Below are 72,089 nucleotides of genomic sequence, written 5' to 3'. Positions count from 1 at the left end.
CATGTTGCTGGTAACGGTCCCACAGTCTGGAGATGGTGCTTGGGGACACATGGAATGCCCTGGCAACGGCCGTTCTGGATTCGCCTGCGTCTAGTCGGCCGATGGCATTGTTTCTCTGCGGTTCACTGAGACGTGGCATGTCCTGGATTGTCAACTGTCGGCCAGATACAGAGGCCAGGCAAGCGAACACCCTGCACTTTTATACTGTCGGTGTTCATGTTGCACGTGCAGACAACGCATGTGCAGTGGTGACATGGTTTGCACGTGGCTGCGTTTTTGCGAATATTCACATTTTGGAACTTTATTGTACAGTAGCTGCGTTTTATCGAATGTAACCGTGGGAATGTGTTTGGGACATGCAATGACCTTATATTCACAAAGCATGAACCGGTAGGAAACATAAAATCGGAGTTATAACCCATTTGTACCCTTTTGCGTTTCTTTTTTTGAAGAGTATAGTATTACGTCGATTATTCCTATAACAGCATTCATTTAAACCGTGTATTTATGATATGTGTATTTTTATGTATTTACCTACGGAAGAGCATTAGGAACAAGCGGAATGGGTTTTTTTCGAGTTGTCGACTACACATTTCGAGATATTAACTTAAAATTTCAAGTTACTACCTTGAAATTTCGAATTATTAACTGGGGTGTCGTTAAACATTCTTTCATTGATACCTTTATAGTACGTCTAAAGGATATGAAATGAAATATGGCATGACTTGTTACATTTAAAAAAAACCCAAATAACTATTAAGTAGAAGAATACAAAAATGGAGGAATAAGAAGTAGAAAAAAACATGTGACAATTTCATTTTACCGGCATTCGTATCTATTTTTTCTGGGATCGACCAAAAAGGAAACATATCTAATTAACGTCCATATTGTGATGTTCAAATCTCACAAGAATATCTACAACTAATGACGTACTATGTGAAATACTCGATGCAGATGTAAAGAATTATATGTATTTTCGTGTGTCTCTATTTAAGGAAAGAATATTTTAATTCTATGATGGAATCAATACCTGTAATTTAATTCCAAGCTTCCAGGCGTCACGCCAAAATACATTTGGCTCACGCATTTTAAAGATCACGTCATATTAAAAAAGTAAAACATTGAAGATCGTGTTATAATTAGACATGGAAAGTTTCGCTAGACAGCTAAGTAAATTGTTTAATAAAACAGCTAGTGTGCGTGTGTGTTCGTGTGTGTGTGCGTGTGTATACATGTGTTCACTTGGTAATTGCTATATTGTGAACAAGTGAATTCGCTGCGCCACATATATTATTTGAGCAGCAAATGGTATTTTATAGACACTTTCCCACAGACAGAAATACACATACCATTGTGTCTATTGGGTAATAGGTTCGCATCTTGGTATCAGCAACCACTCAGAGTGAGTTTTAACGGCTTATCGTCAATTATGGCAATTAACCACGGCAATCGGCAATGTCATGGAGATTGCAGGAGTTTTTGAATTTTCAACGGCAATGATTTTACCGTGGAAACTTCACTTTTTATGATACTGACAAATTAAACTCCTCTCTTTCCCATTTACCGCAGAACCGACGTGGAGACTATTTCTTTCCTGCTGTTGCCGTGCCCATTCTCTTTATTGCCAGGGTTGCATTTTGGAAAGTGTTACACTTCTCTCTCTCTCTCTCTCTCTCTCTCTCTCTCTCTCTCTCTCTCTCTCTCTCTCTCTCTCTCTCTCTCTCTCTCTCTCTCTCTCTCTCTCTCTCTCTAACATCTAACCATCTGGACAGACACCCAGATAACTAGGTGTGCGTGCCCAGAGTAGTCTGATTGGACGTTAGTTGGATATACGCTCGAGAATTAAGTTTAAATAAAGGGCGAAGTTCTGACCATCGAGCTCCACCTCGGCGGATCAGTAAAAAATTCGCCAAATTTCCTTCATTCAAATTACGCACTTTTTATCCTTTGGCATTAATCCTATGGGACATTCCAAATTCCGTAGCACCCAAACCAACCCCCGACCTTTTACCGACCCCGGTCGGGCTGTTGGTGCTCTCTTGCACCTGCCAGTGCAGGCGGTCCCTTTTCCCACCCACCCCAACCGTTTCCTGTCCTGGACAGGCGTGCGCTACAACAGCTTTCTCTGAATGTGCACGTAAAGCCCTCTGACCTTACCTGACCTCACCTGACCATCGTGGTATCAATACCAGTTATGCAGCTTATTATTGAGGACACTGGCCCAGCACTCACTGTACACATGTCGTCGTGTCTGTGGGAAGATCCTGTAACACACAGTTGGCACTAACGGAACAGAGTAGTGGCAGGCTCTTACTCCATTGTTTTTCTCATGCCTCCGTTTGCGAGATACACTTATTCTACATGGTTAACCTTTAGGTGGCGCTAAACCAAGTAACATCCGGCTAGGTCAAACTTCGAGTTGCATCCAACTTTTAATACAGCAGTTAAAGTCACCAATCCTGCCATTGTTAATAAATGTGACAGAGTGTGTTGCAAAACTAAACAATAAATGTATGCAATTTTATTTCATCTAGTACCGCTGTGTTGGGTAGCCGTGCGCTGGAAACATTTAAAACAAAGTACTATAATCTTGTGTAAAACTAGGGGTTTTGTTAAACACCCGGGTATATCGAAAATGAGCCATGACAGTTTCCATTTTATTCACTGACTGGGGAGGGTTGGAGTATATATGTATATATATGGGTCATAGTATGTTCGTTATATTGAAAATAGTATTTTAACCACATATTTTAACATTGTCACCTATGAGATTTTATTTGGTATAGTATAACCTTTACAACAAAGATCTAACATCAGTTCTTCAGACTGATGACCTCACGTCAACGCTTTACAATGTCAGATATATATTTTGTCATTGGAGTATGTTACATATAATTTATCTGTTTAATGTGTGACATAATAAAACAAATAACATTGAAGTGATGATGAACTTTATTTATTATAACACTGTGAAGTACAACAATCACTCTTTCAACTATTCTTATATTTTCGTAAACATTTTCAATCCATTACTTAAGGAACTGAAGAACAGTAAACAATCAAATTCTAGCAAGTATGATTTAAAAGATACGCCCTCGGTTGTTGACGATTTCAACCTGGGACGCTGCAAATTTCGTCCCCGGGCCAAATCTTGCACCACTTTAATATGTGTACTTTTTTTTTTTTCCGCATGGGTGCATTTGATTAATTGTTATTTTCCCAACCATGTATCGCTGTTACATGCTCTAATTATTTGCTTGATACTTACTGAGAATTTGCTCGACTGTGATTGATATAACACAAGGTTTGCTAGTTTCTGCTCTGAACGAAATGAGAATAAACGAATAATAGCCAAAGTCGTCATTTATAAACGCTCATGAAAATGGTGGGTGGTTTTGTTCTCCTATGACCTTGGTAATGAAAATATATCAGGTTTTTATCTGTTACTTCTGTCATGAAACTATGTTACATTTCCCCCGTATTACGTCGATTATGCTTTTGTCACTTCCATGGAATGAATGAATGAATGTTTAACAACACTTCATCACGAAAAAGACATCGGTTATTGAGAGTTAAACAATGGTAAAGGTGTCACTTCCATAGATTCGTTCTAATTAGTACTTCACGAATAATGTATCAAAGAATATTGAGTTTGCTGTGGGAATGTATATATAATAGGTCGCTTTCTGCTACTGAATAAAAAAACCGAGCAGCCTATGTAGCAGCATCTGGATTCTTGTCAAAGATACTAAACCTAATAACGCAATATAACTCCAAATAACCACGGATTGAGACAATATGCATTAAAGGTCAAATCTCGCGACCAGTTGGCGTGCTAATGGCCCAAACACGTAATACGTATAAATAAGACTTTTAATTTGTTCCAAACAGTACTTTAATGAACCAGCTAATTAGTTGTCATATCCCACTTGCTAGCAATATTATTTTGGCATTGTATTGTTACTTACTCACAAACCAGAAAAAGAAAACTTAAATCATTTCATTTATAGTTATTTTCGTACTTATATCCAACTAAGGTTCAAGCACGTTGTCCTCGGCAGATATGGGCTGTCTGTCCAGGCCAGAGGGTTAGTTGTTAGTGGTTAGTTACAGAGAAGTCAGTGTAGTGGCCTTGCACCTAACCAGTAAGTCGTCAAACTCGCTCTGGGTAGGAGCTGGTACAGGATGTAAACCTAGTATCTACCAGCCTCCTTAAGGCTGATGGCTTAACTACTATACCACCGACTGCAGTAAAAAGAACCCCACAACTTGCTTCACCTTTAACTATGTGTAATGTTTAGACTGTGGTTCATGTGCTAGAGTAGAGGGAACGTGGTGGGCGCGTGGACAGTGGGTGTTAGTTGCCGGTCAGGGCTGGCGAACGACTGCTACACAATGTTAATATCTTGGTGAGGCGATCTGCGCGTTACGTGACGTGATCAGGCTAATCGCTCGCGCGTTACACGTTAGTCTCTATAGTAATTAATCGTCAGAGGATCGTCAACGCTTTCTGGCAACACCCCAGAGAACAAAACCTAAATATGTTAGTCTCACATATAATAACTGTTGTAGTGACACTGAATTGTTCCCTCGAAAAGTTTGCAAAAATAGTGATATGTGGGTTTTTTTTTCTTTTGAAACGTCCATGTAAAAGATTTTCTACTATTAATCAAGGCTCTTTCTTTTGGCAGCATATATTTCTTTAACACGCACGCATGCACACCCAGTTACAGACATATACATGTATACATATTATACATGTAACAGATTTTCTACTGCTAATCAAGCATATTTATGTTGGCGACAGCAGGGTTTGCCTTTAACACGCACGCATGCGCACCGAGTTACAGATATGTACATGCATGCAGTTGAAAAATAACATCGCTCAAATTAAAAGGAACAATACGGTAAAAGATCGCCATTGTTAAAGAAAGAAAAAAACATGAATTTTGTCTTGTGCAGAGATAAGATATTAGCTGTGTTCAAACTAACACACGGTAAACTGGTTTAACTATAGTGGTTCAGCTAAAACACGTTTGGTTGGAAATGACGAGCGTTCACACGTCAAATAGCTCTACCGCTGTTAGGTGGAGGTGTAGTTATTCTCACTTGCGCAAGATATCAAAACATCAATGTTAGGCCGTTGCTAACGCACTTACTGCGTATTCTGACTGTGACGTCACTGTCACTTCCGTCTTATACTGGTTTAACTAAAACAATTTGCGTTCACACTTATATGTAAACTGTTTTAGTTATTTTAGCCCTTCCTGTTTACTATATACCGGTATAGTGAAAATTATAAACTGGTTAAGTTATAAGTTATATATATATATATATATATATATATATATATATATATATATATATATATATATATATATATATATATATATATATATATATATATATATATATATATATATATATATATATATATATATTATATATATATATATATATATATATACATTTACATATACATATACATATACATATACATATACATATATATATAATGTGTGTGTGTACCCCAGTTTAGTTAAGCTAGTTAAGTGAAAGTATGAACGCAGCTATGTATTATGTTGATGGTGTCTCGGATTTATAAGCGGTGTACAAGTGTGTACGTTAAAGGCATATTGTCACAGACCACTGACCTATTTAATGGTCTAACAAAGTATTACCTGAACAAAAATAATTTGATTTGTCCCTAAATGTACTTTATTTAACAATATTCATAACCACCATACTCCATTTATTAATAATATTTTGTAAAAATAATTGAATTATGGCAATGGTCCATAATTCAAAAACTAAAATTGCCGAGAGGGTTGACATGGATTTCACTTCATCATGGTTCAGTTACGGTGATGCAATGGCTAGATTTGGTTTCCAACAATTAATGTAATTTTTATTTATTATCCAGTTTTAGAGGGGTCCTTAAATCTGTGACAGTATGTCTTTAATTCCGTGCGTGAAAATCGCTGGCATTAGCTACTATATACTATGTAATCAGCTTTGTATGTGATGTATAAATATATATATTATGTTCTATTGATCACTGATTTATTATTATAAACATCTTGACGTCTAGATCAAGACTCTATCGAAGTATGTACGTATGTATCATGTCTGTATCGAATCTGTGTCTTTAACATAATTTATCTATCGATCCACAAACACCATAACAAATAATTAGTAAAACACAGCTGTTGCTTATATTTAGTTTCCAGCACCACTCTACGAAATAACCATTCCTGAAACAAATTTGGCTTGGCGCCACCATCAGCGAGTGATGTTGGTTGATATAAGTTGTTAATTGTACGAATGTGTCTGCCAAAGGTAGTCCATGCCAGTGATTTATTTTCCTAGACAAAAACTAAAGGTTATTTCCGGAAGTTGCAAGCTTTACAAATGTTTATTTGTTACCCGACTTGCCAATGACGCTAACCGATGCTAGCGAGTTAGAAACAGTCTTTGGTACAGCATTTATATCTTACCTGTAATAAGGTAACCCGCCAGTTTAATTTCTTACCTAACAATCACTGGCCTTTAGATGACCATCAGCAAATTGCAGAAGATTTTAAAAGTGAGAAATGAATGTTTTCAACAAAAAAAAACCCACCTAAAAACAACAAACCACAACGCTGTTGCTATTTTGTTGTTGAATATAAGCTAATGAAAGAAAGAAAGAAAGAAAGAAAGAACGAGCGAATATAATAAAGAAAACTACAAGCACAGAAAACATTAAATAAAAGAAAAAATATAACATATTTTTCATCTAGTTGAAGTTAATGTTCTGATTCACCGGTAATGTCTTTGTGCTGAAGTTTGACTATTTATTCAACGTTTTAGTTTGAGCGTTTTATAATTTGGCTGTATTTAGGTAACCTTTTTAGTTTAGCAGTTTTGCTCTCCTTATACATTGTAGCTACTTAATTTTGGCAGTTTGGCTATGTCTATTAAAAAAATTGTTATATATATTTAACTTCTTAACTTTAAAACAAGGACTATTTTTTAGCAACATCTTTGCACATTTTAAACTAGGTCTAGACAATCTATAATAAAAAGCACAAGGCCGGTTTAACCGTTTCCGATTGTCCTGATCGCTACGCCTCTTTTCGTCTGCACTGCCGGCAGCCTTCTTTGCCGCACTTTGCAAGGATCTTTTGCTTTATGCGCTCAGGTACAGTCGACTACCGTACACACATCGTGCTAAATAATGCGCTGAAAGATGAATTCCATAAATACTTCCTCAATAGATACCCCGATCTTTGTCACTTAACATAGAAGTGGTTATATACACGGTGGCCGTATAAATAACTATCTACGCGACGGTCGGTTGTTTGGGTTTTTTGTAGGTTTTTTTGTTGTTTGTGGGGGGATGGGGGAGGTGGGTTGGGGGAGTCCAGTGTAAGGCCACAAATAAATATACAAATAATTAAATAAATAAATAAATAACCCGACGTGCAAACCGAGTGCGTTCGATCCTTATACATATCGCACCTTAGGCAAGTGCTTTAGAATTGGACTACTTCTCATAACTCGCAACATTGCATTTTAGTTACACACAAGTCATGCCACTCTGCAACCAGATATACACGCAGCTCGTTTTGCCACATCGGTCTGTCCACACTAGCATGACAGCACGTACCACTGATCGTAATATTCAAACTGTGTGTATGTGTAGCTTTAACACTGGCTGTGTTATTTTACCTGGCGCACAATGACGAGGTGATAACCCAGCAGATATCGTGTGTATGAAATGGGTTTGTACCTATCAAATCGCCTCAGTCATTGTTAATGTCCCAGGTAAAACCTCTCAAATAAAACGGGCGCGCATAGATTTCATAGGTGTCGCCACGCTTCGTTGATTATCTGAGCATTCGGCAACAATATCTTTGAGAGTTTGTATTTTTGACTTGACTTCTTGACCCGCAATCCGCCATTGCCACGTAACGCATTCAGACAGGCTTCGGTAAAAATGACGTATCTCTACAGCTGATCTCCAAAATTATATGTATGGAATAGATTGAATCAATTATGCCAGACGAGCCAGAATAGAAACGTTGTTTTTGATAAACATCACGCCAACAGATACGTTACCAAATACGACGTGTGGAAGCGCTATATGTCAGTCCTCTGGATCAGACGTGAACGGACGTCCAACTGCAGTTTGGGTTCTCCCTTAACGTAAAATCGATTGTCTTTACCGATAATGTTAAGATAGTTTGTAATAAAATTGATACAAGCAGTGTATTAATGCATCCAAGCAGTACCAGTGCGGACTCGTAGGAACCATATCTGGTAGGGGCATCTTTTATAGAAGGGACATGATCTGTTGGTGGGGGAGGGGGCGCACAAGCCATAGTTTTATCTTTATTTATGTAGATTATATATATATATATATATATATATATATATATATATATATATATATATATATATATATATATATATATATATATATAAAACCGTACATTTTCGTCCTGCGGGCTTGCAGTGGTGCCTAACATTTAATCTACTTGCGAAAAAAGTGGCATCACATGACATTTAATAGGGTCAATTGATGTTTTAATTAGTAACCTTCAATTCTAAAAAAAAATAATTGCAGGTGCATGTTTTTGTTATTGTACCCTATACTGGTATCAACAATCTGTGTATACTGCATGACGATTACACAACAAATAAATGTATATTAGCACCAACCAGGTGCCCAGGTGCCCCATTCATTAAACTATCGCAATTTTACGATCTCGCAGAACAATGCAAAAAGATATACAAAATCCAATCCCACAGACGACACTAGTAACATATATGACTAAAACTCTTACATGCAGCGTATCAATCGATATATAAACCACGGATATAAATACACCACGGATATAAATACTACCATCTTAAAGTGAATCAGAAAGAATTGGGGGTCAAACTGCTCTTTTCAGAGATAACGGGTAGCGTCTATGACTATCCTATTTTTACAGGTACCCCATACATGTTTCAAGCACATGGTTACTTGACACAATGGTACTAGATGAAATAAAATTGCATACATTATTATTTTTTTGCCCAGATAAAACTAATATATTTTTTTTTTTTACAACAAATACGCTTACATGTATCACCAATGACAGGACTTGTGGTATTAAGTTCTATCAAAAGATGGGTGCACCTCGAACTTTGACCCAGTTGAACGTTATTCGGTTTAGTACAACCTTAAGAAAACTGTGTGCATAAGCTATAGGCTCCTGGATGTTGTTATAGCATTTTAAAACTTTTACACTCAAGTACCGGGTCGTGCAAAGGTAACTGAAGTCAGTATCCTGGAAATGTTAACTATATGCCAAAAAATCGTCTTTCAGCAAGACTTGGAATGCTTGGTGTACAGAATCAGAGAAGAGGGCCATTAATTGCCTTCACATAGACTACCCTTTCCAGTCAGTTGCATCGACTCATTATTATGCATATCAAGGACAGGGGGCGGGATTTAACTCAATCGGTTCAGCGCTCGCCTGAGGCGCTTGCGTCGCAGGATCAAAACACCTTGGTGGATCCATTCAACTAAACTGGTGCTTTTCTCGTTTCAAACAGTGCATCACAACTGGTCAAAGGCCATGGCATGTGTTTTCCTGTCTGTGGGAAAATGCATATAAAAGATCCCATGCTGCTAATGGAAACATGTAGCCGGTTTCCTCTGATGACTACGAGTCATAATGACCAACTGTTTAACATCCAATAGCCGATGATTAATTTATCAATGTGCTCTAGTGGTACCCCCATTGATATGCCAGTCGTAGCGGCTGATCACTGACAGGAGGATGAAATAACACGATATTCTAACGGATCCACAGAGGGGGGTCCATGATATAAGAAGGAAAGAAATCCACATATATGTAACGAAAAATGAAAAGAACCATCCCTGTATTTTTATATCACTGGCAATCAGCTTTTGTTATCACACTTTGCATGTACCATGAGTGAATACTCAGGGCTGCATAAGGCTGTGGGCAAATGAGCCGCATATTACAGTTGTTTATTATTAATACTTTCACAAGAAGAATACAGAAATTGCAATGGGGATTTTTCTTTTGTCATGTTTTGCAGGGCAAGCCATAGCTCGAGTAACCTGTAGCCCTCCCCTTGTTGATATGTTGAAGGGGAGGGCTAGAGAGGACCGTGTTTTTGTCGACGACCAAATGGTAGCCAGCTATTGTGTCTAAAATACACGTTTTCCTAAATCCTCTACTATATATCAATAAGGGGAGGGCTAGACATGCCTCGAGCTAGACAAACCAATACTAAAGCATAATATAGCAATAATGCTCGAGGCTGTTTCAAACTCATACATGGCACTGCAGTGCAACATGTATGCAACTGGTTGAACGGACTAAATCCGATTAACTGCCAAACGGTTTGGTCTTGTCACGTACACCTGTGTGTAATTGATTACCACGAGTTGAGGTTATAGTTTTTAAATGCGTCACATGGAATCTGCACTGAATAATATTCACGTTCACTACACATACCTAGAGGCTCGCATTCATTCGTTAGGCCCAGATGATTGTGCAGTAATCTATGCAGGGGGGGGGGGGGAGGTCTAGGCCGTGGTGAGCGAAGTCTTTAGGGGGTCGAATCATACTTCTCCGAAAAATGTATTGAAAAAAAGGAGAAATTATGTTTTAAGAGAGGGGTTACGACCCTCAAAAATCCTTCTCCTGCACAAGCTCCTGGGGCCACATACAAAATTCTTGATGAGTATCCCCGCAAGACAATCCGAAAAGACCCCGCCAAGGTCGTTTTTCCAATATATTTGAAATTGTGACCCACAGTTGACTAAAGCAGTGAGTCACAATTGTTAAAGTTGAAGGGACTGTCCTGAGTTTACAGCTCTTGTAAGATGTTTCTGACAGTCTTTATATTAAGGCGACTATAATTGCATATTAAATACATGTTCTTGTTTAGAATACCAGTGCCTGTGCATCCAGTGTGTTTACGGTAATGTTTTAGCAAATCAATAGGAAAATCAAGTTTAACTCTATTTTAACTGTTAAGATGGGTCATAACTTGCTTTTAAAACCACGAGTGGTGCGTCTCACACCATATCAACGCTGACAATATAACAGATTCAAACGTTCATGGACCGCCAATCAGACCAACAGTTTGTTAGTTACCTAATGCTGCTAACACTACTGTGTCACTGGGTGGATTAGATAACAGCCACTGACGATACTCTGAAGGGGAAGGATAATCGACAGCTAGTTGTTGGGAATGCAGCACGGTGCCGCCAAGTCTTAGTTTTACCATGAAAGGACATAATTGACTCCGCTGTTATCAGATTGAATACGCAATCAACGCGAAGCATTATGTTAGAATGACATACAAAGCTAGGAGCAGATCTAAAACGTCACAGGAGGTGGAGTTTAGGTGGTGTAGTGGTTGTAACATCGGACTTAAAGAGTGGTAGGTATTGGGTTCACACCCCGATACCGGTTCCCAATGGGTACGTGTAAGACCGCTACATCGACTTCTCTAAGTACTTATAACTAACCACTAACCCTCTGTCCTGGACAGGGGGCCCAAATAGTTATGGTATGTGTCCAGGATAGCGTGCTTGAACCTTAATTGGTTATAAACACGAACATATGCTAAACATTAAAATTAAATGGGTCAGGTTCGAATTTAGGATATTACCAACGGAGATAAGGGATAGGTGCACTAGAGTATATATATTTGGGGGATAGTGTTTGAAATAGTTCCTTCTTAATCATTAGTATAATATTGAATTAATTATATACTTTTTTAAGGATATGGCAAACGTTAATGTTTTGTGGTTAGTGAAATAGGTATGTATAGTGAGTTTAACCCCAACCTCCATCTCTCCCTGCGCTTCACTAAGCCGCGCACTCGTTGATTTTAAGTTGGGAGCTGGTACAATGCGAATGCAACCCTTACTAGCTATGTGTTGAAATCAACACCAAGGCCAGAGCAGATTGTAGTTTTTGTGTGTGTGACCTCACATATATCTGAGGTGAGTGCTCTAGATAGGGTACAGTAGTGTCTAGGGTGACATTCACATCCCTCAGAACAAAAACCCGTCAGCACCAACAAAAGGCTCCGGTCGCTAATATTAGCCCTGCCGTCTATATTTAGTTCCTGCACTCGGCGAGGTGGATGCTTCAAGTAAATGATCTCCAGCCGGGCTTGCAGTTAGCATCAGTAAGCATCTAGAACATGTCACACACACAGACACACACGCGGGACCTTTCTAGTATTTGACTTTGGAGAGCTTAACTGGATTTGCGATTCGTCGTAGAATAGGATCGACATCCAAATGTTCATCATTGTTGCCGCGGATGTCTTCCGTTCTGACCAGAGTTCCACGACTGACATGTCAAAGGTTTTGTGGTCAGGTATGTACCCAGCTAATAATAAGTAGGGGTAGACTGTGAAAAATAAAAGAAAAATAAGGACAGTTGTAAAATATCTTCTTTGTACAAAAGAGCATTTTTTAAACTAGGTCTCGTCTGGTCTAAGGGTATAACGTGCACATTCAGAGCAAGCTGTTGTATCGCAGGCTTCACATGGGCACATGTGTCGACTTACGCGGGATCCTTCGTCCAGAACAGCGTTATTTTTCCCGCGGGTCTTCCCGATTGATTTCCCGGTTAAATACCTTCGCGGTGACGTGGTGGTGATGTTGTAGCCTATCTGTAAAGAACGTGTGTACACTAACCCGTGTCTTGAACAGACGACTCACAATTGTGTAGATGTTGCCTCTTCACGGCGGCATGTTTGAAACATACGATAGTAGCTGCTGAGGAAACCGGAAGTTTACTCTACGGTGTCATGTTCAGCAGGGAGAGCTATCGCGGTTGCACGATAGACTGGTTTCCCCGCCTAATCTGAGATGAATGTAATATGATATAAATGTTGGTATCTGTCAAATTGTTTGCGAGCGCTCGGCGTCTTGAACACACCACTGTAGCCCAGTGGCATTTGGCGCTCGCTTGATGCGCGGTCGGTCCTCGACGGTGGTCTCATTGGGCTATTTCTCGTTCCAGCCTGTGCACCACGACTGGTATATCAAAGGCCGTTGTATGTGTTATCCTGTCTGTGACATGGTGCATATAAAGTATCCCTTGCTACTAATGAAAAAAAAATATTGCGGGTTTCCTCTCTAAGACCATATATCAAAATTACCAAATGTCTGACATCCAATAGCAGAAAGAACGAAAGAAATGTTTTATTTAACGACGCACTCACCAACATCCAATAGCCGTTAATTAATAAATCAATGTGCTCTAGTGGTGTCGTTAAACAAAACAAACCCATGAACGCACCACTCGTCTGATGATTGAAACCGCACATAAAATTAGAAGGGGACTGACCAACAGATGTGCACTTGACATAGTATTTGTGAATACATTATTGGCAATCTCTGTACAAATCGTGCAAGTTTGCATTTACAAAACAGTGGACTCGGTAAACGTTAAAGGCATATTGTCACAGACCACTGACCTAGTAAATAGCCTAACGAAGTGTTACCTAAAAATATATAAATTTGATTTGTCCCTAAATGTACTTTATTCAACCATCTACGTAGCCACCATACTCCACGTATTAATGATATTTCGTAAAAAGAATTGAATTATGGCAATGGTCTATAATTCAAAAACTAATATTGTCAACAGGGTTGACATGGATTTCACTCCATCGTGGTTCAGTTATGGTGATGCGATAGCTAGATTTGGTTTCCAGTTATAAATGTAATTTTCATTTATTATCCATTTTTAGAGAAATAAGGTTTTTAAATCTGTGATAGTATGCCTTTAATGAGGTTTTTTTTAAAGATTGTTTCATCTGTGTATGATATGTTTAATATGTAAGAGGGGGCAAATTAAAAAGAGTAACGGAGAAAGGTGGTAACCACCGGTTTCTTCTACGACTTCTATATTCCATGCACTGCTACTCAGACATTTTGATGGGGATCTCTAAAGCAAATATAATCTCTTTTCCTTGTGGGCGATTCAAAATGCCCGTCAACTGAGGTTTTATTCAGTAATCGTGTGTGTGGAATTCTTGCAGGATTAGTCAATTCTGAGAATCCTGCTCGTAAGGCGTAGCGGAATATTTTCTTTCCTTCTATTCCGAACTAGATGACATGACATTTCTGTTGAGAAAACACAATCTTGACAGTTGCAGATGATCTTCACAACAGCTGTGGAATTCGCTCAAAATGATATATAATATTCGTCACTGTTGTGAGGGTGTATATGGTATCACTGGTTTTCAAACATCTCCGGGAACCTTACTGGAATATGACGTGCATGTCTTGGAACTTATATGTCATTGCATTTTGTACAAATGTGGCTTTATTTATTAATCTCTTCGATTCTGTTTTGTTCTGGAATATGTTTGTGCATGTGACCATGTCTATGAACAAATATCATGTCATTATTGAAAAATATATTGGATTGTTCTGTACAATATGGATTTGTCTATACATTTCTTGGATTCTGTTTTGTACTGATATAATGACGCTATTGAAACAGGACTGTTTTATACAAATATATCGTTATTAGGTCGTTATATGTAAATTGCATGCCAATTACAAGCTATGCAGTGAGTTCAAATTTTACCGACTGAAAAGGTGTATTATTAAATCTGATTTTTAACGCAGTAGCGGTGGTCATGATGATGTCAGTAACTCTGTTTGTAATGTAAGAGGATCGCTTGTTTACCTCCTTCCTCATCGCCACAAGGTCGTTTCATATTCCTACGTTATGCCAGCCACGTTCTTAACCTAGTTTTCTGGAAAGGTGTATATAAAATACCCCTTTGCAAGGTAATCGGTAACTACAGTAGGCTTTGTGTCGGATTCCTCTTCTTTCTAACTCAGTCATATTTCACCCTGAATTAACAAGCAATGCAGAGGGGTTTTTTTTCGAAACACAAGGAAGTTAATTATATACATGTCTATATTGAAATAGTAATGTCATCAAAGGAGTATCACCGGGATATTACAACAAATGGTTCTGGAACATAACAGTTACATGGATAATTGTCTTAGATCTAGATCGGCTCATATTGACAATGCTATTTATTCTCTACAGAGGGTTCAATTCGATTGTGTACTCCGGGTAGGTAATGTCATGTCATCATCAACATTGTCAACGGCAGCAAAAAAACGTCCGCGGGATGTAAGGAAAAAAAAGGTTCTGGAATATGATAACAGTAAATTATAACAGTTACGTGAACAATTGTTTTACAATTAGATCCGCTGAAGTTGACAATGCTATTTATTTCCTACAGAGTGCTCTGTTCGATTGTGTACTTCGGGTAGGTAACATAATAGAACCCACGATAGGGTCTCACACCAGTTTTAATTACGAGGATTACAGAGCTTAGCCTAGTTGTGGTAATCGGACGCCTGGTGGATAATGTTCTCTGGGTACACCCTGTTTGTTGCTTCCTGTTAACAGGATGTTCTTACACCGACCAAACCGGGAGGTAAATATTTAGCGTGATATTGTGAATTATTTTCAATAAGACTTAAATTTATAGAAATTCCGCTTTACACAACATAATCGTAATTTTCTATGCCTGTACATGTCACACTGAACTGTTATTTTAAACAACATTTATGCATGATTAGTATTTTATTAGAATTTAGATTCACTGTATATCAGTGCGCACATGTTGTGTATACTCTTATACAATATGTGGGTTGTTATTATAAGACAGGGAAAAAACTCTTAAAAGGACATTCCTGAGTTTGCTGCAATTTTTAAGATGTTATCAACGAACAGAGACTTTTTAACGATTGTAATTACATATCAAATATATTTTTCTGCGTAAAATATTAGCGGCTGTATATTAAACGTGTTTCTAATCATTCTAATATTTGTACTACGTTAAATTTCATTTTATTTCCTAACCAATGTTTTTTCGTACGTACGAAATTATTTGAGGACAAAATCCAGTTTGGACTTCTTGCAAATATTAAGACGACCAGAAACACATTGAATATACAGACACTGATATTCTAAACAAGAAAATATATTTAATATGTAAGTTTAATCGTAGAAATATTTTATTAGTCGGAAACATCTTACAATGCAGCAAACTCAGGAATGTCCCTTTAAAGTTAGTCTCGGCGGTGTAGTGGTTAAGCCACCGTACTTAACCTGAACGACAAAACCGTAATACATTATCAGGGCCGTATCTCTGCACAGTGCAGAGTTCAATGGGTATTTGTAACTGGTCGGTACTAGGTTTGCATCCTGAGCGAGTTACCGACCCAGTGGCCACTGCACCTACTTCTCTCTCACCAACCCAGATAGCTGATGCGTTTTCCCAGGGCAGCGTGCTTGAATCTTAATTGGATCGAAGCACAAAAATAAGTATAAATGAAACTTCAAACTAAAGCTCTGTGTTTACTGCTGTAAAAGTTTATTTTGTTTAACGACACCACCAGAGCACATTGATTTATTAATCACTTAGTAATCTGATATATAGTCTTGGAGAGGAAACCCGTTAATTTTTTTCTATTAGTAGCAAGGGATCTTTTATGTGCACCATCCTACAGACAGGCTAGCACATACCACGGCCTTTGATATACAAGTCGTGGTGTTACTGCTGTAATATGTTTCTGAGTAATAAAGCCCTTTTAATGACTACAGTAACATATTCAACGAATGTTCTTGGTTAGAATACAATATTTATAAAATTACTCATTGTTTGATACCCAATAGCCGATGATAAATACATCAATGTGCTCTAGTGGTGTCGTCAAACAAAACAAACTCTACAAAAACACCCACGTACTCTGATGTTCTAAACATGAAAATATAGTAAAAGTGTTCTATTAGATGGAAACGTCATAACAATAGCAGTTACCTCTTGGTAGTCAGTTCAGTAAACAAAAACAAACAAAAAAACAACAACCAAAAACCCCATTGATTTTGTAAATAATTTGCCGAAATTAACGCAAATGAATTCCAGAATATTATGTAAATTTGGAAGTGGTAATGCCAAAAGTTGAAGTCCTTCCCGATCTAGAATATGCTACTTATGTAATATTTATATTGGTGCCGTGCTTTATTGAAATGGAGAATGTCAGACTAAGATGGGGCAGTGTGTGGGGGTGGGGGTGGGGGTGGGGCTGACATACATGCATATATTGATTTTCAAAATTGCATTTTGGTCCTGTTGTTAATTATAAATATCTTTCTATGAAACATTTGTTTTTAAAAAGAAATAGTTTTCCTGCTCTGTCACTTATAGAATAAAATACGGATTATTGTTGGCTTGCATGAAAACAAAACGTTCTTGTAGACTTGTAGAGTTCTCTTCCAGAATATAACTTATTTATAGATGAAACAATTTACCAAAAATATAATAATTAAAAATAAATAAATAAATATCGAGTTATCTCCCTTGAGTTATAATAAAAGTTATAAAAGCAATTATGCTAAACAATTTATTATACAACTGAACAACAGAATAATAACCACCAACAGTTATATATTTAAAATTGCATTACACATCGGTGGTGCACTGGTTAAGCCATCGGACATAAGACTGGCAGGTACTAGGTTCGCAGCCCGGTACTGGCTCCCACCAATATGGAGTGTAACTACTCAATGGGTAGGTGTAAGGCCACTACACCGACCTCTCTCTCACTAATCCGTTGTCCTAGACAGACAGTCCAGATAGCTGAGATGTGTGTGCGAAGGACAGCGTACGTGAACCTAATTGAATATAAGCACGCACATAACTGTAAATGAAATGAGATAATGCATAAAGCATTTTTTTGTAAAGTCGATGAAGAAACCAAAGAACCTTTGTTTGTAAAATGTCGAAAAGGAAAACTGATATGGAATGATTCGAAACATGGACTTTTAACACTGCAGGATCCATGGTATGTTTTAAAAATAAACAAATGATAATGTTTGGGATGCAGATAAAACGAATGATATTAAACAATTGAATAATTTGGGGTTTTTTTTATCACAAAACGTTACATTTATAACATTCATTTATGTAAAAAACATACCATTATTTACCCAGCTTTTTGCCCAGGTGAAAGAATATTATATTACTGAACAAACTCGTTTCAAAATACACTTGCAAGGGAACGAACATGTGAAGAAATATCTCATAACAGTTTATATATTATGCAGAATTGTATATTGATTGTACTGTCGCAAATTAACCCAAAACGGACGTTTGCGACTGTCAAACCAGCATTAACGGTCGCAAATAGTCACATAAAATATAGTTATCTCCATTCTAATTCAAGAAATATATTTTTTAAAATTATTCTTGTGAATAATAATTTTTGGGAAAGAACGCAGCAGTAACAAATATTTGGTCACTACTTTCATGTTCCAAGTCATCCGCCTTTTAAAGACGTATAGTGCAAGTAAATTAAAATATACGTGTTCACGTGTACTATTGCTCCTAATTTCTTGTTTTTATTTTGTTTCTGTCAGCATCATACATTTGAGTTTAAACAAAATCTTATAGACAGCACTTAAGTCATAAAATCTAAAAGTAACACGCATTTTGCTTCTGGGAGGTTTCAAAGGTACTCTTTTAAAAGTAAATATGTCCATCTAAAACACGAGAATTAGTCTATGGATATGTAAATAGGCTCTTGAGGAATTCTCCAAATTTCCGGCATTTTAGGCAGGGTTACATTCAGCCAGCCGTTTGTCGCTAACGCTTAGTAAACTGGTTTTTACGCTACACATTAATCTAAATTACCATTTCGGGAACCATTCAAAATAGTTTGCAAACGTTTAGTGAGAAACGGTTGGCTGAACGTAGAGTTGGTTTTTGTTTCATAGATGGATTTCGTGCATATGCAGAATGCATTAGAATGTTGATTTTTAAACTGTATATTGTGTTTTAAAATGTGTCATATAATGATACATTAATAATAACATAAATGTTCTTTAATTCGCGTTAAAACTGCCATCTCGCTATCTCACCTTATATAAACATCTATAGTCCTTCCCACGGGGAATTCCGTTTTTCATACTTTGAAATTTACTATAAGCTATTTATTTCTGTTTTCTAAATTGCACACAAAAATAGGAAAAACAATTTCCAAAACACTTTTACTTTTCTTCTTAAGTCAAACCAACCAGAAATTATTTATAAAGTAAAACATTTTTGTAGGAGGATGGGACGGACTATAGAGTTCTAATAGAGTTGTTTGTCAACAAGCCAATAGTTTATGTGTTGTTTGTGCTGGGGTGATGTTAATCATTGTTTCATTCATTCATTCATTCCACAGGCATGCGGACTCCCAATTTTGTAAGCGGGGGTGGGGGAGGCGGTAGGCAGGCTGATTTTTGCCCGAATTAAACAAAACTGCTAACTATAACTAATATTGTGGGTAGATTGATGGAAAAGCAGGCTTTCTACTACAGCACTGTGAGGGGGATAGTTGCCCCCTCCCCACCCCCTGCACCCTATCTCTTACGCTTATGATTCATCAATCCATCTATCCATTCATTTAATCATTCATTTCTTCAAGATCCCGTTGTTTGACACCCAATAGCCAATCTGTATATTTGTGCTGTTGTATGTATTTTAAGCATTCATTCAGTTCAATTCAATTCAATTCATTCATTAAACTATAAAGAAGTCTGTTGCCATCTTAATAGCGGGTTGTTCCACTAAACAGCGGAGAAGGCGTCCAACATGTTGATCGTTATCGGCGAACTAATACATTATAGTGACCTACATCTAATTAGTCACTGCATCCAATGAAAATCGAAGAATTACGTATTATAACAAGAAAAGTAATATAGTTTGTTTGTTTAACGACACCACTAGAGCACATCGATTTATTAATCATCGGCTATTGGATGTCAAACATATGATAATTTTGACACAGTCATAGAGAGGAAACCCGCTACATTTTTCCATTGGTAGCAAGGGATCTTTTATATGCACCATCCCACAGACAGGAGCACATACCACGGCCTTTGATATACCAGTCGTGGTGCACTGCTTGAATGAGGAATAGTCCAATGGGCCCATCGACGATGATCGATCCTAGACCGACCGCACATCAGGCGTGTGCTTTACCACTGGGTTACATCCTGCCCCAGAAACGTAATATAGATGATCAATTGTAAATGTTTGAACATTTCATATGAAACAAATACCCGAAATTACAGCTTGTGGGGTGCGTCAGACATGGTAAAGTGTTGGAACTGGCTTTTGTTTATTTTATTTCTTACATGGGTGAAAAAAAGGGGCGCGAGTTAATCTCTCCTTCCCCTCCGGATCCACACCTGATGTTGTGCACAAATAGCAATTTTGGTTATTTGTTACTGTAGAAAAGAAGAAGAAGAAGAAGAAAGAGCAACCCATCAACGCAACCGTTCAGTAGACCACCTGTCTGTATATTTCATGCTATAATGTCTTGTGCCTTGACGTTCCTGAAATAAAATGCGGAATGTTACATGTTTATATTTATTACTGAGGGTGCCTTTGAGGAACTGCATTGGGTCGTAAGTACAACCGGGATACTAATTATGTAGAAGCGTATTGCACATGCGCATGACCTTCTCTTTCACTATTAATATGTATCCTGTTAATAAAGTTACTGTGTCGTTAAACGCTCATTTTCGTTTGATACTACGGCATGTTCAGCAGGGCAAACGAACGCGGTCGCTCGCAAGACTGGTTTTTTGCGTCTTACGTTACATGTATGTGATGTGATAGAAGACGATGGTACCAGTCAACTAGTTTACAAGTACTCCTGGATACACCACTTACATTAAACGATGGTGGGCTCTGTCAATATAATATTATAGTATTTGCCAAACCCTCAATATTTGGCTAAACCTTGCACTGCGGTACCCACAATTGTTCTTTGTGGTTTTACTTTTAGCATCTTTGGAAGGTGCTGATGGAGGATCAGAGAGGTGCAAACTTGGTACCCTTGAACATTTTGAAATATTCAAGATGACTGCCAAAAACACATAACTGACAATATCTGGGATATTTTATCACCTATGACAAAACAGTTGATGTCTATTATGGTGTTTTAGGGTCAAGGAATTCATTTTGAACTTGCCGAAACTAATTAAAGCACCACACCATTCATTTACATCCAAGATGGCCGCACCCATATCAGCCAGAACAAGGAAATTGCAATATAGACATTCCTAGTGCTCTACGACTGGTATATCAAAGACTGCTGTCTTGTTTGTTGATAGTTTATAATAATATATCTTTGCCCATCTGTCGTGAGTGCACTGCCCGACAAACAGCTGCGCCGTGAACATGAACACGGAAGTACATTATTGTGAAATGAATTAACTTTAATGAATGTTGTTATTATGTTCATTCATAAATCTACACAATACACACTATTAATAGCTGATGCTGATATAACCAAGTGTGAATCAAACACACTGTCATGTGCCTATAGCTAAGTGCATGGAAGTAGTCCAAAACCGGAAATTAGCGTGAGTGTGTGAGTGCGTGAGTGTATGTGTGTGTGTGGGGGGGGGGGGGGGGTGGGGGTGTGTGTGTGTGTGTGTGTGTTTGTGTGTGTGAGTGAGTGAGTGAGTGAGTGAGTGAGAGAGAGGGGCGGGGCGACGGTGTGGAGAGGAGAAAGAGATATAGCTTATCACATACTTTGGCTTGGAGAGAGAGAAGGTGAGCTTGTCACATATTTTGGTTTAGAGAGTGAAAGAGAAAATGAGTGTGTGTGTGTGTGTGTGTGTGTGTGTGTGAGAGAGAGAGAGAGAGAGAGAGAGAGAGAGAGAGAGAAGACGTTGTCGCATACATCACTGGCTTTGAGAGAGTAAGAGTGAGAGAGACAGACAGAGAGAGAGGAAAAAAGAGACAGATAGACAGAGAAAGAGAAAGATGGATGAATCTGACACTATGAAATGCACGCAGCACCTACCAACCTTAACCCCGGTGGCCTGCCGGTGTTAAAGGGAGTTTCTCCTCGATTTATCTGACACTTGTACGTGCGTTATTTACTCAACGCGCTGGTGTGAACTATGTAATAAGCAAATAGCCTGAACACAGCCACATCTTGTTAAATTTCTTATCGTGTTTTTCTTTCTTCTAATTTTCTTTAAAAATTGCTTTGGAATTACATAGGTCGAGATAACATAAATGCAATTATTATTATATGCATGGATAGTAATGTCCCAGTTAGGTGGAGTTACAGATGCATGGATATATGGACGAATTGTTTTTTTTTTTAAATTAAAGAATAGTATAAAAGTGAACACAAGCATGTACTATTCATTGAACCATCTGTTATACTTTTCTAAGGTTCGCAGAACAAGAGTAACTCTACCCAACCCCTAAAAAAAAGCCCTGTAAGTACCGCCATTACAATCATGATTCATGATAGCTACGCACCGTTAATATCAAAAGCTATGCATGCAGCAAGAACTATTTCTATACATTGATATATCTTTTAACACATATAATCGTAGCTTAGCTATTCTGTTACACGCCATGTTGAGCTGGAAGAAACCATAATGTGTGAGTGTGAGTGAGTGTGTATGTGTGTGAATTCACCGTTATGCGCTCCGCTTTGTCCCGGGAATATCTATATGTTCAATACTGTAACTCACCTACTTTCACTACGTATGCATGATGGCACATGAATAGCCAAGATTAAGCCGCTTAATTGTCGGGGTGCAACACTAGACCGGTGGTGTAACAGCTACAAGGGAGTGTGGGTCCAGAACGGTGCTTTACGTTGAATCACATGGAATACCGTGAAGTTCCGGACAAATCGTGGGGCCACCTGATCTCATAGTCGTTGTTCCACGAGGCATTTTAAATTTTTAAGGTCTTCTTGTGATTTCTAAAGAAAAAATGTCGCATCAGAGCGGTTCTTTGCGGCGAATGACATCAAACTCTGTGCATCTTGGGACATAATCACGTGGTTTGCTCATCTTGAGTTCGTGGTTCCAGAAGGCATGGTCAACGTTTTTTCTTGGTTTTCTTGTCTTGGTGTCGTGAAAAAATTTTCTGCACTGTTTAGGGTTCAGGTATAATACAAATGGTAGTGATATAATACAGGACTGTACACACTACTAGCAGGGGAGTCATCTCTTACATTTTATGCGTGAGTATTTATTTGTTTTGCAGGTAATTAACCCTAGTACTAACATTTAAAGGTAAATGACAGTGACATGGAACACCTTGGGAAAGTTTAGCTCTAATTGTGACTTAGGTTCATTGATCAAAGGTTTGACAGCCAATTCTTGTTTAATAACTGGGCAGTGGTGTTTTAATTTGTATGCTTTAATAAATAATCCATGGAGTGAATATAGTGAATGGGAATGAAGATGGTGATCCTGGATTTGTCCTGAGGTGATGATTCAATCTCATGTTGATGTGCTCGTGGCGTGACCGATCGCGCTCTCAAGTGTCCCACAATTTCAGTTTAATGAATGTGTATAATCACTTTATTTATTTATTAGATACGGATACAATATCCTGGCGCGTGTGCAGGCATTTTAGCAGAGGGGAGATATAGACTGTGGTGAGCGAAGTTTATAGGGTGGTCCAATCATGTCCATCCGAAAACCTATATTGAAAAACAATTTGTTGAGCAGGGGTTCCGACCCCGACTCCAACCCCCTTCCCCCGCACTAGCTCCTGATATCGGCTAGGCGTGTCTCAGGAATATTGTCCTATATATAATGAATGTTTCATGGTTGAGTAGTACTAATGTGCTCCTTTTTAATTTAAAAGATACACCGACTCACTTGAAAAATCTTTCATCCGTCCACATATGTGTTAGTATGGCACATTTTATTTGTAAAGAGATGTATGCACTATTATGTTCCTGGAATAGGTTTAACTCATTATCTCGGGGGGAGGGGGGGGGTCGTTTGGGGGAGGGGGCGTTGGTGACATCCTAATGTTAGTAAACAAGGATACTCATACCCTTTCTTATCTTGTAGACTCGCAATTGTAATATTGTACTATAACAACTGAAAACCTTTAGCTGTTAGCTTCATTTGTTTGAAGAAAAGACACAAAACGGTTTGTATGATCATCAACTATTAGGTTTCAGGAACACTAAGTAATTGTAATACACGTGTTATATGTTTTATATGATTTCTTTTAATGCAATGGTAAGAACTCTTACTTGGCATGGCACGACTCAGCGGTATACGAACGTACACCTGTATACTGTATTAATAGTTTACATAAATCACAATGTGGTACAAGCTTTATGTGTTAGCGGTAAATACTAATACAAATATATGTACTCTGATAGCTATAACATATTTGCATGTAATTATGTGCCCATTAATAGGTATGCAAATATAAATTAGTTAAAGCCCTGGGATATTATAACATTGACAATGAGAGAGTAATGTAGGTTATTTTACATCAAATAACCTCCCATTGCCGATACTGTTAACATTTGCGAATAAAACAGATTTAAAAAGTATATTAACGTCAAGTAATACAAATATAAAAATGTGTGACATCTTATAATCTACCAAAGTTGTGCTTTTGTTAGCAACTTTTATTTTTTTTGAAAATCATAATTGCATTTTTATATTGGTTTTATCAATGTGTACATTGCATAATAACTGTACACTAATAAAAATATAATATTAAGTTATTGGGAATATATAATCACAATATTATTTGCAAATAAACACTGTCACGTATTAAACTAATCAGAACGGCTGTTGATTTTAAAAATTGGACGGATCACCTTCTACTTCACCTTCAACTAATACACTCAAGTACAGGATGACTTTTATATCCAGGAATTTGGTATTAAAAATTCAGTTAAGACCTTTGTATTGCACATATTGTACTGAATGACTAAGTGCTTGCAATTGACACCTAATTTAAGGTGTTTTACTCAGTTATTTATAGGTGTTTGACATCTAATGTCAGATGTTTTACTCAGTTACTAATAGGTGCTTGACATCTAATGTCAGATGTTTTACTCAGTTACTTATAGGTGCTTGACATCTAATGTCAGATGTTTTACTCAGTTACTTATAGGTGTTTGACATCTAATGTCAGACGTTTTACTCAGTTACTAATAGGTGCTTGACACTTAATATAAGGGGGCGGGACGTAGCCCAGTGGTAAAGTGCTCGCTCGATGCGTGGTCGGTCTGGGATCGGTGGGCCCATTGGGCTATTTCTCGTTCCAGCCAGTGCACCACGATTGACATATCAAAGCCCGTGGTATGTACTACTCTGTCTGTGGGATGGTGCTTATAAAAGATCCCTTGCTGCTAATCGAAAAAGAGTAGCCCATGAAGTGGCGACAGCGGGTTTCCTCTCTCCATATCTATGTGGTCTTTCACCATATGTCTGACGTCATATAGCGGTAAATAAAACGTGTTGAGTGCGTCGTTAAATAAAAAAATTCCTTCCTTTCTAATAGAAGATGTTTTACTCAGTTACTAATAGGTGCTTGACACCTAATAGAAGATGTTTGAGTAAATTACTAATAGGTGCTTGACAACTAATAGCAATTTGTTTTTACGTAATTATTAATAGGTGTTGGACTCCTAATAACAGATGTTTTATTAAAGTTCAATTTATACAATTTGTTTAACTAAATGTGAAGTTCGTTACCATATTAATAGTGTTTGGGATTTTCTTCTCTTTTTTTTCTCTTTTTTTTTTTTGGGGGGGGGGGTGTGTGTAGGGGGTCTCTATTACTAAATTATGTTTTTCATTCTCTTATAATATAACTATATATATTTTAATGCATTTCAAAATCTCACCTTTATTTCTGTTTCTTAGCAATCTTATGAAACGTGTCTGGGGTGTCTGGATCGAACACCCTCGGGGGGGGGGGGGGCACTGACCCAATGTGCTTTTCCTATCCTAACTAATACCCAGTGGCTGCTATATTAAAGGCCGTGATCTGTTGAGTCCTTTATACTTGACAATACATGCAGAAGACACCTTGCTACTGACGAGGAAAACTTCAGCATGTTTCCCCTGAAAACCATGTGTCTGACTTATCAATATAGGTTTGATATCCAACAGCCGGTGATGAACTAATCGATTGTCGTTAAACAAAGCAAACGTGAGTGTTATAAAGCTGTTATTGAACCTGCTATAGAGGACACTTTGTGTAGCAACCACCCCTGTATTAGGTCATTTCTGTCATGTCCTTCTAATACAATACTTTTATCTCCTTAATAAGGCCACCTGACACATTCGTTATTTGGGGCGGGATGTAGCCCAGTGGTAATGCGCTTACGTGATGCGCCATCGGTCTAGGATCGATCCCCATCGGTGGGCCCATTGGGTTATTTCTCGTTCCAGCCAGTGCACCACGGCTGGTAAATTAAAGGCCGCGGTATGTGCTATCCTGTTTGTGAGATGATGCATAAAAAAGATCCCTTGCTACTAATAGAAAAATGTAGCGGGTTTCCTCTCTAAGACTACATGTTACAGTTACCAAATATTTGGCATCTAATAGCCGATGATAAAAAAAGTTCTCTAGTGATGTCCTTAAACAAAAACAAACTTTTTAACATTCGTTATTTCGTTTACCGCGGCCTTTATAGACAGTTTGGTCTGTTTGAGAAGTGTGTTGCTATTAATAACGAGTAATATGGTAGACGTCCAGTGTGCATGCCGTATGATAGAGTTATATTGTGTTAAATTGACTATAGCTACCTTTGTTCGATTACCCTTCACGTGACCCCGTACCCGAGCCAACGACACCGCACCGACAACACTATACATGTCATATGCGCCATCACGCATACATTGGGAATTTTAAAAAAAAAAGACAGAAGGAAAAAAAGCCCTGTTGTGTATACCATGACACAGTTAAATATATCAGCTTGTGTGAATCGATAAAGTTGCATATTGCCACCATCACTTTGCAGTAAAATAAAATGTTTGTTTAACGAAACGCCAGCACGCAGTTTAATAGACCGGCCTCGGTGGTGTCGTGGTTAAGTCATCGGACATACAGCTGGTTAGGTACTAGGTTCGGAGACCGGTACAGGCTCCCACCAAGAGCGAGTTTTACCGACTACGTGGGTAGGTGTAAAACCACTACACCTACTTCTTCTCTCTCATTGACCACTAACTAATCTTAACTGGATATAAGCACAAACATAAGTTAAAATGAATGAAGTTTAACAGGCGGCTGTTGGGGGGGGGGGGGGGGGGGGGGTGGGGGGGGGGGGGGGGGGGGGTTTGCACTGATAAAATCATAAAGACTGAACTTAAGACTAATATTACAGTGATATTACTAAGTTCATGGCAGTATTAAACTGCATGCAGAGGTCCCCAGACATTATTAAAGTCTGGAGTTACGATTTATAAACACAGATTCTGTTTTATTAAATGAGACAAGAAACCCGTTGCCAATATGTGACTACTCGTACTGATTAGAAGCAATATTGATTTTTTAAATTTATTTACTCGCCCAGTGTCAGGATAGCACATACCACGACTTTTGACTTAACGGACCGCTAATGACTGTACGTACGAATCTGCCTGTGAATCAGCGATTATATCCTATATATGACAAATAAAATGTGTGGAAGATGAAAGTCATGTTATATAAATATACTATTTTATTTTTAACCATTATTTTCCATGTCAAGTCTTTAAAAAATAATAATATCTTGTGAGAATTTTTAATACATATATTTTATGTTGTACACTTGTTTTCGTTTTTAATTTATATTAAACTGTCCTTCATATGATAATCTTAGTTTTAATTTTGTTTTATATACTAGAATAAATATTTTTGTTTTAATTTAATTTTTATCAGTTTTATGTTATTGCCTGGATTATAGAAATGTTGTAGTTTTATGTCGAAGTATAACCTGTTTTAACAGACAAAACTGTTTTCATATTTTAAAATGTCGAAGGGGCTTTTATCTTTTTTATACATAATTATACATTTGTATTTTCTTTTTCTTTTCTCGTAATCATACTTTTATGTTAGCTTATTTTATACGTTTATATGAAGTATATAACGCCATTATAAAATAAAACTTAGATTGTCATCCACGCCCAAGAATAGAGGCCAGTCCCGTTTTTTTGTTTCACTGGCCCTCCCCCCCCCCCCCGCAAAAAAATAATAATAATAAAATAATAATAAATAAATAAATAATATATATAATAATAATAATAATAATAATAATAATAATAATATAATAAATAATAAAATAATGTTTAATATTTTTTGTTCTCGATGTGCGATATTTTCAATGTCTTGAAAATATAATATAAAAAATAAAATTTAACCCGTCCCGCCGCCTCCATTAAAAAAACGATGGATTAAAATCTTGCACTAAATTTATAATGGCCTAAGTTGATATATTGATAAATTGTCTGTTTGATATTTGTCCTATACATTTCCCACTGACCCTAACATGTACCAGTCTCCTAACTGATGGAAGGACGACTGCTCAACCGGGCAGTAAAAACACCTTCGAGGATAAAAACTTGTTTTAATAAGATACGAAATACGCAAACATCACACTGTTGGTTTTCCACGGTATTTAGGGCAGCGCTGCAAGTTCAGAAGCTGTGAAACGTGTTTTTAATTTTGTGGGGGGGTGGGTGGGATGTTCCTTCAGATCCAAAATGTAATACAAATATTTTTGACTGTTTTTCCATGTTGGAGATTTACATACATCCCTGACAAAGCTTTTTATCCATATAATAAAAGCACACGTTGAATTCCATTTTTAAAACATTAAAAGTTTTGCTTACTTTCCATTCAACCAAGCTTTATGTCTTTCAAACCTCATTTCCTTTTATTCCTTCCTCGCCCATTCTCGCCCACCCGCTATGAACTATTTCGGTACATTCTAACATGTATACATACATTCATTTCAATAGCATCTTGGCTATATAGAGATTGCCTGATTCCTTTAACTTATCAGAGAGGCCGTGCGTGAAATCGTTGAAGAAGCATTCATTCATAAAGCGTCCCCTAGTGAGTATGTTTAGGTAACCGGAATGTCAGATGCCCTCCCCGCCATTTCTTCTGTGTTTTTCCTGTGAAGCGAACTAGAACGTTGAAGCTATCATGACATACCATTGTGCGACACACACTCACAACTCAAAACGTTACATTTTATAGTTTTATCTCCTATAGAAGGCGACCAAAGTCAAATACAAGTCCTTAACACATTATGCATATAAATTTAATATATAGACAGGTACAATCAGATACAATGTTGTTTATTTATTTGTCCATCTATCCGTTCGTCCATTCATCCATATATATATATACATACATATATACATACATACATACATACATACATACATACATTTATCCTATAACTAGACATAATAATCATGTTATATCCAGAGAGAGAGAGAGTGAGAGATAGAGAGAGAGAGAGAGAGAGAGAGAGAGAGAGAGAGAGAGAGAGAGAGAGAGAGAGAGAGAGAGAGAGAGAGAGTTTTAAAAATTAGGTACTGTCACTTTAAACGGACACAGATATTTTATGCCCACCCCACCCCACCCCTCAACCATACAAATACAATATGTCACCATTTCCTGAATAGGCCTGTTTGTTTTCATATTTATTTTTAGCATGTGATCCAAATTAAAATATTCACTGCAGCTGTGAGAAATGCTATTCAAAATCGATAATATAACCATGAAAATGAATGTATGATTTTATGAAAGTTGATAATAGTATACGAGGTTTCACATTATGTATTTTTTTATATAATACACGTGTCTAGTATTGTACTGTATAAATATAGCTTACAGCTGTTCTAGAAATAGTTCTCTAATAAAAGGACACGGGATAGAATTCGCCTCGAAATAGTTATGTCAGCTAGATATTTATTGATTTATTTAACTGTTTATATATACACATGTGTGTATGTACACACACAAACACACACACACACACATACTGACTCACACACACACACACACACACACACACACATACCAGGGCCGTAGCTAGGATTTTTTTTAGGGGGGGAGGGGGGCAACTGAGTAGTTAATAGTCTAAAACTCCTTAAACAGTTAAGAAGAGAATTTTCTTTAAGTTTCTATAATGCTTTCCGGATTTTTTTCTGCCCTCCCCCCCCCCCCCCCCCCGCTAGCTACGGCCCTGCATACATACATTCATACATACATACATACTAGTCTAACGGTCACCTGTATATGACGGCTACCTGTTCCTAACGGCCACCATAAATGCAGAAAAATGCATTTCCTTCTTTATGTTACCTGTATATAACAACCACCTGTACATTGACCACTTTTTTTTTCAATGGACAGTTCATCTTGCCAATGCATTGCCCTGTCCCAGTCAAAATATAACGTCATTGTTTTACTTAAACTGAAAGAAAACAAGTACATGCTTCAGTGTATCAGTAATCGTATTTCCATTGTATATATGTGGGATGTTGTCGGTCATTGGTTGATGTAAAACTAACAACAAACTGACAAATGCGTCCTACTTATCAAAACTGAAACGTAATGTATTCCAAAGCGTGTGTTTGCTGCTAGTCAGTTAAAAAGTTAAAAGTTTGTTTTGTTTAACGACACCACTAGAGCACATTGATTAATTATTCATCGGCTATTAGATGTCAAACATACATGACACAAGCAGTCTGTCACGATGTTTGTTTAGCCATTACATATTGGAAAACTTGCCCTTTTGTTAATTTATATATATATATATATATATATATATATATATATATATATATAATGATTTCTTACCTCTATAGTTGTGTGTCTCGTGAACTACTTTAATAGGTAACATAATGCAGTGGAAGCAATCAAAGATAAATGACTTTTTCAAAAGGTGAATAATAGAGTGAAAGTCAACAAAACGTGTTCATTTTCATTTCAACTTATTTTTGTGCTTATATCCAATTAAGGTTCAAGCACGCTGTCCTGGGCACACACACCTCAGCTATCTGAGTTGTCTGTCCAGGACAGTGGGTTAGTTGTTAGTGGTTAGTGAGAGAGAAGAGGGTGTAGTGGTCTTACACCTACCCATTGAGTCGTTAAAACGCGCTCTGGGTGGGAGCCGGTACCGGGCTGCGAACCCTATACCTACCAGCCTTATGTCCGATGGCTTAACCACGACACCAACGAGGCCGGTTTAACGTGTTCAGTTTATGCTTTGATACATACTTTGATACTTTGATACATACTTTGATACTTTGATGCATACTTTGAAACTTTGAAGCATACTTTGGTACTTTGGTGCATACTTTGATACTTTGGTGCATACTTTGATACTTTGGTGCATACTTTGATACATACTTTGATACTTTGATGCATACTTTGATACTTTGGTGCATACTTTGATGCATACTTTGGTACTTTGGTGCATACTTTGATACTTTGGTGCACACTTTGATACTTTGGTGCATACTTTGGTGCATACTTTGATACTTTGGTGCATACTTTGGTACTTTGGTGCATACTTTGGTACTTTGGTGCATACTTTGATACTTTGTTGCATACTTTGGTACTTTGGTGCATACTTTGATACTTTGTTGCATACTTTGGTACTTTGGTGCATACTTTGGTATTTTGGTGCATACTTTGGTATTTTGGTGCATACTTTGATACTTTGGTGCATACTTTGGTACTTTGGTGCATACTTTGGTACTTTGGTGCATACTTTGATAATTTGGTGCATACTTTGGTACTTTGGTGCATACTTTGATACTTTATTGCATACTTTGATGCATACTTTGATACTTTATTGCATACTTTGGTGCATACTTTGATACTTTGGTGCATACTTTGATACTTTGATGCATACTTTAGTGCATACTTTGATGAATTCCACTTGTAGTCCGTTTGCGTTAAAAGGAACCTATGAATTGGTATATAACTCTATGTTTAAAGTCAAAATTCATATAAAAATATATGATTAAATTGTAAACCCATACCAACTCAAATAACATTTTTTTTAAAACAAATTCAGAGTAAAAAAAAATAAAAAAATGTTTCTTTATAAATTATCATCAAATTGCATAGGCTAAATCTTATTTTATAATACAGGTATGCAGACAACTGATGGAACAGTCAACATAAAGAACGCACGGTTCCACCTGTTCTAGCATTTTGTCTTCTCTCCTGTATTAAAAATGATTAATCCATATAATTTGATGGTAATTTATTCAGAACCTTTTTTTATTTACTTTAGTAAAAATGTTTTTTTGAGTTAGTATGGGTTTAAAATGCAGTAATATGCTTTAGTATAAATTTTAACATTATTCACTGTATATTTATATTCCAATTCATCGGATTCTTTTTCACACAAACGGACTATAGTAGTAGTTTTATTAATAAATCTGGCAGGAATTTCGGCTAATTTCGACCCCTGATATATACCTAAGACCATTTATTATACACTTTATTTGTACCTTTTCTAAATTAACACCTATCCCTATTTGATAATTGTTGGAACAGCCCTTAATTAAATACTTTAGGCCTTTCATGTTATCATATAAATTAGAAGAAAAATCACTATGGATTGTAAATCTCAAATTAAGTCAGTTCATGTTATCATATTAGAAAACAAAAATCCACTATAGATTATAAACTCCGTTGCCTACAGCTTCTAAGCATCTATCTATTTTTACAGTGCCTAACGTTCTGCAGAACACATTCTCTCTCTTTCTCTCTCTCTCTCTCTCTCTCTCTCTCTCTCTCTCTCTCTCTCTCTCTCTCTCTCTCTCTCTCTCTCTCTGAGAGACCCGATGGAGACGAAATACACAATATTCCCATTTAAACCGTTAGTCCTGATCAGATTTAATTAACGTGGCTATTATTTGAGGATCCTAGTCGATTTATACCACATAGCGGTGCCGTGGCATACACAAACTCTCGAACTCAAAGCCTGCCGCGACAAATCTCTCCTGTGGTCAGTCAGTCGGTATTCCACGGTTGTTCACTGTTCGACTGTGCAGTATAAAAGTAACTATCACACGGGCTGTGTGTGTGTGTGTGTGTGTGTGTGTGTGTGGAACGTTATGTAGAGGTTTTTCTTTTTTAGCTTTGTATATCATAAATATCGAACCAAAGTATAGCGGCTTTCAAATTCACGCAGTCTTTCTTTACAAACCTTTCGTTGGCTGTGGTAACAACCTCTGGCTATACAAAAACACAAAGACCTGGGCTTCAATGTACTATAAAGTTGATACGACCGCATTTCAATGGGGATGTTAAAAAAATAAAAAGGTCGGGATATTTTCATAATGACGGTCATACATATCAGTCGAAGTCTGCCATAATGCTCTGTGCTGTAAATATATTTTCGTTTGTTCCCGAGGAGTATTTTCGTTATTTGTTTGGAGTTCTTCTCAATTTGATTCTTTCTCGTGAAGTTAAGAGTCGGATATCTACGTAACAGTAAGTTTTCCAAGTAGACATTGTTTAAAATAGTTATCGATATTTTCATAATAACGGTCATAATACAGTTGACGTTTGCCCTAATGTACTGTAAATATGCCCTGCTTTGTTCCCGACGTGAATTTGCGTTGTTGGTTTTTTGGAGTTCTTTTTAGTTTGATTCTTTCTCGTCAATTTGTGTCGGATATCTACATGACAGTAATGTTTTCAAATGGACCTTATTAAAAAAAAAGTCAGGATATTTTCATAATGACGGACATAAATGTAAGTTGCTCTCTGTTGTAAATATGTTCTGGTTTGTTCCCGAAGAGTATTTTCGTTGTTTTTGGAGTTCTTAGTTTCATTCTTTCTCATGCAGTTTGGGTTGGATATCTACATAACAGTAAGTTTTTCAAGTAGACCTTGTTTAAAAAACAAAGGGGGTATTTTCATAATGATGGTCATACCTACAGTTGAAGCCTACCATACTGCTCTGTACTGTAAATATACCCTGGTTTGTCCTCGAAGAGTATTTTTGTTGTTTTAGGAATTCTTTTCAGTTTGATCCCTTCTCGTGCAGTTTGGGTTGGATATCTACGTAACAGTAAGTTTTCTAAGTGGACCCTGTTACACGTGATTACCTCAGGAAGTTGATCCAGCGGATTTTCCACTGGTAAGATTTGGGTCGAAAGTAGCTCGACCCGGCTAAATCGCATTAGCACCATTGCGACTACAATATATTTATAACCTCTTATTTAGCGATCTGTGAAAGAAAATTATTACACGGTACTTTGATTTCTCTTTTCAGACTCCACAGACACTGTCGACCGTGACAGCTGAAAGAGTAGAGTCGCAACGGGTTTAGTCACTCACTATTCGACCGATCCACATCCATGATGACGTCGCTGTCGCTACAGACGAAATAAGGCAACAATTTAGTTTTGAAGAAGTTCCTTAAGACCTACATTGTCTGACAAACCGATGGAGGTTCTGGACACACACAGTGACTGTATCCTGAGCAGCGAGGGTTTCTGACATTTTGAATGCAGGGATTAGAAAAACATGTTGCTGCGTCTACCGTAGTGTCATGAATTAATTATCCAACATCATGGAATACCCTGACAAGAAATACAATTCTTGCTTTCATAATGTGTTAAAATTTCAGACTGTGGAAATAATTCGCTTCAAAGGATTACTGCAAATCCTCTAGCTACTTCTTGATTTAAAAAAAAAAAGAAGAAAAAAAAAAGTGTGTTAAAATAATATTACGTGTGTATAGTAGATGAATATTTGTTGAAAAGGAAAAATTATTTGGAAATTGATGAAACCGAAACCAACGTTGTGTTGATTGTTTTACGACTGTGAACAAACGGAATATTTTATCATTTTCTTGGAAGCAATCGCGTTCTTGAACCCAAGTTCAAAAACATCTTTATTTTCGGAATGGTGTTAAAGTTGCTAGCGCGAATCTCACTTCTACAAACAAACTCAGCGCCGAGGTTTACTCAACGTTGGGAAAACAGCGTGTGATTTTATTCACCGATAGCAGGTCGCTCCTCTCATCTGGGGAAACAGTGTCGTACTATATTAACACCCCCAACCCCACCCACCCATATAACTGCTAAGCCACAGAGTGGAAGTATTTTTGAAGCGACTGTCCAGCAATACTAACAAAGAGTGTAAACGCATTGGGAAGCCGTATCAGAACGGGGAGTATTGAACGTGTCTGCATATCGATTCAATAGAGCCATTTTTGCATGCATTAGCAAAGTGTTTGTGAAGTTTCTCCACAGTAAGCAAGAGATTCTCGACCGATGCATCAGAAGAGGCTAAGTTCTCGGATATAGTCATCGTTTGAAATCGATGCATTTTTATTGGTGATTACCGTTTTTGTGGACACTAAAAGTGTTCTCCCTGTCCGCTGACCGCCACTAACTCTCTGTCTCTCAGGAGAACTGTGGGTGTGATGGCGACCAAATCCGATGACGCCGAAACCGTCTTCACGTACGACAACAACACGATCGCGGCCGGCGCCAACGTCACGCAGGTCGTGGTCGACGTCCTGCAGAACCTGTCGACGACAAGCTCGAGGCCCAACTCAACGACGTCGTCGTCGTCGTCACTACCGCCGGAACGCGAGCTGTACGCTCAGGTCCTCATCGCCGTCGTGCTCACCGTCATGATCTTCGGCACCATCGTCGGCAACTGCTTAGTGTGCATCGCCGTCGGCATAGTTAAGCGCCTCCAGTCCCCCTCCAACCTGCTGATTGTCTCCCTTGCCGTCGCAGACTTGTCCGTGTCCATCTTTGTGATGCCTCTGGCAATGGTGCTGGAGATCAAGCAGAGTTGGATTCTCGGCCACACCGTCTGCGACCTGTGGACGTCGCTGGACGTCCTGCTGTGCACGGCCTCCATCCTCAACCTGTGCATGATCAGTGTGGATCGGTACTTTGTCATCACGAAGCCATTCCAGTACGCCATGAAGCGGACTCCGAAGCGAATGGGCATAATGATCCTCATCGTGTGGGTGTCGTCTGCTCTCATCTCCATCCCGCCGGTGTTCGGCTGGAAGAGTCCCAGGGAGACGGGCCAGTGCTTCATAAGTCAGCAGATCGGTTATCAAATCTATGCAACAGTGGGTGCCTTTTACTTGCCTTTAAGTGTCATGATCGTTGTGTATTTCAAAATATGGAGGGTGTCCTCGCGAATCGCCAAAGAGGAGGAGAAGTCGAAATTCAACAGACATCCAGAATCAGTGACGTTTCAGGTGGGGAGGCCGTCTCACGACAGTGGCGACAGTCGCATCCTCCCGAACGGGACGGTGAAGGACCACAATGCATTGGATAATGATGCAGAGGAAATATTGCCAAAGATGAATAATTCGAAAAGACGGCTCACATTGCGGAATATTCTGCCAAAGTCACATACAAAATTAACTACTTCCAAGGAACGGAAGGCCACGAAGACGCTGGGGGTGATCATGGGAGGCTTCACAGCGTGCTGGCTTCCTTTCTTTATACTGGCCGTGGTAAGACCTTTCGTCGAGGAAAACGCCATACCGGAATGGCTGAGCAGTGTGTTAATGTGGCTGGGCTATTTCAATTCGTTTCTAAATCCAGTAATATATGCACGGTTCAACCGAGACTTCAGAAATCCGTTCAAGGAGATTCTGTGTTTTCGCTGCCGTGGAATTAATCACCGGATGCGGGCGGACAGTTACGTTGAGCAGTACGGAGGAGGGCCCGTCCCTTCGTACAGAGACAGCTTGCGCCCGCCCGCCGAAACCGTGGTCAGGTATAACAGTCATGGTGAGACTTTGGTCCAGATCGGAAACGGTTCGGCCAATGGTCAAAGAGAAAGCAAAGTTTAGTGTTGTTTTTCTTTTTTTTCTTTTTTTTTTTCAGTTATGTATGTACATCGCCAAATTTAATTTTCTGTATATTTATGATTTTTTTTTTTAATGTACATAGACACTGAAATGTTAATGTATATTTATTGTTAGCTTGCCAGACGATTTTTTATACAGTATTTAAAGCTTAACATTTGATGACATATCTAATATGATGTTACGTACGTCATATACACATATACATATATGTATATTAAATATCCTGTAGATCTATATGCATATGGATATGTTTACATGTTATATATATATATATGAATATGTGTATATGCATATGAACATTGTCACGAATATTTATATGTATATGTGTGTGTGTACATTTATATGTATGCATATATGCATATGCTTATGCATGTGTGTATGTGCATATATGTGTATATGTATATAAGGTTGCCAATGATGTTAACACTCATCTGTTGCTCGACAATAGTCCGTTAATACGTCATCAAGTTCGTTCGTCTTTTTAACAGAAGTGTACCTATTAACACGAGACTGGTCTACCATTTTAAGTGTGCGTGTGTGTATTATATTGCCATCATTAATATCCATATCATTTTCTAACTTTCCATTATTTGTTTGTTTTTTCTTCTCAAAACCATAATCGCATTATCGTATAGTTACAGCATGTGTCATCGTGTCGTGTTAATAACACACCATGTGTGTTGATGTTAAACCATCGTTTCAGGCAGCAGGTTGTTCAAAGATTGGACATGACATTGTCAATAATACAGGGACGTGCCCTTCCTCCGACTGGCAAAGGTGTTCATTGTAAAATGCTGTGCACACGTTGCTCACCCCGAATCTTCCAAGACAAAAATAGCTGCTGACTTTTACTTGTAATAGCCTCATTTCAGATGTGCATAATTATTCATTAGTGTTTTCGTCCATTGGAGCGCGAATCTATGTAAATGTAGCGAGTTCAGATGTAGTGTCTCTTTTTTTTCCAAAGAGCTGGGGTTTTGTGTGTGTGTTTTACTGGTTTGTAATCTTAATGTAGTAATGTTAACAGTATCACAAATCTTCCCTAACCAAAGTATCTGTTGACAATGCATTCAGTTATTACATCATTGTTTAGTTTGATTACACAATGGATTGTTCATATGACCCGTGGCATGTGAAAACCGATAACTCAGTAAATAAATAAATAAATAAATAATTAAATAAATGTTTAAGGACACCTAAGGACGACAAATGCATCGGCTATTGGGTGCCAAAACCAATGGTACATATTAGTATATGAAGGAATCGATGATCAACATTTATATAAAATTTAAATGTTAAATTGAAACAGTTTAAAAAAAGACTTGTCACAACTACTCATTAGAAGACATAATAAATTTTAAACGAAATATATTTTAACGGCCATGCCATCACCCCCTATAACACGACACTTTGCATAACAGCCACCTGTCTATTAGTTGTATTTAGATGTCACACCAATCATCACATTGGGAATATTTATATTAGCCAGTAATTATAAGTCAATCATTTATGCAAATCGCCAATTGCCAGTCTGTATAAAAGCACAAACTAAAACAGTTACGCTGAATTGAATAAATCAATGCATGGCTGTACTTTGTTTCATATAACTAGTGGGGAGGGGTATCAGAAAATAAAATCAGAGAAGTTATGTAGTGTTTTCTCCAGTTGGACACATTTTTTGTGTGGGTAGGGGGTAGGGTTGTAACTTCCCCGTGCCCTCCCCCGTTAGGTACCGCCAGGCAGTGACTGCTTAACAACATCCCAGTGTGAAAAATACATCGACCAGTTTTGGGTGTCAGAGTGATGTCACCACTGACAGGGTGGCACTGAAGGATTATATTAAAGGGACTGTCCTGAGTTTGCTGCCATTGTAAGATGTTTCCCATTGATACAATATTTTAATTACTAAAACTGCATATTAAATATAATTTCTTGTTTAAAATATCGGTATATTTAATGTCTTTCTGGTCGTCCTAATATTTTTGTAAGAAGCCCAAAATGGATTTGGTCTCCCAATAATTTAGGACGTACAAAAAAAGATATAGTAGAAAATAATATGTTGTTGATCTAGTACAGACACTAGTTACGATCAGAAACACATTTAATATACAGCCACTGATGACAAATGTATGTAGAAAAAATGTATTTCATATGTAATTTAAATCATTAAAACATATCTGTTAGTCGGTAACATATTAACAAGAGCAACACACTCAGCAAGTCTCAATAAATAATAGTTTAGACTGCATGTAAAGTGTACCTAGTCTGGGGATTTTTATTAATTGTTTTTAATGCGAGTCGACAGACCTTTACATGTTTTATTGTAGGTTGCCAGTTTTCCATTCCACGGATCATAATATTATTTTAAAATATGTTCTATGTAAAACAATAGGTACATGTTCAGTTATATCAACCGCAGTGGTTTTTATCACATGTATTATATATATATATATTTCTATTTACTGCAATTATCAGTTTGATTTTGTTTTTTTATGTTACAAGCCACCATTGCCAAACCTTTGAAGCAATAACCATACCTGTAGTTACGTTATGTTTTAATGTATATCTGTTTGTTTCTTCTATTAAGATTTTTTTTAAAGAATTTTTTTAAAACGATCATGTATTAAGTTAGAATATGATACATTTTATTTACATTATTCATTTAATATTTTAAACGGCTTAGAAGTATCTGTAAAGTAATCGATTATAAGCGTATACGAAAATACCAGGGCTGTAAATACACTGTCAGCTACACCATTTCAGAGTTGAACCGTTAAGTGCTCTTCACGTACATGTAGTGATCAATTAATATTCGTTGAAAATCTTTTTCTAGCAAATATAAATGTTAATCTTGTTCATGAATATATTCATCTGAACGTATTTAATAACGTGTCCACTGTTGTGACACCTGCCAGCTAACGGTTCATGAATATCTTTGAGTTCTAGTTCTAGAAGTAAGACAGCAGGTTCTGTAGGTGTGTGTTGGAGAGAGAGAGAGAGAGAGAGAGAGAGAGAGAGAGAGAGAGAGAGAGAGAGAGAGAGAGAGAGAGAGAGAGAGAGAGAGAGAGAGAGAGAGAGATTTTTTTCTCAACTCATTTCTTCAAAATTAAAAATTATGTAGTACACATAGGACAGACGTTCCAAGTGCCCGCCCCTACCATCCTCCACCCGCCCCTAATATCCGCCTCCTTGACACCCCATCTACATGAGATACAGCTCCGCCATACGAACATGGTCAATTCTTGTACAAAACATTTCAGAACATTTTCGCTTGTATTGTTTCATTTCAAAATATTTACAGCAAAGTAAACAAAATGTACTTAATGATGTTTCTAGTTTATGTCTGAACCTTTTTTTAAATTAATATAAATAATAGCGGATCCACAATCAGTCGTTGGGAATGGGATGACGGCGCCATACTCAGGACCTTGAAAACTCGGCGATGACAATGGACAGATATAGGGTTATTAAAAAGGGCGAGATTATAACGACCCTATTAATATACGAGTAACACACAGTGCTGGTAATGTCGGTCAAGTGCAGGTGCCATTAGAAACATTTCTTAGCTCTCTGCTATCGCCTTTTCTTTATTTTAGGAACACTTTCCACTGGGGTTTAAAAGTTTAACCGCAAGATAGTAGAGATATATCACACAAATATGAAAAACATTTACGCATCAAATGAAACAAAATGTTGGCTTTTAGTTGATTCTAGGAATATATCTTCAACGGGGCCTCTGAACAGGTTGGGTGCACAACAACCATTGTTAGCGTTCTATTCAAATAATTCAGCCAAGTTGTATATTTTGACATAATGCTAAGGACATTCGGTAGGCAGACAGTTCAACAGACCAACAGATAACAAAGAACGAAGTGATAAGATAGAGAGAGATACAGACAGACTAACCATATCTGAAATATAAGTACATATTAAAATGCAAGTATCGCATAAATGATGAAATAAGCCAGTCAATTTTTAAACGTAATTAAAGGCGGTCTCAGTAGTTATTGGCGTACCACGTCGTTCATTCCCAATTTTCTACCATTATTTTATCTATACCAGTTTCTCTTTTGGTTTTCTGTTCCCTTCATTCAAAGACGCATCCATTTTCTATAAAATAAATATAAATAATGAAGAAAATAGTGAAGCTTTCACGGACACGAATGCAATAAAAAAAAAAAGTTTTACATATTCTAAAAAAAAAAAAAAAAACTTCTGTTAAAACTAAGTTATTTTCATTTCATGCGCACACATACTTTACCTGTGGGTCAATTCGGTATCTGTAGTGTTAATTTCAATAGACGGTTTGGGTGTTAGGCCTAGGTCATCGCCGTGGAGCAGAGCAACCAATCAGATCTCTTTAAATTGGTGTCCAACATGTGTCGGATATCTCCTTGTGATATAAATCTCAGACGCAGTAACTCTCAGGTGGGCGAGTAAGACTATTACTAGGTTAGTTAATCCCGCAGTATTTTCTATCACGTGATACACCCATGGCGATTGCCTGGTTGGTGGTGTGACATAACAGCCACGAACAATCGCCGGGTGCTCGCCATTGCCAATAAATATATTCATTATCGACTCTCCGTTGCCAGTGGTCCCCAGTGCACAAACACATTTTATGCATAGATGTTTATTTATTGCTCTTTTATTGTGTAGTTGTTTTTAATGCATAATTTATTACAACATGTTTCCTGATATAATCGATTTTGTACGAGTTGTGCATAATGTTAAGTTTACATACTTCATAATTTTTATCCGTACAATTTACTTTTGACCTGATATGTATATTTTAGGATTTATTAATTGAGTACTCCGATTTCTACTGATTTATTGATTTTATAGGAATATTTTCTTCTTGACTTTTTTTCTGTTGATAATCGATATATTGCACACCCAGTTAACTCGATAATATCGAAACTGCAATGCGGTTGGATTCATCTTTCTCCCTTGATGAGTAATCCATGCTATGTCGACTAATGGTGAATTGAAATATCTGTCAGGTTCTGTGCCGTTATCCTAACAAAATCGATATTTATTTCTTTATTCATTAAACATGGGTTTGGCTTTTATGCCCTTTCATTTTTAACTTTTAACCAGGTCTTAATATTAAGGTCAATGCATACGTTGCTTTCAGCATTTCTCCATCATTGTTTAACAAGAAATTGATCCCTCTAATATTTAATTGCCTCGTTGTGCATGTGGGTATACACAACTAAACGATAAATCTTTCATCAAACGCATAGTTTCAGTTCGGTCTTAAATATTTTAAAATATTCAAGTCTCGAATATCTTTAAGATTTATCTCGCTAAAACCATCTGTGGTTTACATTAGGATAGTTATGGGGAGCTCTATTATTGAACTACTAGCATACGAATGAGATGGTTTTTGCGTCATTTTATTTTAAACAAACCTTCTTCCTACACTAAAGATTAAAACATTATTGTAGGAAGAAAGGTTCACAGTTCAAAAATACGTAACCGTGCTACTATATATAATAAATGATATTTTATTTTTGATACAAAATATAAAGGGAATGTTCTGCGTTTGCTGCCATTGTTAAAATGGTATCCGACTAAGAGATACGTTTCAGTGACTAAAATTGCATATTGAGTTTTAAAAATATCTATATAAAATACTAGTATCTGTATATTAAAAATGTTTCAGATCGTTCTAGTTCATTTTATTTCCTAATTATAAGATATATAATTATAAGAGTCTATGACTTTCAAACGGGAAACTAGAGCTTGTCTCCATAACCGTTATTTCTCAGAGGTACGTGCGTTTTTAAAAAACATGAAAAATGAATTTTATGGTATTAAAAACATCAGGATAACCAGAAATACTTCGAATGTACGGAAATTGATAATTTAAACAATAAAATCTGCCTAATGTCTGATTTCAGTTATCAAAAAAACGGTTGTTACAGTGAAAAATACGCCGTAGTGTTTAAAATCTAGGGTCTGTCGCTTTAATGTTATTCTACATCTTATATAACTAAGCAGCTGTAGGTGAGAGAGGAACAGATCTGGGGCGGTCACGGGGTCGGTTCTGTAGTATGGTAGGAATGTTGTTAAAACCAGATTTAGTGCACCCGCCTCACGTTCGAAGGAAGGTGTGGGTGGGCCTTGAAACCTCTAGTTGTTAACTCGTCGGTACGACGTGATAAACAGTTCACCGAATTGCCGATACTACATCATAGTTTCCACTGGCTTGCTCTCATATTACGTCTTCTGAATGAAAAAAAAAGTGTGAGCATTCCGCTTTCGCTAGTTTTTAACACATTACACAGACAGTTTTGTTTAATTTGTGGAAAAAGTAGAGGATTCAGTACAAAATAATAAATAAATAAATAATTTCGTCTTTTAAAGAAGTCAGGGTAGGGTGTGAAATTGTCGTTTTTCTCTTATAGTATACCTACTTCCTCCTATCCCCCACTTTCATTGACACAGTAGCGGATTTAGTACAAAGGCATAAATAAAATAAAATAAATAAATAAATAAATACCATAATTAATTTTTTCTTCTTTTAAAGAAGTCAGGGTGGGGTGTGAATTTTTAGTGGGGTTTTTTTTGTATGATACTTACTTCCTCCCACCCCCAACTTTCATTGACATTTGTCAGTCGAAGTCTGTCCTCTGCCATTTGTTTATGTCATTTTCATTTTACACACATACAAAATGCATTTGCTTATTCAGTAATATATAGTGTGCATCAAATGCATCGAAACGAAACAGAGTATATTTTTATTTCTAGCTCTTGGACGATATTACAATCATTTTTGTTTTACGTGTTTTAGCTTGGCGCAGTGCCTAAACTCTGCATTGTTGCTCAATTTTGTTTATAGAATTCGTTTTTTAAAATAATTATTTATTGTTTTAGTGTTGTACTTTACCGTGAGGATATTTACTTCACGCACCGACATTGTACTGAATGTCACACCGTGTAGAGAGACGTGTTATACCGGGAAATGCACGTGGATGACGCATACTATTGATTTGTGAAAACTTATCTATTGTACTTTCCTTTACAACAATCACTGTCTTCTGTAGATGTATGGAGTACACGTGGCGAGGCTACAATATATTTTTTGTCTGCCCGTCTGGAATTTAAAATGCCTATAAAATTACTAATTACATTTTGTTACGTTTCGTATTTTTTTATCATTACGGAGTTGATTAAAACGTCTGTGTTCTGATAAAAGAAAACTATACTTAGCATTCGTAGATTTTCAATAACCTTGAAATAAAATGAATTTGTTCTTAGCCGTTTTGGTTGTCATATATGTTATGGCATTTTATTATTCCAGATAAATTAAAACAATTGAGTTTTGAAATATCAGCTTATTCTGAAATGGATAAACGATTCGGTCAAACGTCTTTTTGTCTCAAATCTTAAAGTAGTTTCTGAAATAGATAAAACAAGAATCGGCCACAGGTGTTTCAAATCTTATCTGTCACTTTTGCAATTGCTAAATATAAACTAGGGGAAAAACCTTCAACCAAAGTCACATTGTTTGCAGTTGTTTTCCCTTGTATTGTTATATAATCTAATGAATATGCATAATCATGTAACATATGTACCTCGTGTTATGTGTGAACATTTGAATATCTTCGATACACTGGAATTAATAATCCAGTTTGTGGTGCGAGTCATCATATACAAAATAAATAATGGTGCCTGCCACACGTAAATAATAAATTTTCCAAATGAACAATTATTAATACTTATATGTCACAACTTGTTACTAAAAATCGCATTGTCAGAAGACACCTTTATGTATTTTTTTTTCAACGAACTGGTTTTGTTTTTGCTATGGTCACTGCTGTGTATACGTACAAGGAAATGTTTTAAAAAGTCATCCACGTGCACAAATCCTTAATATTAGTTTATTTTGTGTTTGATTATGCATGTACTGTAAATTGATATCATCTCACTGAACCGGGACACCGTCACGGGCGTGCGGCGTAGTCAGCGTGCGGACTTCAAATGACTAAAATTCCAACATGTAGTCCTACAGTTATCTGATGAGGTGGGTTCAATCCCAGTGAATGCTCAACTCGGTGGGTGGGGAGGTGTAAGACCATTACATCGACTTTTCTTTGACTAACTATTAACTATTCATTATTCTGCACAGCCCAGCAAATAGCCGGGGTGATTGCACAAGACAGCGTGCTTGAACCTTGATTGGATAAATAAGCACGAAACTGTAAAATAAAATGAAAACTGCACTAAATACACTCTCCTATGGAGATGGGTCATAGTTTCGCCTTTATAAAACCACTTAACGTCTATATATGCTGCTGACTTAAATTATAAAGGCACGTAATGGGCGTATATTGTTCTTATTGTTGTTATTATTAATAAAATGTGAATTATTATTAGTGCAGTTACCATTTATGTGAACAGTTTTCCATTCATCAATCTGAAGTAGTGGTGTGTGCAAGAAATACTACCCTGCCTATATATATTTCAACAGCTTGTTCAATCGATTATTACAACATACGTCTAAACGTTATAGCGGTTTGTGGTGCAGATTGCATTCTAAATTGGCATTTGTACCTTCGGTTGGTCCGGACAACGCTCATGTAACTCAACTAAGACCATTTTTAAACAATTTCTTTCGCCTCTATATTTTGGATTGGCTTCTAAAATGTGAGTTTTTTGGGTACCAGAAACACAATTATTAAAAATATAAGCATAAGCGTACGGACATTTTTATAGGGGCGAGGTGGGGCAGGCTGATTTTTGCCTGAATTAAACAATTAATTAAACATGGCTTACAGCTAATATTGAGGGTAGAATAATGAAAATACATTGTGAAAAGTGTTCAGGCCAGCTCATTTTGTACGAATTTCTCTATTGTTTGCACGAATTTCAGGAATTTTTTTCCTCCAGAACTGGGGGGTAGGGGTTGCAGTTGCCCCCGCCCCAGTCTCGTACGCTTATGCATATAAGTGGGCAGTCGAAGTCATTTTGTCCGTATAATAAGTTGTTTATAAATAATTCATTTTGATCGATCTCAAGTGACAGAAATAGTTCAGCATACCTAGCTGTTTGAAATATAATTCTTACCCAATCCCAACACCCCACCCACACTCACACAACCCCACCCACACTCACACACCCACACGACTGAAAAAGGCAAATAGACGCCCGTGCTGCCCGAGGGTCGGCTGTTCTGCTTACGCCGTATGTTCTATTCAGTTTGTGTCGGGAACAGGAGCCGATGTAAACTTGGGTTTTGTTGTCCCGACGTTGAAAATTACCCATTTTCAGCGCCACATGATCAAAAGCAATAGAAATGATCAAAATAGGACTCCAGTTGTGCCCCGTGTACTGTGATGGATCCCAGCTAATTTGTAGACTATTAACTGTGTTGACAAAACGTAGCCATCCGTTAAAGGTGATGGATATCGGATGTTAATCATCACCACTGACTGCATCGTCCTGTTATTATTTAACAATGGAAGTCATATCTATGGCATCTTGAATGTCGTGCCGTTTCAGCATTCATGGTGGCTTGTGGGTCTTAACGATGTTTCATGAAAAAAGTGAATGTTCATGAATGAGGAATTTTATATTCTTACACGATGAGTGTAGGAAATTTACATTTTTGTCGTAAAACTATTAAGTTAAAGAACAATTTGTTTTTAAATATTAACGGCCAGTTTTCTGTGTGGGTTTTGGGGCTTTTTTAGTAATATATAAACGCCAGTATATTTGATATTAAAACAGATAATCGTACATGTATTTCTTTTGAAATGTTTTATATTTTGGAACTTTTTTTTATGGTTTTAAGTAAAACATTTTTTTAACAAAAGTCACATTTATTATATATACATGTGAAGAAGTGTGGTTAAACTTTAAATTTTTATGACAAACTTTTCACAGGTGTAAACACATAGTACTAAAAGATCGTTGCAGTTGTAACATAGTAAGCAAAGAGTGCGTACTGTTATAAGTACACACTGCGAATGTCACAAGGTATCGAGATGTAGCTAATATTGTACTTAGTGTTCTCTGCTGTAGAAAACAAAAACAAATCAATGAATTTTGAATACCTTCTGGTGCAATTAGTTAATATTGGTGGTCTTATTTACCATCCAGCAACAGTCATTTGTGTATTTAATTGCACTGTTAAAATTTCGTTATGGATGTTAACGACAACTGTTACTCTTTAACTCTAGTAACCTCCAGCACTCGTCTTACAGGGCTAGAGGTTACTCGATCTACTCTTAACCCCGCCTTTTTCTTTTGTAGGCAAAGAACACCGAGGGCCCACGGATATCGATCTGAGTTTCCGTCGTAGCGTTGTTCGTTAGTCGGGTAATGTCGGAAACGGCCGACACTAACTGCTATAATTAGCCACCCAATAGACTGGCTCGGCTGTGTCCGGCTGGAATAATAATATGTGATATGTCATGTTTTGTGTTTGTTAGCATTTGTTACTGTTAAAAAAAAGTGTTATTGTTATTGTAAATGATTGTAAATCGATGCTGTATCATTTCAAGGCTGTGATCAACTTCATAATATCATAATATCAAATATGAAAAGTGTTTTGGTGTTGTTGTTTTTTAATAACTATTAGTTGTTGTTCTCGTTACTAAGTATTAGTTAATAATATTTTGACCGAAATGGAATGGCGTCTGATGCTACTCTGTATTGAAATGTAATTTTTTGCATCGAGGTAATGAAAAAAGTAAGGCTTGATAAAACTGTATGTTGATTTTTTAATACTCTAATATATACATGTATATACATGTGTATATGTGTCTGTGTGTGCGTGTGTGTGTGTGTGTGTGTGTGTGTGCGCGTGTGTGTGTATGCGTGTGTGTGCATGTGTGTGTGTGTGTGCGTGTGCGTGCGTGCGTGTGTGTATGTGTGTGTGTGTGTGTGTGTGCGTATGCGTGTGTGTGTGCGTGCGTGTGTGTATGTGTGTGTGTGTGCGTGTGTATGTGCGCGTGTGTGTGTGTGTCTGTGTGTGTGTATGTGTGTGCGCGCGCGTGTGTGTGTGTGTGTGCGTGTGCGTGTGCGTGTGCGTGTACATGCATACATACATACGTGTGTGTATGTGTGTGTGTGTGTACATGCATACATACATACATACGTGTGTGTGTGTGTGTGTGTGTGTGTGTGTGTGTGTGTTGTAAGTAAATCGCGGTTTCCACACAAGTTAATATGTTTCACGAACACTACCATTATTTGTCTTATATAGGTTTCTGCAGACAGGTCACTACATATCACAGATATTGTCATACAATCTTAGAATATTGGTCGGAACGGGTAAAACACGTCCATGGCCAAAAACCTGATTGATTCTACACTTTTTAAGATGTTACCGACTAACAAAGACTTTTTTTAACGATTGTAATTACATATCAAATATATTTTTCTGCATAAAATATTAGTGGCTGTATATTAAACGTGTTTCTGATCGTGCTAATATTTGTACTAGGTTAAATTTCATTTTAAATATAATATTTTCGTACGTACGAAATTATTTGAAGATAAAATCCGGTTTGGGCTTTTTACAAATATTAAGACGACCAGAAACACATTGAATAAACAGACACTGATATTCTAAACAAGAAAATATATTTTATTAGTCGGAAACATCTTACAATGCAGCAAACTCAGGAATGTCCCTTTAATAAAGAAACGTTCTACGTTCTTTCACTGATCTATATTTCTTAATTTCATAACGCCTTCGAAAACGTGTTGATATAAAATTTATAGAATATAAATGTATGTAGTTAGCATATGCTTGCCCTTTCCTAACACCTGGTATTTTGGGTTTCAGCCAGTGCAAGGCCATATGTTTATAGACATATATTATTTGCTTTTAATTATTTGTCGATAATAAGGCTAGAGCTGAAGGCTGTAATAACAAGCGGTGTTTGTCACGCAACGCTTAACACTTTGTATGCGTGGAAAATTGGCTTTACTATCTCTGCATATGTGACTGAGCCTGAAATATGCATTGGCAGAGACTGTAAAATGGTATTAATTAGATCGATTCATCTCGTTAGATAATTCTTCATTACAATGTAGTCCTTTAAAATTAAGGTGGCATTGCAAACGCTTTGAATCACAAGTACAAATTAAGCTGACATTGCAAACGCTTTGATTCACAAATGTGATTCAAAAAGCCAAAGCCAAAAGATTAAAACAATGTGCAAACAATTAACATCTAGCATAGCAGCATTAACTGAATGAATGTTTTTAACGACACCCCGGAACAAAGTATTGCAAAGAGCTGATCAAAAATATAAATATTATATATTAAAATTTAGAGTGGAATTATGAATCTCTCGAAAATGTTAATACTAGTTCAGGATAGAATAAAAATTATTCTATTACATTTCGTCTACCAAATATATCTTTCCTCGTTGGCTTAAGGTGGATTCACGTTAGCTAAAGATGATTCTTCGTTTGCTAAAGGTGATTCTGTGTTTGTTTAGGCTGACTGCATTCCACTAAAATGTGGCCAACCGTCACTGACAGTGCTCACACTAAGGTGGAGGATTCTTCTTCAGAAGACAATAATGTGTAAAGTATGTATGAACGATGTGAGCACGACACAATACTATGCTATCCTTCATGCACCACCTATAGGGGTAACGTCAGGACTGGCTTCAAACAACGAAGAATGGTGGTTTTGCCATATTCGCCATGTACGTCAAAATATACCAGTCTTTGCCATATTACCCAGCTTCTGTGTGTGTTGGGCTACAGACATGCATACACTGCTATCCAATATAAGGTCCTTGAATATGTAGTTTGAAGTTGTGGGTCATAAATAAATTACTACTTGTGTCCAAGATGTACACGGTTGGCTGATCAATCACTTCTCCAAAGTTTGATAGGAAAAGTCCACTTTTACTCAAAAGCTAAGAAAACATGAATATTTCTTTGTCACAATTACTGAACTATGTTTCGTTTAGAGTGAGAGTTATTGGTCATGGTACATGTGCTGTTCAGTTTCTGGGATGGTGAATATAAAATATCCTCGCAACGAATGGATGTCTCCTCTCGAAGACTATATGTCAAAATGACGAAATGCTTTACTTTAACTTTATTCTGAGACAAGCAATGACGTCACATGTGCTCACATCCACTGAAAAGTTCAAGCACACCTACCGTGGACACATTATTCTAGTTCGCCCGGAACCAAGACCTGATATTTCCCATTAATACTAGACGAGTATAAATATTTATTGTGATTTTAGAAGATAATGGGATTTATGAATGGGAAACCTAGTCTACACAGTTCACATTAGGTCACTTGGTCATTACCATGGTGTAGCCAATCAAAAGTCACAGACGTGAGCTACAGCATATGTTGTATATTAATAAATCTACGGCCATCTCTCGCGTGTGATGACTCGGCTAGATAATACATATCTTTATTATTCTACGCGTTGGCAAATTACCACAACCCTTGTCTTGGAATATTTTCTTTCGTGTACATGTGCAATAAAATGTGATAATAGGGTAATGAATTTGTGCTGTTTATTTATATATTTGTGTTAGATTGATCTCGGAAATCTCTTACACTTCCCACCCCTAAATCTCTGACATACTCATCTCACAAATTGCAAACACGATTGTCTTCCAAATCCATAACACATTGATTCTCTATTGCAAAATCCCTAATATACTCGGGCAAAACCCTTTTACACTCTGGTTTTGCAAACTCCTAGCACTTGCTTCACAAAACCCTAACACATTTTTGGATGGGTTTACTTCTTTTTGTGTTTGTTGGTTGGTTAGTTGGTTGGTTGGTGCTTTTCTTATTTATTTTTTTATTTTTTATTTTTGTTATTAAGTGATTGTTTTTTGTCTCGCAAATTCGCAAGACACACTTCTCACAAATTCCCCACATTCGTCTTTGAGAACTATTCATAAGATATGGTTGCATACCTTACAGGATGGTGATAGCCACCGTATTTCACTGAAAGCTGCCTGGCCTGTCCTATATATATATATATATATATATATATATATATATATATATATATATATATATATATATTTCTTTCTACGCATTATATATTGTAACCAATGTTCAGCACAATAAAAATATGAGAGCGTATTAATGTTCCTCTCGCCTACATGCAACTTGCATTGAATTTCCTACCGGTTCCCACAAGTGCGTGTATTTTTAACACCCAGTTATAAATGGAAAGAGAAATTGTATGGTCACCTCGTTTGGTGATTATCTGCTATCAATAGCCTTGCTATGGACGCCGTGATGTGTCTGAAGGTTGAATAATTAACACAAACATTGTGTACAAGGGACACTTGTAAAAATATCTGGTTACAGGGTGTGGCGAACAGGTCCACTCGCGTAGCTAGAATTTTATATTGGGGTGGGGGGGGGGGGGCAACCCATATTGAGGGTGCTAACCCATACTATGTATCTACGTATGTATGTATGTATGTATGTATGTATGTATGATTTTATAAAATTTAGTACAGCTTTTAAAAAGTTTCATTGGGGAGCCATGGCATCGTGTCCCCCACCCCCACCCCCACCCCTCCCTACGCCAATGTACAGGTAGAAATACAAAGTAACAAACTTCTGCCCTATTTTCAGGACGAGGCTTTGATTCGCTTTGGTCAGTTTACTACTTTTGGTTTTAGGCGGGTAACAAGTTAAAGTTAAAGTTTGTTTTGCTTAACGACATCACTAGAGCACATTGGTTTATTAATCATCGGCTATTGGATGTCAAACATTAGGTAATTCTGGCACGTAGTCATCACAGGAAACCCGCTACATTTTTCCTAAAGCAGCAAGAGATCGTTTATATGCATCATCCCACAGACAGGATAGCACATATCACGGCCTTTGATATACCAATCGTGGTGCACTGGCTGTAACGAGCAATAGCTCAATGGACCCACCGACGGGGGTCGATCTAAAACCAACCGCGCATCAAGCGAGCGCTTTACCACTGGGCTAGTACCCGCGACAAAGGCATATCGACCATGGAAGTATTATTTCATTTAATGCTTCAATCATATATCTTTTCGACTTGGTAAGATGATTGGAACAGTTCGTTTGCGAACCAGCTTCATTCTGATAAGTAAGTACTGCGAAAGTGGCAGTCTTCCTATAAGCGATGCAGGAAGAATGAATAGGTTTTATGCTGCCCCTCTCCATTATAAAATGTTCAAAATTGTCCCTAAAATAAGTATCCTTCTGTGATCGTCCAGCCACTATACAATACTAATATCAAGGCTAGTATATGTGGGGGGTTTTCGAAACCTTTAAATTATACTAAAAGGCAAAAGTTATTGTGACATGGATTGTTTGGAGTTATAAATTTGTGAATGGATTTATGGATGTAAACCAGAGAAAATGTGCATGAAACAGCTCGAAGAAATGCAACCAAGCAGTTGTTGCAGCGATTGCATGCTTTGTGCAAGAAATATGGAATATTCGGGAGAAATCATGCCCAGTGTTCACCATAAAATGCCAGACATTCAGTTGCAAATCATTGCCACTCTGTGCAGCCTTCAGAACTCCAGAAGTCAGAAAAACACCACTAATGAACTGTTTGATGCAATTTCGTCATGCCACGCCTCGGTGAAAACGACAGATGGCTAGTTTTAGAGATGCTTGAATCTCTGGGACCTCGCAGCGTGACGTCGCATGTCAATTCAACGTCCACAGAAACACCATATGGCAACGATATCAACAAAACAATCAGGTCAGGGACCGTCCCCGTAGCGGCCGACCAACCGTGACAACCCATTGCCAAGACAACACTGCAGGAACTCCGGCTGATCCTTCGTCAGATCTGAAATGGCATTCCCAGGAACCTTCTCCAGAGTTTAGTGGCCTCAATGAGACGACGGTGCCAGGTCTGTATCAATGCTCAAGGTGGACACACTCGCTAATATCTGTGTGAACTTCGCTCTGGACCCCCCTCTAGTGTTGTGGCTCATTTGCATATGGCAGGTGCGCCCTTTTCAATGGACTATTGCTCGTTTCCATACCTTCGGACATTTCTCGTCCCATGATATAACGTTTTATCCACGGTAGTAAGAACTTATCACCAATTATCTTTGTCTTTTGTGTGTCACAATAACTTTTGCCTTTTAGTATATAATTTCTGGGTGGAATTGAAACGATTCCGCTTCACATCTGTTACCAAAATATATCATTTCCCATCAGCTTCAGATGATTGCACTCCATCACAATATGGCTCACACTGGTAATTGTGTCACCGAGGAGGAGGGTCCTTTTTAAAATAAATGAATGTCATAAATGTGCTTGGCCGACGCGAGCACGGCACAAGACTAGTTTATCCTTCCTACACCCAGTAGCCGATGACTTAAAATAAATCATTGTCCTCTAGCGGTGTCGTTAAGCAAAACAAACTTTGAACCAACTATATTAATAAACACAAATGTTCTTAGTGCGTCGTTAAATAAAACATTTCTTCCTTCTCTACACCATAATATGTATAAGGACTGCCACTCACCAATACTGTCCTGCATCGCCTGCATGAGGACTGCCACATTATCAGAACTGCTATTCACTGTCCCAGGACTCCTACACCACACGTAGGCTACTCTCATGACTATCTTGCACCATCTATAGGACTGCCACTCATGAGTCCTGCATCATATTTAGGACTGTCACTCATGAGTCCTGTACCATATTTAGGACTGCAACTCTCATGAGTCCTGTACCATATTTAGGACTGCCACTCATGACTGTCCTGCACCATCTGTAGGACTGCCACTCTCATGAGTCCTGTATCATATTTAGAACTGCCACTCTCATAAGTCCTGTACCATATTTAGGACAGCCACTCTCATGAGTCCTGTACCATCTGTGTGAGAATTGCCACTATCCCAGGGCTGTCCTGTACTTGTAGGAGGCCTTCCACTATATCATGACTGTCCTGTACTTGTAGGAGGCCTTCCACTCTCTCATGACTGTCCTGTACTTGTAGAAGGCCTTCCACTATCTCAGGACTGTCCTGTACTTGTAGGAGGCCTTCCACTATCTCAGGACTGTCCTGTACTTGTAGGAGGCCTTCCACTCTCTCGGGACTGTCCTGTACTTGTAGGAGGCCTCCCACTATCTCAGGACTGTCCTGTAATTGTAGGAGGCCTTCCACTATCTCAGGACTGTCCTGTACTTGTAGGAGGCCTTCCACTCTCTCAGGACTGTCCTGTACCATGTGTAGGCCACTCATGACTGTCCTGCACCATCTGTATGAGGACTGCCACAGTCCTGGCTAAAAATAAGCCGTTAGCAACTACATCGCCCAAATCATCTTACAAATATAATGGTTGATATGTTTTAAATCATTGTAAGGGACATCAACACTGGCATAGGCCAAATTCAAAGCAGACTTGAAAAAAAAACATATCACTAGCAATTCTTATAAAAAATCTGACACTGAGGTTGAATTTCCTTCAGAATGAGCGAGTGATCATGAGTGAGTGAGTTGGGGGTTTTCGTACTCGTACAGAGCAAGCCGTTGTAGCACACGCCTGTCATGGGCGCAAGTGTTGGCTCATACCAACTCTTCCGGCCATGATAGAAAGATTGGGGAGGTAGGAGAATGCGGGATCGCCCGCACTGGCTGGTGCAAGGGAGAACAGGCAGTCCGACTGGAGACGGTAACGGGTAACTATCCTTCAGAATAAACTTTTTAAATAGATATGCCCAACGTGGGCGCAATGCAACTTTATGCTGCCGGCACCGTTATCTCTCTCCAAGGACTGTTGGGACAGAATGAAGCTAGCTGGCACTGTGATCAAACACTCCAAGGTTATACTTATAAAACTATGTATATTTTAGACACCGTACTTAAGGACCGTTTGGTTATCGGAAACTTCGAAATTGACAGTTTTCAACACTACTTAACGAACTTTTCTGTGGGGCTTGAGGCAACCTTTCCACCTAACCTCCTTGATCTTAATTTAATTGAATCAGCTGTCAACATAATTTATAAATAAATAATTTAGATTAGCCCATCAACATTGGCGCCACTTAGTCAAAGTTGATTAAATAGTATAGTTTAATTTAAAATTATATTTTAGTTTAGGCGCAGTTAAAACATCTAAAAGCCCCTTTCCCTTCTTTATTTTTTGGCTTAAATCAAACTTTCCAAATTATCTGTTCAGTAACTAATTCAGGTCCCGAGTCAGGTCCCCTATCTTATCGGAGGTCGGACTCGGGATGAGCGTGTTCGAAACCTCAGTGGTATATGAGCACGTTAAATAAGTTACTTAATTACTTTCAACACTACGCTCTAGCCTAACGTCAGATTGGGGGATCATCAAGTTTGGTCGGTGTCGTTAAACACAATAAACTTTTTAAATGTTTTTCCCCTATTGACAGAGGTAACTGAAGATACTTTAAAACAAATATACAAAGTGTAGATAGAGGATAATAAACAAGTGACCAGTTATTATCAAATTTATGTCCCGAGTGAAATAAGTTTCACTTGTCACGAGCTTTACTGAGTGACAAATGAAAATTATTTCACGAAGGACATAAATTTGATAATAACTCGTACCGAGTTTGTTATTTTATTTATTACCCCAGCTATTTGGGTTTTTTAAACCTTTATGTTTGATATAGCCTATATCGGCTACACGTCCATGTATATAGCAACGACGTAAATTACTTTACTGTTCTTGGTAGGCCTATTGCTTTAACTTTGTATTTTATTCACGGTTCACAGATAATTTTCAAAACCCAAAGTTCTATATAGTCTGTAAAACAATATATAATGAATTGCATGAAACTACCATTTTATTACAAGTTTAACACTGAAACCAGAAAGATGTAAACGTAAACGCTTTAAACTACGTGACGTCATTGTGTGCGCTTTGCCAACTCGTGATGACGTCATATTTAGTACCGACAAGGTGATTGGTTTGTTGGCGTCAAATCGTCCAATAGTAGTGTACGTTGAACCAATGCATGATAATTTCTCAGTGTGAGAAATTATGATTTTTATTTTCCCCGTGCCTGTTGGGGTAATAAATTTAGTTATTTAAGAATGTTCCTAACTAACACCCCAAACAGTTCTAAGTGAGGTACTTCAGAAGAAGTCCTGTTTCCTGTTGTTATATACATTCAGACACATATATTCCCAGATAAACGGCAGCCGGTTTACCCTCGTGGTGTATAGAAGCACACAACACGTGTGTATCTGTTTTATCTCATCATGTTACGTTAATGTGTGCTGATATGTCAACAGTCTTGATACACGCGACCTGTGAGGTGCTCAGGATGTTTTTGTTAAAAGTTTTTTTTCATGATGGCTATCGTATTAACGAGATCATGGAAGCTTTTAATATGATTTGCGGCAGATACATTATGATACTCGATTAACTGAGTATCTGATGCAATACCACGTGTCTAACATATTCAGACATCGAAATAAGCAAAGTGCCTGGTAATGTATGTATAGGTTACCACCAAAAAACGGGACTCCAATAATCTAGAGGCTACGGCACATTTATCAAGTTTTAAATTCCTGTTGTTGCTACTATTAAAGAAAATGCATACATACATACTTAGATGCATACATATAAATATAAATACAGATAGATTGATGGATGGATGGATGGATGGATGGATGGATGGTTATAGTTTAATAACACCGAATTGTTAAAAATGTAGATGTTGTTACTATTGACAAATAACATTCTGTGAAGAACGAAGTACCGTTCACCACTTTCTTGACCTGTGGTAACGTGAACGATCGTCCTCGACTTATTTCGATCCCTACATAGTAACAAACAGGCCCGTGTCAACGGAGGGGTGAAGTGCAAAAGATGTTTACCAATCTAACATGGCGGTGCCGCTTTTATATTATCGTCAGACCACGATGACGGACCACGCAGTATTCACCTTAAAAGCTTTCAGAGTGGGAGTCCTTCAGATGGTGCAGGGCTTCAGTAAATGGACAAAATGGTAGATTTTATTTTCTGTTTAAAACACTGAATCTGAAGATAAAGCACCTCACAGTGATTCATAGCTGCACGCCATTACGACTCTATCTATCATAACTTCTTTTGTAATCAGTCTTGCAGACAAACGATGATGAATATGTCAATATTGACCTTTCATTGCAGCTAATACCTCCTTGATTAAAGAAAGAAATGTTTTATTTAACGACGCACTCAACACATTTTATTTACGGTTATATGGCGTCAGACATATGGTTAAGGACCACACAGATTTTGAGAGGAAACCCGCTGTCGCCACTACATGGGCTACTCTTCCGATTAGCAGCAAGGGATCTTTTATTTGCGCTTCCCACAGGCAGGATAGCACAAACCATGGCCTTTGTTGAACCAGTTATGGATCACTGGTCGGTGCAAGTGGTTTACACATACCCATTGAGCCTTGCGGAGCACTCACTCAGGGTCTGGAGTCGGTATCTGGATTAAAAATCCCATGCCTCGACTGGGATCCGAACCCAGTATCTACCAGCCTGTAGACCGATGGCCTAACCACGATGCCACCGAGGCCGGTTCCCTTGATTAATGTCGTAGACTCAAGTTTCAGCCTGTGAATATATGGACACTACGGCATAAGTTTGGTTAATCTACAAACCTGTAGCACATCTATATAAAATTACAAATAAAGTGAACCAAGAATCTGTGACTTTGAAACGGGAAAATACCCTCTAAAAATAGACAAGATCGTCTCCATAACCGTTACTTCTCAGAGGAACGTGAGTTTTTAGAATTATGAAAAATGCATTTCGCTGTATTACGAAACAAATCAGGATGTACGGAAATGGATAATCTTAACAATAACATGTAAGTTATATCTGATTACAATGATCAAACTACTAGTACGTCTCTAATACTAAAATATTAAGCAGTAGTTTTAAAAACGCTGTAACTTTAAGGAATAATAGAGACATGGAGGTGATGGTGCATTTGTTGAATCCTACAATATAGCTTTCCATGTATGGATTTCTATAAAATTTTGGAATCCCACAAAGACGTGGCATGAACATTGTATCGGCTCTCTCGATTCAACTCTTTCAGACAACAAACTAGCCGCTGATTTAGCACTAAGTAGGTGAATTAGTATCACTACCAAGTTCTGTTAGGAAACGGTTATTATAAGAACGTTATGCTATTAGTGGTTTTGTTAGAGAAAATTAATAGACACCTTGTTTAAGGCAGCCATATTTGTGTCTTTTTTATCATAGACGGATGTGACGAAAAGGCTTCTTGACGTAATATGCTTAGTGTTTTGTAGTTCGTGCTTTTAAAAAACTGTCACATCACGTGCTGACCGTTCTGAGAGGCATTCAACAACTGTCACGTTAGATGCATTTCAGCATTGTCTTTGATATGATCCATAGTGATTTTAAAGTTATAATTACCTCGACAATTTCGAAAATATAGTATATATTGTAATTGTAATTAATAAATTCCCTTTTCCTTTTTTCGGAAAGAATAGTTTTGTTTATTTGTTTGAAGACTGTCTTCGGTTTTGCTAAATGCATTGCAACAATGACTAGAATTTAACTTTCCGGACGATATTCAAAGGTACTATAATATAGTAATATATTGCCTATAGTAATACATTAAAGATATTATCTTTAGACCTTGCATCTGTTATAATGTTCTGGAGTCTCAGTTTTATTTTAATGAAGTGGGGAGAGTATAGTTCTCATTCAAAGAGGCAACAATTTTTCAAATCAGTAGAAATGCGGTTTTTTTTGTAATTTTGTTAAATATTTATTTCGTGAATTACCATATTTACAGAAATATATTCATATGGCGTGGATATACAGTGGGTTAATGGAAATAAAATATTACTTATAAACATATATGTATATTTATATCTACACATAAGATACTCACCAACAATACGTAGTCAGTTTTAATGAATCACTACGTTCGGACAATTCATGAAGAAGGAAGGAAATGTTTTATTTAACAACGCACTCAACACATTTTATTTACGTTTATATGGCGTCAGACATATGGTTATGGACCACACATATATAGAGAGAGGAAACCCGCTGTCGTTAATTCATGGGCTACTCTTTTCGATTAGCAGCAAGGGATCTTTTATATACACCATCCCACAGACAGGATAGTACATACCACGGTCTTTGTTAAACCATCGGTGGAGCACTGGCTGGAACGAGAAATAGCCCAATGATATCACCGACGGGTATCGATTATAAACCGACCGCGCATCAAGGGAGCGCTTTACAACTGGGCTACGTCCCGCCTCCAGTTCATGAATAAGAAAAACGAGAAGAAATAGGACACGAGAGCAGAAAGAAAATGTGTGGAGTCGGAAGGATAACGAGGAAGAGAGAACAGTTTCTTTCTAAATGATGGGCGTTTCAATGGTATACATTAAAATAAGTGTACTTGAACATTGTGTTACCTCGTTCTTCCTTATCATTTGCTGTAATGGCGTCTTCGTGACACATTTAACATTTAATTTCAACTTCATTTTAATGTTGATACCTAATTAAGTTTCAAGAACGCTGCCCTGAGCTGGGCTGTGTGTCCAGGGCAGTGGGTTAATGGTTAGAATCATTGCGGTCGGTATATGGGTCTTAAATGTTTAAATATACATCCCGATTCAGCCGTTACATTCATAATGGAAGCTGGTACATGAATACAAACGCATTGTCTGTTGGCCTTGAAGCCAACGGCTTAACTACTACACCACCGAGGCCGATTCTTAAATAGTCTTGTCGCATTAATATTAATAGTCTGAAGCCAATGCTTCTAAATAGTCGTCCCTGGCCCACCTAGTTAATGCTTCTAAATAGTCGTCCAGCTTCAAACTCATTAATGCTCCCGAATACCTGTCCTTCTCATTCGCTGATATTTTAAAGATAATTGTTTACTTTTTAATCGTGTCAATGTTCTTAAATAATCAATCATTTACAAGCTAGTTAATGATTGTAAATAATCGTCCATAAATCTCTATCTCTTTAAAACTAATTTGTAACATGACTGTTTATTTTTAAAGTAATCATTCATATTCAAGCTAACTAATATTTTAGTAATGACTTAGCCTGAGTACTCTGCCGTTCGAGAGCTAGACGGACATTTGGACTGTTATGATCGCTTTCTGCCGCCAGAGATAATTGTATAGCGAAAACATGGAATGGCTGCCTACCATCGGGTAGGCAAAATTTCTCGCTCTATATTAACAATAGCCTTATCTTTGACGTTAAATACCATTACATTAATCATTTTCGAGTTCGCTGATAACAAATATTTGACATATTAACCACTAATACACACACTACAGGAAGAAACCCGTCAGCACCTATGTATTTAACCAGAACATTATTGAAAGGGGGGTAATGTTGGGTTTCTTCCTGTTGTGTGTGTATTACTATTAGTGAACGGCAGAGTACTCAGGGTCGTAATGAGTATATGCGGACATGGACGCCAACTGTTTGCCTAAAGTAGTGTCGGAAATAGATTAAAAATGATTTTCGTCAATTATTTCTTTCATATTAAGCTGTCAAGTAATTATTTTGTAATACCTATTTAATGATACTCTACCTAATTTAGCATTTACTTGTTTGGGCTCTCATTGATGTACAAGGTGGCGTTTACTCTTGAAATTGAAATAAAGATGTCAGTAAACAGGATATCTGTGACCTTTATTGGAACAGACTATAACACATTTTGATGACATACATATGTCAATTTCATTTACCCCTAAATAAACTTAATTTAAAACTGTAAGTTAACCGATTATTTTGAATAATATTGCAGCATAAATTATTAATTATGACCAGCATATATAGGGAATATAAATACATTAGAAATTGCAACTACTTAAAGGTGCTATATTAGAAGCTATATGTGAACATCTGTTTGTGATAAACATTCTCCAATAGAAATGTATTTTCTACTAGTAGATAAATTATTTCCTATAATCATTTATGGGCATATAGTTAAAGGTGTAGTCTTTAAATGTTAAAGCAAAATTTAATAAAACATGATTTGCAACAGCAGTCATTATGCAACTTTGAGATAGCACCTTTAATACCGGTATAATAGATCAAAAACTCAAAATGGTTCTTGACAGTTTTGCTCAAAATTTACTTATAAATGTCTACAAATATTTAGTTTTGGAGAGTGATAGGGGTACACTGTCATCAGAAGGGTCCCTCACATATTTGTAACGGCAATGAAATTGACTGACCAAAATGTGTTATAGTCTGTTCCAATAAAGTGCACAAATCACCCGTTTACTGACATCTTTATTTTAATTTCAAGAGTAAACACCACCTTGTACATCAATGAGAGCCAAAACAAGTAAATGTTAAATTAGGTAGACTATCATTAAATAGATATTTACAAAATATTTACTTGTCTGTTTAATATGTAAGAAATAATTGACGAAAATCATTTTTATTCTATTTCCGACACTACTTTAGTTCCCGATGTGGTAATTTGGTTTAACGTGAAGCGCATAAACCAGTCTAGTAAACGTGTTCTACTCGGTACGGCTGGACTGAGACCTGTTGTTCGCTGACTCGCAAAATATTTCATTACTAAATCACTATAAAAGCTAATTCGAAAATCAAAGAAAAGCAGTTTTTCAATCTAATTAAAATTAGCTCCACTATTACATGTGGATCTAACAGCCAGTTGGAACTCATGTCCACCAATCAAAACCTTACTTGCAGAATCACGTCATTGATTTGAAAATAATTTGAAAACATTCCGAATTATCCTGAGGGTATACGACATGTTTCATGTGAATTACGAATGCCTTATTTAGACCAGTAGAACTAATTTTAATCAGATTGCTAACAACAGTGCGTAGTCTCCAATGTCCAAGTAACATTTCGTCTGTAAATAATAATTTAAATATTGACCAATCACACTTCACCTTTTATAACGTTATACATTACAAATTATTTATTTATTAAAAAAACTAAAAACTAAATCAGTCTTCAGTTTTACATTACAAATTATTTATTTTATAAAATAAAACATGTTTTAAGGCATTCGTAATTCACATGAAACATGTCGTATACCCTCAGGATAATTCGGAATGTTTTCAAATTATTTTTAAATCACTGGCATGATTCTGCAAGTAAAGTTTTGATTGGTGGACATGAGCTCCAACTGGCTGCTGTTAGATCCACATGTAATAGTGGAGCTAATTTTCATTAGATTGGCAGTTTTTTTTTAAAAGCCTCAGATTGTGATATTTGTTTGGTTAATTGAATTTGTTAGTAATTTTGACCAAATTAGTTAATTTGTTATGATTTTAGGGTCAAGATTAGCCATTGTTTTCATATCTGGCCTGAAACAAAACCTGATCCTTTCAAAGTACGGTGCAATATGTTTTTGTTTTATTAATAAACACAATAAAAAAATAAAAAACACACACGCAATCTTTTGTGTTTGATAAAGTAACCGTTAAGCAAGGTAGGATCATAGTAATTAATATTTTTAACATGACTACATGCATTTGTTTAGATCGTTCATGTATCAACTGAAGCGGTTTTCCTGGGTTGACTTCATTTCAATATAAAACATTATCTAGGTCCGTTATCAGTTGCGAGTATATACCTCTGGGCAGACCTGATTGCAGTAAATGCTATTATCCTAAAACAACAGACGTGCGGCGTTATATGTTCGAACAAATGAAGCAGAGGTATTTTTTAATGTAAAGCGATTTTGGTTAGTCAAGTCAGGAATTAGTTACATTTATTTTCGTACTACCGAGGTACTGATGTTTAGTTACGTTCGTCTGCAACTTTGTAAATAAGGTTAAAACTGAGTAATGCAGTAATATACCATGACGTCATTACATACGCGTGCGATATAATAGTGACTCGTGGAGGCTTTATGTTATTACCACAGGTACAGTACTATTTGTAAACATGTCTCTCACTGCTCGCCTACACTAGATGAATCGACGTCATAACAAAGTCGTCAGTTGCATGGATTGGATTATTACTTATCAGGGGTCGCAATACTGCTGTTCCGACCTATTTTGTTCCTGTCGAACATCACCAAGGGTCGGGAGACTTTTTCACCTGCCGTCCTGTCAGACCGGTAGTTATTTGGCATTTATACTTATGTATAAGTTTATTTCTAATATCGTTTATGATTATAATGTATAATCATGTTTGGGCCCGGCATGGTTTGATTTTGGCCGGAAGAATTTGTAGCTTTCTAGACAGAATATCCGGCAGGAATTTCAGCCAATTTCGACCCCTGCTTATGATGGAAAGGAATGTAGAACAACACCCTAGCGCATTGCTATTACAGACATGATATGTTTTTGAAAAATCTCAATATCTACACACACACACACACACTCACACACACACACACACACACACATACACACACACATACACTCACACTCACACACACACACACTCACACACACACTCTCACACACACACACACACACACACACACACACACACACACACACTGTTAAAGTAATCCTAAGGACAAAACTGTTATGCATATGCAATGTTAATATTAACCAATTTGCTCCAATAGCTGACCTCTAACGGCATTTGCTCTGAATAAATATTTTTCGAGATTGTCAGACGCTAATAGCTGGGAAAGTTTGAAAACGTTTGGACGTCTATGGTAATAGTTTAATAAGTTTCATTCTTAGATCATTATATCGTGGGTACTGGAGAATAAAATGATACTCGTCTTATATTTCATTTTTTGTCACATAGTGTACATTTTCTCTGTGATCTTTCAATATTTCTATACCTGCTAATTCTGTATTTAATTTATGTTCACATGTTCTGATTTTAGTTATTTCTTTAAAGTGTCGAACGTCCAATGATTTTCGAAGATAATCTTGTAATTTGAAATTATTTAACAAGTGTTTGTATAGACTTCCCTTTGGAGATACTGAAACATTAATCAAAACCGTACAATGCAAAGTCAAATTGTTATTTGACAAAATAATGGTTGATTCCATGAATCTAGTGCCTTGACTGCAGAGGACAGCCACTCCCGAGGAGATTCTTTACTGGACAATACATCCTTCCTGCACCGCTCAGAGGACTGCCACTCCCAGACCAGTTTACTAAATCAAAACTAGCACATGACAGAACTAATTGGAATAAATACAGCTATTATGACATGCACTCAAAAATCACTGTCAAAAGTGACGATATCAAGAGTTCGCGAGAGGTGAGCATATCCTGCCCCATCCTTGGCAACACATGTTCCTTATTGGGCCCAACAAAGTTCAAGGATAATATTTCTGTAAATCTTCATCACAGTCAAACATGATCTACAAGTCTACATAATAAAGCTATACAAAAAATTCCACATATACCTATTATATAGTCAGAGGCAGATCCAGAAAATTCATTAGGGGATTACATGAGGCGGAATGCCAAGGGAACCTTGGAGGAGGTTTGGAGGGGGATTGTAAAACAAATGAAAACAAATATATAATAAAATTACATCTGTCGAAATATTTAGGGGGCGGGCCCCTGGCCCTCTCCCAGATCCGCCTCTGATAGTCACCTCTGGTTGAACCGGTAGGGGACTAATAAAATACATTTTAAAAACAAAACATTCTTAATAGAACAATCTGCTATCACATAGGTTACACTTTTCGATTAGCACTAAAGTGGTTTTATATCCATTTTGATGAGGGGTGCCGAACATTCATTCATTCCGTTTTCATGCAAACAAGGAAGATAATAATTGTTATACATGTACGTCCATCTTTAGTATTAGGAGAATGAATGGATGTTTAACGACCCCCCAGCACGAAAACCACATCAACTAATGGGTTCCGGACAAACGTACACGACGATGAACATCCAATACAAGAAGCAGGATGTTCTAGGGAGGGGACACAACTTAATAAAATGATATCTACAGTATCCTAAAATATCGAATGTATCTTGTATTAAACTAGATACACTTACCTCCACTCATTGTAAAAAGAAAATCAGCTAAAACACACGTACGTATTATACACGTTATACACTATATTTTACGTTACCAAACACACCAGAAGTACCACAAACAAGTTATTTGTGCAGAACTAAATCATTCAAGTCATGATAGGACGGGATGTGGCACAGTCGGTAGGCCCATTAGGCAATATTTCGTTTTTGACAGTACACCACGACTGGTAAATTAAAGGCTGAGGTATGTGTCATCCTGTCTTTTGGATGGTGCATATAAAATCTCCCTTGCTACTAATGGAAAAAATGTAGCGGGTTTCTTCTCTAAAACTGTATGTCAAAATTACCAAATGTTTGACATCCACTAGCCGATGATTAATAATGAATGTGCTCTAGTGGTGTCGTTAAACAAAACAAACTTTCATTAAACAAAACAAACTAACTTTTTTCAAGTTAGGATCATCTTCAAGTAACACACGTTATCCTAAGAATGAATGAATGAATGTTTAACGACACCCCAGCACAAAAACAAACATCGGCTATTGGGTGTGAGAAAAACGTTATCCTAAAAGTGTCACCAAACTGTTCATCTTCGTCAGAAACTATCTCGGTTGGAACGTGCCGTACTTGATAAGGAAGGAGCCATCCGTTTTAATGACCGCGGATCAATGGTGGTAAAACACTGCACTGCGCTGCATCTGTTGGTAATATTCCATGTTTATTGATCGGACACAGCACATCAAAGTACCAGAACACCCTGGCATGACGAGAGACCGACTTATTCTTCCTCGATCGACAGGTGATAACCGTAAATCACGAAAACAAATACTTTGCGTCTACTCTTTTATTACGGCGGCGTGTTTAATACAAGTACTTCTTTCTTTGTACTGCCAATAAAAGATAATAAATATTTTATAGAAAATAACCACACAAATATATGTGTGCGTGGAATAATTAAAGCCGGGGCCACTGAACACTAATAAACAGGCCACAGCCTCAGGCTGATGAGACCATTTGATTTTATCGCCTCTTTTGATGTATTCGATACGCTTGTAACAATACGGTCTAAATTAATGGAGACTTCTAGCACGTGTTGTTATTTCAATAAGTGATACAGTGTGTTATTAAAAATATACAAATAGAACATTTATGTGTGATGAATGTTTTAATAAATCAAACGCATATTAATTGGAATAAATTACGTTTGTGTGTTAAGTGCGAAGCTTGTATTATATCCTTCAGTAGCGTCAATGCCAAACAAATGAAATCCGCTTCGGTTTTTTCTTTCTTTTTTTCTTTTTTTCTTCTTCTTAAAGGTGCTATGATAGTTGCAATAATGTATTATTAAGTTTTGCTTTGAAACATAAAGTTTATATGTTACTGCCGAGTTTCTGCGGTCATGGCTGTGGGAGAAACAAAAGAACTGAAAAGTTACACATTGACATCGGTTTATTTCGAGAACATAATGAGGTTCCCACCTAATTTGCATAATTGCAGGGAGGGTTTAAATAATTATAACTCAATTAAATTATCTTTGAATGTTTTTTCTTGATGTAATTGATTATAACTTGGTCTAATAATAATAATAAAATAATTATTTTAATAACATTTTTTTACATTGGATTGCCCCATTTGGTCCTACTAAACATAGCCGATGTCACATATACCTTCAGCTATATGCCTATAAAAAAAATTACAACCAAATAATTCCATTTACTCGTAGAAGGGAGAATCTTGAGTGTGCCACACGCATTAACTAGTGACGTCACTGTTTTATGTTTACACATTCAACCCACTAAGTTTACCCAGAATTCTGTGCGGTCAACTGACAACAGAAAGAAAGATGGTAGCCACAAATTATTCGAAAAACCTCTCTTGTCGTTCAGTGCAAGACTTTTCTTAATTATTATTCTACAGTTAATAGTGGTAAGATTTTATGTGTGGGATCGATTAATTTGTAGATATCTATTACGAAAATAAAGAAATATTGTAGTTTTAACTTTGGCATAGTACCTTTAAAGACACGTATCCATAGGGGAAGGGCTTCCATTTTTTGTAGAGGTGGGGGCAGGCTGATGTTTGCCCGAATTAAACGAAAATGCCCGAATCTGCATAACAACGTTTATTCACATTAGGATTACCACGAAACGGCTATATTATAGGGTTGCAGACATATCACTACGCATTTGTAAATTGATTATAACTAATATTGTGAGTAGAATGTGTGGTTGATTTGAGGGTAAATCAATTCTCCACTATTAATAGTTAATAGGACGTCACGTGAATTTAATATATTAAAATGTAATCAAAAATAAAATGTAAAAAGTAATCGCCTGTATATATAACACATGCATAAGTATTTACATAAGAAAACTTTTACAATACAACTCATGCGGTTGCGATTACGATTATTTGGTTTTAATTGTAATTTGTGGTCGCCAAGAAAAAATGTATGTTTTACAGGACATGGCTCCGAGTTCTCCATCTTAATTAAAATTAAAATTAAAATTTAAAAATTAATGGCAAATCGACCTTGAAATGTTATTGTTAAATCATCCTGAAAGTATTAACCCTCTAAAATAAATCAGAAAAGGTTGAGTTAAAGACGAGTCTTTGGGACCAGTCATTACACACACAGACAAAAAAATACATTGCACTTTCCAAGGTCACGAAATGTTGAGGTTTTGTTTTGGTGTTTGTTTGTTGGTGTTTGTTTGTTGTTATTGTTTGTTTTTGTTTTGTTTCTGAGGGAGGTAGGGTTTTTTTTAGCAAGAATACGAAGTGTGTAATACAAAGAGAGGCCTAACATTACCCATTTATTATAAAGTTCCTATTTGTGCAAAGTTTCAGAAACGTGATTTCATATTCAATAAATATTATTTCTTTGGCTAAAAATACAAATAACAAAACAAATCAAAACTTCACCTCCACCAACTACAAACAAACAATGCAACACAACACTTTCTTATAGTTGTTATTTTGGTTATTGAGGGTTAATCAGTTCTCTAGTACCCAACCCCCACCCCTCTTCATCCCTGGAAATGTTGCTTGAATATGCCAAATGGGTCAATTATGCAGATAAATGTTTTCATCAAGATATGCTGAGAATAGACTTGCCGTCCAAGGTCAATGTGATAATGACTATCTTTTAATTCGTCTGAAAATAGCTGCTGACGTAAAGAATATTTATTTACAGTATAAATATTTTACAAGACTACATTTATAAATGACGACCGGTTGGCGTATGTTGATTGAATGAGCCAAGCTTTTCACAAACATCTCTCAATAAGCCTAACTACGAAGAACAAATAAACATGTAACATTTGCAGGGAGTAGTTGTTGCCGTTTCACATTCTACCTTTTTCTCTTTAAAAAAACAAATCCGACTCTATCTTTAAAATAATAGATTGACCTCAACTGAATCAGATTACATAAACGAAGAAATGAATAGAAATATATTTTTTCAGGGAGTATGTCACCATGCATGAGATTCTATAACAAACGTACGGGGTGGGGGAATATGGGGGTCATGCATCACCCAATTACACCTTTTTTTTAAAAATAACAGATTGACTTAAATGAATTGGAATTTACATACGAAGAAATGAATATAAATATAGTTTTCAGGGAGTATGTCACCATGCATGAGTTTCTATAATTAACATACGGGGTGTGGGGAATGGGGCCATGCCCCACCCAATCACACTTTTTTTTAATCCGACCCCAGTTTTAAAATAACAAATTGACTTAAAATGAATCGAAATACACAAACGAAAAATAATAGAAATATATGTTCCAGCGAGCATGTCACCATGCGCGAGTTTCTATAAATAATGTACGGGGTGGGGGAATGCGACAATGATCCACCCAATCACACCTTTCTACCCACAGTCTTTTATATTTACCTGTATTCCTACAACACGACAATGTGGATGCCACCTCACCCCCATCCCACCCAAATATAAATCCTGGCTACGTCAGTGGTGACAGTTCAGTGCATTTCAACTGAATAGAAAAAGTTAGTCCTTCTCCAGATTACACTTGGAAAACATTGTGTAGATGATTAAACACTAGGAAATAAATTTATTTTTATAACATACATTTGCAGAATCTGAGTTGCCTCATAAAGTAATCATCTACTAAATCCCAAAATGGCTGTCATCGAATTGGAATAACTCGTATAGCCCACACAAACTGACACCATTACACAATTAATCAAGGGAGATAAAAAGAAAAAAACTTGGCACTAGATGGTATCACACTAACATATTTTTTTCTTTTGCACTACAGCACATTTATGGCTCAACAGATTGTATGTTTTGTCAAAATGTGTTTATTGAGAACACAAATTAGCTTTACTGCTTGTTTGTATTTAGTTATGTTTATTTGAATTTAGTTCTGTTTATTTGAATTTAGTTCTATTTCAAACCTCTAAACGTAATCATTATTTGACTTTCATTTATTCCGTATATTAAGGAAAATATAAAAGGTGGTTTGTCGCCATGATTAGACGAGTTGGAAGACTCTGTATTTTAATAATAAAACATAATAAAACGAATAAATGCATTTCTTCAAAAATATATTATAAATGATAAAAAGTTTTGTTTTGTTTAACGACATCACTAGAGCACATTGATTTACTAATCATCGGCTACTGGATGTCAAACATTTGGTAATTCGACATATAGTCTTAGAGAGAAAACCCGTTACATTTTCCCATTAGTAATTAGTAATTTTCCCATAGACAGGATAGCACACACCACGTCCTTTGCTATACCAGTCATGGTACACTGGCTGGAACGAGAAATAGCCCAATGGGCCCACCGACGGGGATCGATCCCAGACCGACCACACATCAGGTGAGCGCTTTGCCACTGGGCTGTCCCTAAATGATAAAAAGAGAAAAATAGTAGTGGACAGGAATTATTAAAAAATATGTGAAAACTAATATATCCTTCGATTTTTCAAGGTAAAGTAATATAACGGTTGTAACATAGCGGGATACATGCTATGATAAACGTCTATAACGCAATAATGAAAATCGATTGAAAATCGTGTAAACGTTATTACTGGTCATCATAAAGTGTATAAATGCAATTGTTTCGCAGGTGATCGAGTGGCCAGTGCAGACAGGCGAGCTGGACAGTCGGACGTAAACCGAGGGTCTGGGTCAAGTCAGTCTAAGACAACTGGCATCACAAATTGATTACTTGACTCAGTTCAGCAAGGGGCGAGACGTAGCCCAGTGGTAAAGCGCTCGCTTGATGTGCGGCCGGTCTAGGTCCTCTCTAAGACTATATGTCAAAATTACCTAACGTTTGACATCCAATAGCCGATTATTAATAAATCAATGTGCTCTAGTGGTGGCGTTAAACAAAACATTTTTTATAATTTCAGCAAGATGGGGCACAAAACGCTAGTTATACTAGTGGTGTATTGGTTTTGTTTGTTTTGTGGGATTTTTATGTTGGTTCTTTTTAGCTGTTGTTGGCTGTTTTTGGGGTGGGAAAGTGGTGCGGGGGTGAGTGGTGGGGGGTGAGTGGTGGGGGGTGAGTGGTGGGGGGGAGGGGGTTGTATCACCTTAAACCGAACGACCATATTAGGAACCAATGAAATCGCTAACGTGAGCGTTGCTCGCTAAAGCTGAAGACATGCCAGTTTTATCAAAGAAATAAATATGTGTGTGAATGAAGCTGCAGTAATTTATAGTAATTAAGGTTCAAGCACGCTGTCCCAGGAACACGCATCAACTCTATCTCTGTTAACTGTTCAGAATATGGGTGCGTGGTTTGTATGTGTGTGGGAAAGAGAATGAATGAATGTTTAATGACACCCCAGCACGAAAAATATATCGGCTACTGGGTGTTAATTTATGGTAAATGGAAAAATAATGGTGTGTGGGAGAGAGCGACAGAAAGGGAGGAAAAGAGAGAGACAGATAAAAGTTTTGTTTAAGAATTCACTAAACGCCAGAAACAATCAAAATGAAAGGAATGTTTGCTTAACGGCACCTCAGCACTACAGTTATTTTGTGTCTAACACATTTCGACATTTCTTCGATAGAGAAAAATGAAACCGGAAGTCGCCACATAGACTACACCTAACGGTAAAACAGCAAGTGATGTAGGACAATAGCTCATCGGACAAAACCCAACATGTTTCAAGAAAGTTGACAATAGCCCATTTCATCACAATTAGTAACATTTGTTAAAAAAAAAAAATTAAGTTCAATTTGTTTATTTAAAAAAGGGATTTCTGAAAATGTGGTTGGTTTATTTTTATTTTTTTATTTTTTTGGCGGGTGGGGGGTGGGGGCTGGTTGGCTATTGTCCACTTTCTCCAAAAAGTGTTTGAAAACGCGGCGAGCTTTCATTTGGTGAACTATTGTCCGTGCACCAGCAGTAAGAAATCTTTTATATGCACTTTCCCATGGATAGGACAGTACATACCACGTTACATGCCGTCCCACTACAAAAAAAGTCCTAAAATTGTTTTTTTCTTGGCGGTTAGTACACCTTTAAATAGCGATTAGCGGAACTGTGGTAGGGTAAAATGAACTCTGTGCGGAATCCTGGGTCAATCCTGGTTCTTTCCTCTCTTTCCAGTCGATATTCCAATAAGATCGTTCTGAAGTAGACACGAAGTATTGACATTTTCAGTACGGAACAGTTTAACACGGACTGGGGGGTAAATGCAGTCATATTGGTTAAAGGATTCGAGATTTTTGTTGCCGTTTCCCATGGGTCATTGTACGTACGGTAATCAGTATTGACCCCTTACAGATTTGGGTTACATTTTGAAAATGTAGTAATGACGTGTGCATGATTTAGCGAATGAATAAAATGATTAATATTCAAAGATGGCGTTTCATATTCGGGGTGGGGGCGGGTGTAGGGGTGCTAAGGTTTTTCTCTTTTTGGGGGGTGGGGGGGTGGGTGGGGGTGGGGGTTCTTTCTTTTTTTCTCTCTTTTTTTCTCTCTTTTTTTCTTCTTTTTTTGTAAAGAATGTTTTGAATTTAGGTTCTTCTGCGATCACTTAACAATAATTCAAAGGATCATTCACCACATTGTTAATACATTGATTCGACACTGTCTAATCCAGAGATTCGATTTTGAAATTGTTAATAGATTTGTAAATTTTTACTCAGTTCTTTTATTATAATGTTTGGATGAACGAATTAATGAATGGATGAAATCATTAATTATCAAACTAAAATTATCTCATATATAACTGCCCAGTAATAAACCGCTCGCCTGATGCGTGGTCGGTCTAGGGTCGATCCCCGCCGATGGGCCCATTGGGCTATTTCTCGTTCCAGCCAGGGCTCCAGCATTAGTGTAACAAAGGCCGTGGTTTGTGCTTTCCTGTATGTGCCAATTAATCAAAAAAGAGTAGCCCATGGTGTAGCG

The 72,089-nt window shown here is 37.2% G+C and overlaps 1 protein-coding gene across 1 annotated transcript; it reads left to right on the top strand.

Annotated features, from left to right (window-relative positions):
* Positions 1–12,244: 12,244 nt before the first annotated feature.
* Positions 12,245–47,316, top strand: LOC121382846 (5-hydroxytryptamine receptor 1-like). Its single transcript, XM_041512474.1, has 2 exons — positions 12,245–12,407; positions 34,178–47,316. Exon 2 carries the CDS (start codon positions 35,336–35,338, stop codon positions 36,737–36,739), a length of 1,404 nt encoding a protein of 467 aa, XP_041368408.1. The 5' UTR covers positions 12,245–12,407; positions 34,178–35,335; the 3' UTR covers positions 36,740–47,316.
* Positions 47,317–72,089: the final 24,773 nt, after the last annotated feature.

Source organism: Gigantopelta aegis, chromosome 10, assembly GCF_016097555.1.
Source record: "Gigantopelta aegis isolate Gae_Host chromosome 10, Gae_host_genome, whole genome shotgun sequence".
NCBI lineage: Eukaryota > Metazoa > Mollusca > Gastropoda > Neomphalida > Peltospiridae > Gigantopelta > Gigantopelta aegis.
This window is presented reverse-complemented; position numbering and strand designations above follow the sequence as displayed.

What these genes read in the sequence shown, in the direction of transcription:
- LOC121382846 (XM_041512474.1), top strand. Translation starts at nt 35,336, where the DNA reads ATGGCGACCAAATCCGATGACGCCGAAACCGTCTTCACGTACGACAAC.